The sequence below is a fragment of the Patiria miniata genome, unplaced genomic scaffold, assembly GCF_015706575.1.
Source record: "Patiria miniata isolate m_02_andy unplaced genomic scaffold, ASM1570657v1 HiC_scaffold_10, whole genome shotgun sequence".
Classification (NCBI taxonomy): domain Eukaryota; kingdom Metazoa; phylum Echinodermata; class Asteroidea; order Valvatida; family Asterinidae; genus Patiria; species Patiria miniata.
This window is the reverse complement of record NW_024037048.1, coordinates 9,972,568-10,033,515: the sequence shown is the minus strand read 5'-3', so window position 1 is coordinate 10,033,515 and position 60,948 is coordinate 9,972,568. Positions and strand designations below refer to the sequence as shown.

General features: G+C 40.9%; 2 protein-coding genes across 4 annotated transcripts; one reads left to right on the top strand and one right to left on the bottom strand.

The window, feature by feature from the left end:
• Nucleotides 1-4,612: 4,612 nt before the first annotated feature.
• Nucleotides 4,613-9,793, bottom strand: LOC119737578 (cytochrome c oxidase subunit 5A, mitochondrial-like). Of its 2 annotated transcripts, none has more exons than XM_038212035.1 (4): nucleotides 9,606-9,792; nucleotides 7,755-7,987; nucleotides 5,928-6,059; nucleotides 4,613-4,904 (listed from the first exon to the last, which is right to left on the bottom strand). In XM_038212035.1, the coding sequence occupies exons 1-3, from the start codon at nucleotides 9,682-9,684 to the stop codon at nucleotides 5,928-5,930; spliced, it is 444 nt and encodes a 147-aa protein (XP_038067963.1). In that variant the 5' UTR covers nucleotides 9,685-9,792; the 3' UTR covers nucleotides 4,613-4,904. The 2 variants fall into 2 exon arrangements, with proteins under 2 accessions (XP_038067963.1, XP_038067969.1); XM_038212041.1 differs by having other exon boundaries at nucleotides 4,620-4,900; nucleotides 9,606-9,793.
• Nucleotides 9,794-13,986: 4,193 nt separating this feature from the next.
• Nucleotides 13,987-42,876, top strand: LOC119737563 (E3 ubiquitin-protein ligase arih1-like). Of its 2 annotated transcripts, none has more exons than XM_038212025.1 (14): nucleotides 13,987-14,327; nucleotides 26,691-26,846; nucleotides 27,897-27,965; nucleotides 29,090-29,182; nucleotides 30,219-30,274; nucleotides 31,189-31,362; nucleotides 32,729-32,771; nucleotides 34,122-34,271; nucleotides 35,583-35,632; nucleotides 36,358-36,415; nucleotides 38,180-38,263; nucleotides 39,377-39,553; nucleotides 40,846-40,958; nucleotides 41,975-42,876. In XM_038212025.1, the coding sequence occupies exons 1-14, from the start codon at nucleotides 14,109-14,111 to the stop codon at nucleotides 42,054-42,056; spliced, it is 1,524 nt and encodes a 507-aa protein (XP_038067953.1). In that variant the 5' UTR covers nucleotides 13,987-14,108; the 3' UTR covers nucleotides 42,057-42,876. The 2 variants fall into 2 exon arrangements, with proteins under 2 accessions (XP_038067953.1, XP_038067945.1); XM_038212017.1 differs by having other exon boundaries at nucleotides 35,583-35,635.
• Nucleotides 42,877-60,948: the final 18,072 nt, after the last annotated feature.

The window sequence follows — 60,948 nt, the reverse complement described above, 5'->3', positions numbered from 1 at the left end:
CTTTTTCCCCCATGATCAAAACCGGGTAATATTTGCAAGCGATGTATCATATAAATTCCGCTAAAAGTTGGTGTTGGTTTTTTTCTTTGTGGTGCTAATAATTAATACATAACTCAGAAGCATATGCCTATATTAAATTACTAGGGCGCTGACTCGATGTACAAAGTGATGCCTGCTGGGCGCATCCATGTTTGTGCAAATAACTATGGAAAACTCCAAATTTTGTGTACGGCTTTTGTACGGCTATTTGCGTATCTGTGTTTGTATTCCATACCGGTGCGTTATCGAAGCTGATACATGTATACTCAAATCCATACGCACAACCAGTAAATGAGCATTTCATTTTGCCCTGCGCAAACAACGCAAATGCGTGCGCGCATCCGCTGCAGAAGGTTTTCGCTGTGACGTTTTTGAACCATTATGATGCGCTTTAGTTGGTTGTGTATGTTGTACTTGTGCGTTGCATTTAGAGTACAATTCTTCTGGTGCCCGGCGAAGGGCATATGAGCATTCTGACGCGAAAATCACTCTCAAGAAAATTGCATTGAACGGTTCCAGTGTTCCCCGCGGGTATTATGAATCCAATGTTCTCCAATGCCTATTATATAAAGTCATACAAATGTGAACTTTGTCACACGTATGAATCATAATTTTTGAAGCAACTTGTGTTTATTTCTGACGGAAATATTTAGGTGTCATCAAAATTGAGGCAGTTTTTTTGCATATACCTTATGCTGGGAACGTTTTGGTGATTACGCATTTGCGCATAAGGGCCAGGCGTACGCGCATATGCCCTTCTGCCAGGCATACGACGAAGTTCAACATTCGCCTGTACCAGCATGGGCACGTGTCCATTTGATCTCGTGAGTAGGCCAAACAGCGCCAGCTACAGTTTCTGAAGGGTCGAAGATGCGTCGTTGTCAGAATGGTGCAAGGTTAAAGAGTTTAATCCATCGATCTCTCATGACACGAAGTGTAATATTTTGCTCATGAGGTTGTTTTTTCCGTGTGAATTTTTAAGTTAAGTCTGCCTCTGTCTCATGAGGCATGTAAATAATGCACACAACATCAGTTGAAAACATATTTTATATGAAATGTTTATAAAGAAATAAACAAATGCAGTTATTTTAGAGACCAAAGACAAGTTCTTTTAGAACTTAAAGCAGGACTGTTCTTATCAGAACAAAAACTACTCAGCGAAGTTGATAATAAGCAGGACAAGTTCTTTTCAGAACTAAATATCTTCTAAGCAGTAGTTATTACCACATGGTGTTACCGCAAACCGAAACGATACCAATACTCCACCATGCAAAGCCTCAAATCTTATAATTATTTTATATTCAATTATGTAACTATGTAATTTATATTAGGGCGAAATAAACTTTCGTTTCTTCTGGAAATGTTTATATCTATAATCTTGCACTTTTTTTTTTTTTTCACAACAATTTAGATTCTTTGCTCACAGAGGGCCAGCCGAGTGTCCTCTTCGTGGATTGAAGAGAACTGGGCAGTGCTGTTGTATAGGATTACCTAATGCCAATTAGCTTAATGCCAATGAATGGGCGAAATCCGGCCCATTGTGTTGACCAGATGCATGAAAAGACTCCAAGTGAATCGCCGTTCTGAATCAATACGACATCCCAATACAGTAAGCCACCCAATTGGTTGCCACGGAGACTCCATTTTTCGCAGTGCATTGTGGGAGATGCTCAACACATGCCACGCTGTGGCGCAGTACACGTTATAAAATTGTTAGTTTGTCCGGTTTCGTAAGCTGATTCGAGTACATGTATCTGTCATTTTATTTTTATCAAGATGGTATTTTTGAGAGGTGGCAGAATGCTATGCCCCGATCTACCAAAAATTCCCTCAAAAATGTCTCCTCACATTCGTTCAAATCGCGGCAATTTGGCAGTGTTTTTGTCGACCAAAATCTTGCAAAATGGACTCTCCCTGGCAATCTATAGGTGGCGCACTGTATTGACCTATCGCCGTTTGCGAGTTAGTCACGCCCCTTAGACAACCCTATGGAATTTTGTATGTTAATTTTTGTTTGTCTCGGATTTTGCGCGTTCTGCGTCCATTTGTATACATGTAAATGGATAATATTTCACAAGCTGCGTTGACGCGATTCTACCGCGATAGGTCAATTGTGAATCCCCTGTATTGAACAAAATTGTGTGCACTCTGGGCCTAGCTTGTCTTGTACATGTATTTTAGCTGCGGGATAGCAGCCCAACAAATCGTCACATCTCTCCGTTAGGCTGTTGGTAACAAACGTTGACATTGTCTAATGCTCCTACATATTTTGACCGATTTCAACCAAACTTTGTCAAAAGTATCGGTAGCCCAGCCCCAACATGTCACGTGACCAAACTGGGGTCAAAGGTCGTCATGTGGTCACTGGGGTCAAAACCCTGATTTGTTTATTCAAAACACTCCTTCCAGAAATTAGATGGCACTATCACGTGACTCATGCATGAAAACGAATCGTTGGCCCGCAGCTTTCGAGATCCGATTGAGCTGTTTACAAAACATAGAGATGGGACATGTTGTCATTTTTGTGTTTTTACTTACAAATCCTTGAAGACAATTAATGCACACATTTTCAGTCAATGAAAGAAGATTTCAACTCAAAACTTAGATTTATTGTTTCTACAGAAAACCATGGTACATGTATATGTAATCACAAACTGTATGGAATAAATTTGTAATCTCCAAATTAATCAAACGGAAGGCCATTTCCACTAAGCTGTTATGCATTTAAAAGTGAACCAGCCAAAGGAATATCTTTCATGTAGAAATTCAACTGGTAACCAGTAAAGCACGTTTATGGAACAAATCTCTTTGCTGAACAACTCTGTGAAATCAGCCCTTGTGATTCAAAAATAATATGAACACCAATTTTTGTATTAGTGTAAAACCAAACCCACAACTTTTATATAATTATAATTCACACTATAATTCCGATTGTTACAAGTACGTAAAATCCTACACATGCACACAAAGAAAGAATTTTATATTAATATAGTCCTGAATATCCCTAGAACACACACAGCACACATCAGTGTTTGCAATATTTGAAAAAAATTATCCTGAAAGTTTTCCGTGCAAAGAAAAAAAAAAGTTACATTGGGCATTCAGAACTAATGATTTGTAAAAACAAGACCTGAACGTCATAAATGTAGGCCAAGTTCGCACAAGGACTATACATGTAGTTGACCAATGGTTAACTAACGTTTGCCCAAACTCTGTCTAGTCGACGGTGGTTGACTACGCTAGTCGACTATTTGGAACCAGCCTACTGGGGTTGGTTGCTTCGCTGGTAACCAATAGCCGCGCGCATTCATAACGCTAGCAGACATCCAGGATCCCGAAATTTTGCGATGACATTTTGACCAGCGTTTGACTAGAGACGTTAGCACGTTGCCATCAGTGCGCAGGCGTAAGGTACGTCACAAATCAACCACTAGGCGACTAATGGTCCTTGCCCGAACTTGGCCGTAGTCTTACTGATAATTCATCAGTGAGGCGAAACCATAAAAATAGCATACTGTTACAGCTTCATGTGAAATACAAAGCGGATTGCGATTCCCCGAAGAGAATTTGATCCAGTGTTCCGAGGACTCCAGTAGAGAAAAGCAGAAATGCAACACATACATTTTTTTTTGAACCACAAACAACTGATAACGATTACAAAGTGACGTATTATCCAAGTGATGTATTGATTTGCATATCGTACGTTCAGCCTGTTCGATGACTTCCCTCGCGATTACCCATACATGTTCTTTGGTCTTGGGTATAAAGATGCACACACTCTTGTTTCACTATACTCGCGAGGACAGTGCTTTGTATTTCCCTTTGTCCCTCTAATATAACACTCTTCTATGGACTTCCCTCGCGATTACCCATACATGTTCTTTTGTCTTGGGTATATAAAGATGCACACACTCTTGTTTTACTATACTCGCGAGGACAATGCTTTGTGTTTCCCTTTGTCCCTGTAATATAACACTCTCCCATAGACTAAGCACACAAACTTACTACAGAGGACCGTTTTGAACGAAAGACCCAACTCCCGAGGACTGAAAGGATCTGTTGTTCTCCCTTTGTGTGTTGGTCCTCGGGAGTTATGTAGAACACGTACACATGTGCAATCTTAGCAATAAACGAACGATCTCCGTTATTCGAGGTCATGTGCTGATTAAATCTCGTTTACAAATGGATTTGAGGAGTCGAGAGCAAGCCATGGTGGCCACTTTTTGTACGTGCTCTTCCAACGTGAACAAGAAATGCCGGTTCAAATTAACTGAACTTTCCTCCCGTCGTCTGGTACTAGTGTGAAGTGAAGCTGAGACACTTTTGAATTTCCCGTCACCGTGGTGTTAGACTTAGCTGCAGGTTGTCGCATTGTATTGTGGGATACTTACCCAAGTAACCAGCTCAGCGGGTCGGTTACTTGGGCCAGGCTCGAGTAAGCACGAGAAGTCGTGTGCGAGTTCAATTGAACACAGTCGCGCTTGCACGAGTAAGCACAGGGAAGTAACTGAACATGTAACAACCTGAAAGAATCCCACATCCTGGATTTTCCAATATTTCAAATATTTTAATTACGTTTATTTTGTCAGTTATCAATCATTTTAGTTGCAAAGAAAAAAAAAACCTGACTGATATTGCAAGATACTTAGAAAGAATTAAGTAACGAGTTAAGTTGTGGTTGTATCTGAAATCAAAGTTTTTTTGTGTTCCTCATTGCATAGATCATGCATTTTAAGTTGAAGCCAATCAAATGGAACGGTCTGGTACCAAGCTGCCACCAGAGCATTGCACATGATGTCACAGTGTGGTGATGTAGGTACAGGAATTCAGGACCATCAATTCATCTTGTAATGGCACCAGTCTAGCTGAAAAACCAAATTGGCAAAAATGAAAATTGAAAATGAATTTAAATGGGACACAAAGGTGCATATTTAAGGGTTGCATAAAAGAATTTTCGTTACATGCCCTTTAAGCATTATCAAGCAGTCGCTATCAACAAGATAAATCAAATCCAGCCTTGGGAACTTTGGCAACAGGACCCAAGCAATTCGAAGCATACTTCACATATACTGTGGGGAGTGTGACCTAGTGGTTAGGGTTTGTGACTCATAATCAGAGGGTCAAGGGTTCAAATCCAGCTGCTGGTAATACGTTGTGTCCTTGGGCAAGCCACTTCATCCCCACTTGCCTCTATCCACCCAGGAGTACAAATGGGTACTGGCATTAGCTGGAGAGTAACCTGCGATGGACTGGCATCCCATCCAGGGGGAGAAAAAATATTCAATCTCCTGGCCATATGTTGTGTCCTTGGGCAAACCACTTTACCCCACTTGCCTCTATCCACCCAGGAGTATAAATGGGTACTGCCATTAGCTGGAGAGTAACCTGCGATGGACTGGCATCCCATCCAGGGGGAGTAGAAATATTCAATCTCCTGGCCATATGTTGTGTCCTTGGGCAAGCCACTTTACCCCACTTGCCTCTATCCATCCAGGAGTACAAATGGGTACTGGCATTAGCTGGAGAGTAACCTGCGATGGACTGGCATCCCATCCAGGGGGAGAAAAAATATTCAATCTCCTGGCCATATGTTGTGTCCTTGGGCAAACCACTTTACCCCACTTGCCTCTATCCACCCAGGAGTATAAATGGGTACTGCCATTAGCTGGAGAGTAACCTGCGATGGACTGGCATCCCATCCAGGGGGAGTAGAAATATTCTCAGTCGTTTCATGCTACTGAAACCGGAGATAAACGCCGGCCTGATGGGCCACACTGGCTTTTTACTCACGCATACAGCTTGAATACGAGAAGTTGTAGGGGTCCTATTCCAAAAGTTATCTGGATTAGAGAATAGCCATAGACCTCAGGAACGGCCGAGATACCTACCTACATAATCTTGTCTTCCAGTGGTTTGTCTAGGCCAAGCTCTTCCGGAGTGTTGATGCTTAACTCATCCAGGGTGGGACGGAGCTCTTGGACCATGTAGGGATAGATGTTCTTGTGACTTCCCGCCTTGTCCTAAAAAAAAACCCGGAAAAAAATAAAAGAATTGCTCAAGAAACCGGTATACTACTCATTGGACCGTCCAAGATTCAACCATAGGCTCCGACCGCTTTTAGTAAACTCCAGCTAAACCGACATCGTACAACTCGTCAAATTGCTCAAGTCGGCCGTCTGACTAAAGTCCCGATTGTCCGTAATGCATTTCCATTGAAGTTTTTATTTCTAAGTCGGCTTTTATAAGTCGCCATTTCGCTCAAGTCGTCGTGTTACTCTCGGTCACCTTTCCATAAAAAGCATTACAAAATCCTTTGTGTAAGTCGGCATTCAACAAATCACTCATTGGCATCGACTTCCTGTACTGCGGTTGGCAAAGTGTCAAGTTAAAAGTGGTTTCGCACATTTTGGTTTAATACTGGAATGATAGCCAAAAAACTGCTGAAAAATTAATTTAGCACAATCAGTTTTGAACTATGATTTGCACTAAAAATGCAGTACACTATTGGTTCAGATAAAGATGGTAAAGGCAAAAAAAAAATTAATAGTTTTGCTTCCAGTGACCCGTGAAAATCATCAATTACTACCTTTTACCATTAACTACACACAGACACCTTCATATGCTCGTACACACAAAAATTGCAAACAAACAAAACATTTCCATACATGTACCTATCAACCCTATTTTCAAATGCCATGTAATCAAAAGCAGAATTTTTTTTTGGCCTAATCGTTCGGAAATGTATGATGTCCAACTGTACATGGACCTTAATTTCCATATTTGGTCATAAGCCTGCCCATGTTTGGTCCCGCCCATGTCTTGTGATCTGATTGGTTCAGTATGCACTGTTTGATTGACAGATTCATTCACGCAAACCACAGGTGGGCGGGACTAAAGGCCAAATATGGAACAGTCCATTAGGAAGTTGACTGAGTTTTTGTGGTCACATGGCCAGAATTCATGCTGTAATTGGTCCATGTGCACGGTTTGATTGACAAGGCAGGAAAGATTCATCCACACAAACCAAAGGTGGGCGGGACTTATGGCCAAATATGGAACAGTCCATTAGGAAGTTGGCTGAGTTTCTTTGGTCACATGGCCAGAAGTCATGCTGTAATTGGTCAATGCCCACTGTTTGATTGACAAGCAGAAGTCATGCTGTAATTGGTCAATGCGTGCGGTTTGATTGACAAGGCAGGAAACATTCATTCACACAAACCAAAGGTGGGCGGGGCCTACGCCCAAATATGGAACAGTCCATTAGGAAGTTGACTTTTGTGGTCACATGGCCAGAAGTCATGTTGTAATTGGTCAATGTGCACGGTTTGATTGACAAGCAGGAAAGATTCATTCACACAAACCAAAGGTGGGCGGGGCTTACGGCCAAATATGGAACAGTCCATTAGGAAGTTGACTGAGTTTTTGTGGTCACATGGCCAGAATCATGTTGTAATTGGTCAATGTGCACGGTTTGATTGACAAGCAGGAAATATTCATTCACACAAACCAAAAGTGGGCGGGGCTTATGGCCAATGGAACAGTCCATAAGGAAGTTGACTGAGTTTCTTTGGTCATATGGCCAGAAGTCATGCTGTAATTGGTCAATGCCTATTGTTTGATTGACAAGCAGAAGTCATGCTGTAATTGGTCAATGCCCACTGTTTGATTGACAAGCATGAAGGGTCCATGCCACCCTTGGGAACGAGGTATCGTACCTTGACTGCTTCAAGGACGCGTACAGCCATGGCGCTGTCGTTGAGACGTCGGCACGCCTTCAGAGCGGCAGCAACGATCTTAGGTTCCGGGACCAAGTCATGGCCATGAAGCTCATTCAGGCCTCGTCGGAGCTCCCAGTCATCGATCTCTGGACGGTTGAAGTAGGCCTCCCACCGGGCGTCAAACTGCTCGTCCGTCTCCTCCTTCTTGGATGAGTAACTCCTTGATGCAACTGTTCAGGGAAGAAAATTATGGGAAGAAAGTTAAAAAAGTACGGGAAAGATGTTAATTTTTACTTTAACCCTAACCGCCCTGAATCCTCCAAAATCCTCATGGCAAAAGTGCGTTGCTGATTTCGGAGTACGCACTGTGTCAAGGTCTTGGGCCGGACCTTGTGTTGTTTATGCTCAGCCGTGCATAAATTTAGTCCTTGATTATACTTGACATCCTCCGCACTGCTCCAGGATGTCACTGCCTCTGCCTCAGCCTATTGACAGACATAGCCGGAGGATGTTGCAGGATTCAGGCAGTGGTCATCCCTCCATGGACCATATTCAAGAAATAACGGAGGAATTTGCAGGATTGAGGCTATATCATATGCAATTTTTCCATGAGGCCAATTGGAGGATTTTGCAGGATTGAGGCTACATCCTAGCAAAAAGGCCTAGGGAGTTAGGGTTAATACCTGTCACACAGGGCATGGGGAAAAACATGTCACACTCACTAGTGTTCTTTTTTTTAACAGGATCTGTTATCTATTTCCACATTTAAAAAAAAAATTGTTGTGCCAGATGTGTAAATGTAACTAGGCGTACGTTTGTTTCTGATAAATATCTCAAAAGTGTACAGGTGTATCACACTGCTGTAATGATACATTTCTTTTTAATCCCTTATTTTTTATATTTTTTAGGCATACGTGTACGTTAAAAATCACTGTGTCATTTGGTAATCTAATTATCTGACAACTGACATGACTGAATGATTTCGGTGATTTTAAGTAAGTAGGCCCATGTATTTTGAAGCTACATGGGACACAATATCAAACAAATTGGACAAAAATACATTCGTCATTGGTACTGCATTGGCAGAAACTAGAATAAAATAATGAAAAGAAATTTCAAAACTATTCATAATAAATAGATATTTGACAATGGCATGAATAAGAAATAACTTCAGTGAACAAAAAGCATGAACATTTTATCTGACATCACTGAGCCCGAACAAATATTTGTTAACCACACACACATTGATTGTCAAAATTTTGGCGATCGTGTATCAACAGGCACAGTTCTATAGGGAACAAAATCCACTTTGGAATCATTTGACCTAGGCTAGGCCTTCCAAACTAGTTGGTGACATTAAGACTTTCATTAAGAACAATTTGGGGTAAAATGACGATGACAACAACTTCAACAACAAAACGCAACATGAAAATAAAGATGGCGATCACTGCGCGATGTACATGTTGTACCGTGAACGTGCAAAGCGCGCTGAATTGCACGGCATAAACCATAACCTGCGTAGGAAAATCGTAATTTCGGTAATTTCTACACCAATAAATGTTCAAAATTTTGAGAAAAGTCTGCTTTAATTTTATAGGTTGAAAAGCTCATTTTTTTACTTTGACCATGTTGACTGAGTAATAGAAAACACCCTCGACTCTAATTGATCGAAACTAACTTAACCATGTAGCCCTCCATGCTTAAACAGGGGCCCGAAACAGGCCTACACGATCGACAAAATTTTGTAGTGCATCAAAGTCAAACATCCCAATTCCCATTCATATGCATGTGGTTCAAATCCACTCTATTGTCTTTTTCTAAATTTATTATTACATACAAATTACTAACCAACAGGTCGACTACAAGCCTGAAGACTAATCGCCGTTCTTGTTTTGCTCACAACACTCGATATTACTCGTCGATACATTGTGGTTTTTGGTGTGTAGAAATTACGTGCAAAACGCTGGAAAATCCACACAACCGGCGAATTCACTTGCGGTGACCTTTGAACCTGGCCGGCCGGCGCGGCCGGCTCGAGGTAGGCGCGGATTTGGCCGGATTACTGCTGCGTATTCAGCCGCGGGTTCAGCCGCGCATTCACAAAAATTTAGAAATAAATGTATAATACATGCGGCAAAAGGTGATCTATCTTCAAGAAAGATAATTCAATTGTATTCAACGAATTTTCCATAACAATATTTTTTTCACTCGTCTCCACAATATTTTCACTTAACCCTAAAGGGGCCGGGTTATTTTGACCATCTCTCAGCCGGGGGGGGGGGGGGGGGGGGGGGGGGGGGGGGCGGATTCCGCCCCTCCCCCAAGATCTCGACCATCGAGTGACGAAAAATTTTCGTCTCCACAATATTTTCACCTAACCCTAAAGGGGCCGGGTTATTTTGACCATCTCTCAGCCGGGGGGGGGGCGGATTCCGCCCCTCCCCCAAGATCTCGACCATCGAGTGACGAAAAATTTTGAAACTCAGCATATGCATAGAGCAACTCTTCCTAAACATGCCCAAGAAATTTCATGATTATAGGTCAAAGGGTTTTGGAATTATGGCTAATTAATTATTCATATGTATGAATGGCAATTCTGCTCGGTGTACACGACGTATATGCGAAAATTCAGTTTTTACGGCGCGTAGCGGCGGAAAATTTTTCGCTACGTGGCAACCCGTGGTCCGATTTTTATGTTTTTGGTATCAAAAGATGCGCAAAGCTCGAGGCTAAAAAGTCATAACAGCTCGGGTCGCGAAATTTTTTTTTTTAGAGGCTATCGCGGAAAATGTTGGGGGGGGGGCGGATTCCGCCCCCCCCCCGCCCCTTTAGGGTTAACGCCGAACTTCGTTTGGGCAGATCGTGATCTACGTTGACAGAAGTCTCTACGGTGGTGACCAGTATTATGTAGCGCGCCCTATTTTGGAAGAAATCGATGTTGATAAAATGTACAGAATACGGTACACCCGATCAACTAAATTTCCATAGACAACCGTGATTAGTAAATTTAATATTATGGGAAACCGTCAAACAATAACAAATGATATGACCGAACTTGCAAATATATTCTAAACGCGATAAATGCAAACAATGAAATAAGAAAGTCAACGCCCATGGGCTGTATTATATTGTAAGTTTGGACAGTGATCGGTTTTGATGTGTTACATAAGGAGATTCAATTTCGTGAGAAACCGTCAAACAACAACTGAAAGTTACTTTCGAGAAAGGCGCGCTAAATAAAACTAGTGATTCTGTCCCCCGTTAAAGGTGTCCGGGGGGACAGAATTACCTAGGTAAAAGTGTCCTCCCCGGCCCGTTAATTCTGTCCCCCTTCAGGTACTATATGTACTGTATCGTTACGGTCATAATAGCTTGATTAATTGACTTTTTTTCTGAAATGAAATCTTTTGATGCCAAACATCATGACAAATGAGTGTACAAAAATTCATTTTAATGTAACGTGTATTTCTTGAGTTGTTGGCCCGAAATCGGGTTTGGTGGTGGAGATCGAGACCACTATAATAGAGGGCGCGCCACGTAAATAGTGGTCTCAACAACGCATCAACACGGATGCTGCACAAGTGAAGAAAAAGAACAACCTCGTTTTCGATGAACTACTCAAGAAATACAAAATGGATTAAATTGAAATTTCGTGCAATTAGTTTTCACGATGTGTAGCATGAGTAGTTTGAATGGCGTGAGAAACCGTGGAGCTATAAATATAATAGGATCGTAACAATCTAGTGTTTTAAACGTTACAAATCCATGTTGACTTCCATTAGGATTGTATTTGTTGCAAATAAAATCCTGTATTGTTACGGTCATAATAGCTTGATTAATGGACTTCATTTTCTGAAATGAAATCTTTTGATGCCAAACAACATGACAAATGAGTGTACAAAAATTCATTTTAATGTAATGTGTATTTCTTGAGTTGTGGGCCCCAAATCGAGTTTGGTGGTGGAGATCGAGACCACTATAATAGAGGGCGCGCCACATAAATAGTGGTCTCGGCAACGCATCAATACGGATGCTGCACAATTGAAGAAAAAGAACAACCTCGTCTCCGATGAACTACTCAAGAAATACAAAATGGATTAAATTGAAATTTCGTGCAATTAGTTTTCACGATGTGTAGCATGAGTAGTTTGAATGGCGTGAGAAACCGTGGAGCTATAAATATAATATGATCGTAACAATCTAGTGTTTTAAACGTTAAAAATCCATGTTGATTTCCATAAGGATTGTATTTGTTGCAAATAAAATCCTGTATTGTTACTTTCATAATAGCTTGATTATTTGACGTTTTTTTCTGAAATGAAATCTTTTGATGCCAAACATCATGACAAATGAGTGTACACAAATTCATTTTAATGTAATGTGTATTTCTTGAGTTGTGGGCCCCAAATCGAGTTTGGTGGTGGAGATCGAGACCACTATAATAGAGGGCGCGCCACATAAATAGTGGTCTCGGCAACGCATCAATACGGATGCTGCACAATTGAAGAAAAAGAACAACCTCGTTCCGATGAACTACTCAAGAAATACAAAATGGATTAAATTGAAATTTCGTGCAATTAGTTTTTACGATGTGTAGCATGAGTAGTTTGAATGGCGTGAGAAACCGTGGAGCTGTAATTATAATATGATCGTAACAATCTAGTGTTTTAAACGTCTACTTTTTCATGAACAATCATCTGGCCAGAATTCAATTCAATGCGTCACTTAATTTTAGAGATAGCTTTTCTTGTTTGTTTGTCTTGACCAATCCACTGGCAAAAAAATCAAATCAATGCGTCACTTAATTTTTGAGAGCGTGTCCAGCTTGACTATCGTACGTTTCTGTGCAAAAGTGAGGCAAATCTTGTTTGTCATGCAGAACTCCACTAAAATAATAGTCCCAACATTTGGGTTTCGCTTCTTTTTTTCTTTTTTTTACTCACACTGTATTACTGCTTGTTTAAAACAAACAAAGTGTACCCGCACATGTCAAAAACACGCAGCTGTATTTCATAATCTGCGAAATAATTTCACTGGGCGCACTTCATTTTGGTTTAAGCGTCAGCCGAACACTAAGTAGTGCCGAATTAGCCCGTTAAAGTGACCGCATTTGCCCTGCACTATTCGAATTGGTTCTATTCGGCTTCGTAAAATTGGGTCGCAGAAAAAATAGGGGCACATTAACGGGCTCATGCGACACTAATTAGTGTTCGGCTGAAGCCAATGAAATTAAGTGTGAACAGTAACATGATATCGCAGATTGTGGAATAAAATTGTGAGTTTTTGACAACATGTGAGCCTTTGTCTTAAAGGGGCAGTGATAAATATGCACAGTTGAAAAGAACACATTCTAATCGGGCAGTAAAATTGTGAGCTTTGATATTATGTGTGGTACACTTCGTTTCAAATGATGCACTTACTTTCAAACGTCTCCAAAAGTGTTGAAAAATAACACGAAATGTCATGATTCCCATATATGCAGCTAATTTAATAGTACTTTTTACATCGAAAATTGGATGTAACGGCTGCTTATGTCAGTTTTTTTACATGTGAAAAAAGTATTGCTATTTGTCGTTTATTATGCAAAAATTCGATGAATAGAGTATTTTTCTTGAAACTAAATCACCTTTTGCCGCATGTACTATAGATTGTTTTTTGTTTTTTAATGAATGCGCAGCTGAATCCGCGGCCAATAATCCGGCCAAATTCGCGGCTACCTTGAGCTTCATAACCTTTGACATTGTATGCAAATAATAAAAACTGGTTCCCTGGTACCGGTAGTATATTATAGATTTCTTATTTCGAATGAAGCTGGTACCAGTGAAATCAGGAGGACTGAAGCAAAAATAATCTGTATCTAAGATTTATAGGTTTCTCATTACTTTAAAGTTACTTAGAAAATTAAATTAAAATTACAATGAAATTGTATTTCGGACGAGTGTTGATAATGGATAAAAAGAGCATGGAATTGTGCGAATTAATTGATATTAATTGCATTGTGACTGATTCAGACATGAATCAGTCGTCTGCTGTCGAGAAACTCTTTATAAACACAATTTTGAAATTTTATTAATAACACATTTTCTTTATCAAAGCATTCGTTATTAAATACAAACAGTATATTTAATTGAAGATAGATTTTTTTGTTGTTGAATACGTTTCACAAAATGTACAGAAAAAAAGTTCATATTCACCATATTTTGTTAGTTTTGTTCGAGGGCAGTGACGTAATGATCATAACATTGCACTATTTTTACATGCACAGACAAGACGAGGATTTCGATTTGGGGAAAACTTTTGTACGTTGGAATTTTGTGATTTCTTCTAAGGTTTGTTTACCGGAAAGTCGCCATGGATGAGGAGGATGAATATATATTGGGTGAGGAAGACGTCGAAGAGGATGAAATGGAATCCAGTGACTTTGAAGGGCACTTTGAAATGGACGACGATGAAGGTTCTTCGCAACGGGATCAAATTGAAGAAGACGACTTTCATTACGAAGTGCTAACGCCAGATGACAATGTACAACTCATGGTCGATACAATTCGTGAAGTTAATGTTGTTGTTCAAGTAAGTATAGATTGGTGAACTGAAATTCGAAACAGGGAGTAAGCATGTGTTGTCAGAAAGGCTAAAAAAATGTTCGGAAAAGTTGTTAAATAAGGTGTACAAATAACATGAATAATTATATGCATCACTGAGCTCAGACAGTCAGACTCGGTCACATCAGGCATGTCAGGGAGGCTAAATTTTTTGGAATATATTTTTTTTTGATGTGGGAAAGAATATTGCAACCTGACGCTGCTTCTTTCTTCATATATCATCTCAATGAAAGTCAGTCATTGCATAAACGATGATAAGACATGAATCTGGGATTGAGAAACATTTCCGATTTTGCCTAAATAATATTTTGCCGTAAATATGACCTACTTACATGACTTAAGTTTTCTTTGCTCTACAGTCATAGACTTTTTACACAACCACTGAAGTGGTGTCAGGTTGCAACATTCTTTCCTTGATAGGCCTACATGGTTTTGTAGAAAAAGTAAAAGAACAATTTTAATACACGTTTGGATTCTGTTGGAATTGGCAAACCAAAGAAAAGTGGATTGAACGTTCAACCAGGGATTTTTTTATACTCCGAGTCTGAAAATGTGTACGCTGCCTTAATGCAGAGTAAAGTGTGATTATTTTACATACAAAAGGAGTGCAGAAACATGATTGAAATGTTAAAAACTCACATTTTCTCAAAATATTTTTCTTTACTCATAATATCAGGCTTATTTCAATAAATATATGGCAGACGGCAATCATGATTTCAAAAATTTGGATATTTGAATTTAAATAGAACAATATGAATGTGCAACAAAAATGCAAAATTAAATCACAACTTCCTATTCAGGAAAGGGTTATTGGACTGCGCCCTCACGTTTTCAATTGCGGTTACCTGTGGAATAAAGCTCAATTTATATCAAAATACATGGTTAACAAGTCCTGTCAATTACAAAGCCTAGAAATATTTCTTGCATACAGCTTGCATCATATTTTTACACAATATGTATTCAAGATTAGTCCAAAAAAAAAAAAGTCGGTCTCTGGTCAGCGCGCGTCGATTTTAATCATGCGCGTCAATCTTTTTTTGTTTCCAAAATGTTCCGCAGTAGCTCCAACAGCGCCCTCTATTGCCGCACCGCCTCAATTTTTTTACCAAAGAGCACCAAGGAATGGGAAATTGCACCAAGGCAAATGATCGAGGGCACCAAGGCAAATTATGGAGGACACCAATGTACATGAGACACCAAAAAAGCAAAATAGTACCCTACCTTGTCTGTACAATCCAAGCTTGAAAAAAAAAAAAAGCCGTGTCGCCGCATCAATTCCGGAACTTTGGTCTGACCAGAGACCGAGTATTTTTTTTTTTTTTTGGCCTTAAGTAAAAATAACATCTGCATGCAGTGAGTTGTCCTTTTTTTTAAACATGCTACACAGTATGTATACCTCTTTTTAGTTTTTACAAATTATTATTAAAGTTTAGGAGTTACCTCTGTTTTTGCAATGCAGGAATAATTTGGGTTTGCTTCTGAATAACTTAATTGTAAAATACTAGTTGACATGATGGAGATAAAATGTCATGAAAGAGTGTCAAGCACAATTAATAAATTCCTAAGACAGTTAACCCATTCCTATTGGTTGAGAGTCCGTCACGTGGCCAGTCTTAAATGGCTGATAAAGACCAGCTGGCTGGTCTTAAATACTTTTCCAGTGTCACTTGAAACTCCTATGAAATCCGGTGCCTTTTAATGTTTTATTGGTAGAATGTTCACAATCCTCACGTAGGCATGCGTAGTACTACCAGTGAGTCAGAATTTCATAGTCCTAAATTCACAATACACCGGCACTGCTGCGTTGTGCGTCACATCGCGCCGTATGCACGACGCGCACGCCAATCTCCACATAAGGAGTTGTTTACGACACTCGCGAGACTAGACATGCCATAATATAGCTTTGGTGTCCCGAAAAACATGACGTAAAATTGTTGAACAAAATTGTTGGAATTTTATAATTTTTGACTCGTTTTGACTTTTGGACCGAAAAGTTAGATTATTTGACCGAAAAGGTATTGTGAATGGGAATATGTGAACTTAGGTAAGATTTGAGGCTTTGCATGGTGGAGATACTAAATAATGAAAGGTTTGCGAAAACACCATGTGAAAATAATTTCTCAACTAAGAGAATGGTTCTGAAAAGAACCAGAGGTATAAACTCGACGTTCCAGTCAGTATGCTCTGACCGTCTTCAGGAGAGAATGTGTGAATATAATGTGAACTTGGTCAGAATATGTGAACTTGGCCAGTATTAAACACTTTTTTTTAAGACCGGTTGGAGTCTGGATGCTGATAATTATCCGAGCCGAATATCAACATCCAGACTCCAACCAGTCTTAAACACAGTGTTTAAAACCTGCCACATCCAGACTCCAACCGGTCTTAAATACAGTGTTTAAAACCTGCCACATCCAGACTCCAACCGGTCTTAAACACAGTGTTTAAAACCTGCCACATCCAGACTCCAACCAGTCTTAAACACAGTGTTTAAAACCTGCCACATCCAGACTCCAACCGGTCTTAAACACAGTGTTTAAAACCTCCCAACCACACATTTATTCCCTCAGTTATGTGTATAGACACTTTGCCAAAAGTTACTTCTCAAAAAAGTTGTCAGAAATTATTGTAATTGTGACCGTGACGCAATACCCTTAGTGTACAAATGAACAAGCTCGAAACAATCTCAGAATCTGCAGAAGCTCAGAAGTGATTGTGCCGTGTGATTTCTGGATGGAGTAGTGTTTTCAGTATAAACATCAGGATTTTGACCCTAGTGACCCCATTTTTCAGGACTGCATTAACCCTAACGTACCTAAATCCATCAAAATCCACACCCCTGTTTTGGAGGATTTCGGTGGATTCAGGATACCTCCATATTGAAAAAGTTGGGGGATTTTGATGGATACAGGACAGTAAGCCTAGCGATACTGCAGGATTTTGATGGATTCAGGATACCTCCATATTGAGCAGTTGAGGGACTTTGATGGATTCAGGATCTCAACAGATTTACTCCCGTCTAATTGGTGGATTTTGATGGACTCACTGGCCATCAAGGTTTTTTTGCATGGCAAAATTGATGGATTTTGGCGGATTCATGATACTTTTTTAGTAAAAATACCTAAGGGGTTAGGGTTAAATTTGTAACCCTCTTACCGGTAAATTGCAAAACTACATTCTGTGCCAAGCTGTCCTTTCAGTCAAAATCAATCAAGTGACTGTTTTTAACAGTTACGAGCTCCCAGCCTACATAAAGCAGGCCTGGCTGCAGATGATTGATAACACAGCTGTGCTAAACCAGTTTGCTGCTTTTGTCTGTTGACTGAATTTAACTAGTCAGAGTGCTTGTGAAAAATACCGGTATGATCAGGGCCCAATTTCACGGGGCTGCTAAGCACAAAAAATTGCTTAGCACAAAAAAAGTCTTGCTTATAAAAGCAGGTTATCAGCCAAAACTCCATGCGATTTTCATGCTAAGCAAACAACAGCTGAATACTAATCACGAGCAATATACAACACATGGATTTTTTGCTGGTAACCTGCTTTTTATAAGCCAGATTTTTTTTGTGCTAAGCAAATGTTTGTGCTTAGCAGCGCCTTGAAATTAGCCCCTGATTGTTGGTGACTAGCCTGTGTAAAAAGCATGGCAGGGGAAGTAGATGGAATTTTTGACTGCCGGTGACTGTTTAAACAGTAGGAGGTTAAAGTTACACAAAAGAGGGCCAGGGCCACAGGCACGAGTTGATGCATACAAGTATACCCATTGTCAGGGCCTGAGCGACAACGTGATTTATATCCATGCAAGGCTGTCACTGGAACGTTTGTTACTAACTAACAACCGTTGATCGATAATCGCGCTGCACAGCTACATACTGTATGTACAGTGTATACTGTGTGTTGTGTACGTAATGTTCGTACACAGCCAAAAAACATCCGCATAAATATGTGTACATGTACGGTATTCTAAACTCAAATTCATTTACATGTATTAATTATCAAGGACTGGTTCATGTAGAACACTTTTGGTTTCTGCATACCAGCTAATTCTTTGTTTCTATCTCATAAAAGAGGCTTGGCGATTTTGTGCAATTAGAAGCACTAGTGCAGGGCCAGTCAAAAATGTGCGTGTTCGGAAGGGGCAATTGAGAACTGCAGCTCGTGCAAATAACGCACATTTAATTATTCAATGGTGTGAACGTACACTCGCAAGTTAAACGCACAAAATGTCATCACTCCCGGCACTGATATTTACCCCTACTGGACAATATGGTATCGGCCTACAACTGTAGGGCGTAGTATGTTCAATGTACATGTACAATGTACGTTGTACCAGTATACATGGTATACTGAAAGCAACGAACATACCGGTGTCATATGAAAATCGGACTCGTATGAAAATCGAACTCTTTTTCCCTTTTATTGGTTAAACCCTCTCATGTAACCGGTCCCTCTCCTAATTATCTATGCATGGGCATGCGCAATACCACCAATGAGTCCGTATTTCATAAAACCTAAATTCATGCTACACCGGTACTAAACCATTTGGCTAGGAACCATCCTAAATATTGTAAAATCCTCCATTGCCACCATTTTAAAAATAGCATTCAGCCTCAATCCTCTAAAATCATCCGACAATCACTGTTAAAGATGTAGTCCATCATTTGTAATTTGTGCATTTTGTTCATTTGAAGCAACAAAAGTGCTCAAAATCTAATGAAGGATTCTGAACAACTAACCTGATGAAGTTTCAGCTCAGCTTCAGCTGTATATTCTGAGAAAAACAGCATTCTAGGATCTCAATTTCAAATCAAAAGTTGCTGAATCATGCTTTGAATTGTTTTGAATTGCAGCTATATGCGATGTCGCGCACTGATCCGACGAATTATAGCAACCGCGCGCGCCTGTGCGTCGTTCCAATGCTTGCGCGCGCTGCGCCGAATAACAAAACGAACTACTAATTTAAATTTTCCTACGGTGCGTCTTAAGACACACCGTTGGAAAGGCCTTCTTTCGTTGATTACTTCAAAATGATAGCTTGCCAGAAAGATTAATTTCACAGGGAGTTTAGTCCACTTACTATCTTTCAACCAAGTATGTTTTTCAAATACGCCAGTTACTTTTTTGGATGGCTGCAAATGATGGACTATAGCTTTAATGGGTTGAGTCAGTGCGGTTGATATTGAGCAAAATGCAGGGCTCAATTATGCATGACTGCACATAAACAATGCCAGGTACAGCCTATGAATACACTGACATTTTTTTTGCCATTCAGCCTCAATCCTTCAAAATCCTCCAAAATCTTGGTGGATTGAGGAAGGTTCTATAGGGTGAAGTCTGAAAATGATTGTGATTGGCCTTAATTGAGCAAATCCAAGATCCACCTTCATTTTCATTTTCTGTGTAGAACTCAATGTTTTGGACAGTGTGCCCTTGTCTGCCCTAGGCCTCAGGAGGATGAGATTATGCTGTCAAGCTTCAACATATTTAGGCACTTTTTTGTGCTACATGTATTTGTTGTACCAAAACAAAAGATGAACAGGATTGCTAAAGATGCTTTTTGTCCACACAGACATGTGAACTATTAAAACCCTAACCCCCTAACCCCCTAGGCCCTTGTTGCTTACAACCATCCTCAATCCTCCAAAATCCTCCAAAATTTTCCAAAATTTTGCAACTCCGCCTAAATTTTTCAAAATTGTCAGACAGTCATGCCTCAAAATGCATTCATCCTCAATCCTCCAAAATCCTCCTCATCCCAAAACTTTGCACTCGTGTTTAAATGAAGGATAACCAGTGCCAAATCCTTCAAAATCATCAGACAGTCCTGCCTCAAAATGCATTTATCCTCAATCCTCCAAAATCCTCTTGTGCTTCAATCACCATTCATCCTCAATCCTCCAAAATCCTCATGTGCTTCAATCACCATTCATCCTCAATCCTCCAGAATCCTCATTTGATTCAATCACCATTCATCCTCAATCCTCTAGAATCCTCCAAAACCGCCAGGAGGATTTTGGAGGAGTGAGGTGGGTTAGGGTTAATTAACATGTACATGTAGTGTCTACGTATTAAGTTAAAACCATTGTTTGGACAGACACCATTTTGTATTTTTTTAAAAATAACATGCTATTTTTTTAAAATAGCAAACTATTTTTTATGAAGATATTTTTTCACTTTTTATTTTTTCCTATTTTTGGGGGTGGCGAAATACAATGAAAAAAAATAGATTTAAAAAATGTGTTTTCAATAGGAAATAAATATATTTTATTTTTCTCTATTTTATTTCGACCTGGGGTAGTGCAGAAGTGAACTGTTTGCTGAAGTTGGGATCGTATCAACCACAACATCTATTTTTTTTTAGGGCCTATGTCTCATAATCTATAATTAGCAGTGCTGGTGCTAAATTAGCACCAGCATATCCTGGCTTTAAGTTCAACAATAACCAGCTCAGTGTTATTTAACTGCTGCATTTAATTGGGTAGCACTTTAAAGGGAAAATACGACATTTGCAAACATCAAAAAATAAAACTACCAAATCATTTTGAAATACCTTGCTGGACTGTTAGTGAATGACAGTGTTAAGCATCCTGTAAAATCATGGCACCTGGTATACTGTCATTTTCAAGAAAAGTGGTATTTTTGTATCAATTTCCAACGCTGATCGGCCGATCAGCGTTGGAAAAAAACTGGCTTTTTTTTGTCAAATACTGGCCCCAATTGACCATCGCACTTGTTTGCAATCGATTACAAACCTATGAATGGGTACAAGCGAGCTAGACTGGTTCCCTGACCTTACAATTCCCCAATGTATGTAAACTGCTCTGTTTCTTCTTATATGGAGTCAGGGAACCAGACTACAGGAAAATGAATGTTTTTCTTGGTTTTTATAGCATTTTCGAACCCAAAACCTCAAAAAAGTCAGTGTAACTACATGTATATTTGCTATATATTTCCAACCCCCCAATTCCATCCATTTCTGAAACTTACAGTAAAAGCAAATGATGTATATTCCCTTTAATATTATGAAGTGAGCAACAAATCTATTTCCAGCGATTCCCGCCTTTCCAAACCCTGTGGTTTTCCTTTGAAAAACAAAGTTTTTGGAGGACGCCCATTTTGTTTGCAAAGGTTCATTTCCACACATGGTACAGGGATGTACCGATACGTGTAGAAAGTTTGTACTTCCACGTACAAAGATTATACGTGTACAATGCATACATGTACCGGTTCCTGTGTACACGTGTTATAGTTATTTTCTCCATGATTAGGCCACAAAAAAAAATAAGTCGGTCTCTGGTCAGCGCGCGCGTCGATTTTAATCATGCGCGTCGATCTTTTTTTTTCCAAAATGTTCTGTGGTAGCTCCAACAGCGCCCTCTATTTCCGCACCTCCTCATTTTTTTTTTATCAAAGAGCACCAAGGAATGGGAAATTGCACCAAGGCAAATGATCGAAAGCACCAAGGCAAATTATGGAGGACACCAATGTACATGAGGACACCAAAAAAGCAAAATAGTACCCCACCTTGTTTGTACAATCCAAGCTTGAAGAAAAAAAAAGCTGCGTGGCCGCGTCAATTCCGGAACTTTGGTCTGACCAGAGCCCGAATTTTTTTTTTTTTGGCCTTATAGTGTATTCATAATCACACACACACATGACCTTTCCTATGGGTAGATGTGTCCAAAGTCTTTGTGATAATGTCATATAAGATTAGGTCATGAATGAGCAATGCAAAGTAAACTTTGCCATCCAGAGGTTGTTGGAGAATTAAAGGTAAATGGGTCATTCCACCGGGTTGGGAAGCAGTGCATGTTACATCCATATATTTGGTTAAATTATTAAAAGTATCAATGCATTCTAAACAATTGCTCAACATAATATGTGTCTTAAGGCGTTTCAATACTTGAGAAAGTTTGAAATCATTTGAAAGTACCGGTACTTTGACAAAAATATGAGCAAAAATGTATTAATTCGGATGTAACATTGACACCGTGTCAATGTTACATCATGTAACATTGGATTGGATTCCGCCCCTTTCCCCCTAAGATCTCGGCCAGCGAGTAATGAAAAATTATGAAACTCGGTACATGCATATAGAACAACTATTCATTACAATACCTAAGAAATTTCATGACTATAGGTCAAAGGGTTTTGGAAATAGCTAATTAATTATTCATAATCATATGCGCGAATGATAATTCGCTCCGTGTACACTACGTATATGAGGAAATTCAGTTTTTCACTGCGCGGCAGCCCGTGGTTCGAATTTTAGGTTTTTGGTATCAAAAGATGCGCAAGGCTTGAGGCTACATAAGTCAGAACAGCTCGGGTCGCGAAAAAAAGTTGGGGGGTAAAAGAAACTCAGGGATTAGTGTTAAATATAAAGACAAAAATAATCAAAATGGTAATTTCGTGTGCATTACAGTAGTATGCAGTGCACACATACCTGTACACATGTAGCTTAGAACAAATTTCTTGAAAATTATCTTCCCTAAATGTTGTGAATTGAGTTCAGTTACATTGTATCGCAGTGTCCTACGTAATATTAATAGCATGTTATTGTGTACATGTAGAGCCCCTTTAATGAACAGCTTGTGTGTGTGCGATGCATTCAGTGTCAGATTATGAACCATACAAGAAGAATCTCAGTTATTTGCGCCTGGCAAGAAAAAACGGAGCCAGGGATGGTCTCACAAATGAGAAATAAGCCACAGGCAGGGATCGTCTCAGAAAATAACCCACAATGGTCACACACAGAGCTATGATAAATTATATCATGGAGCTACATGTATAAAAAGGCTTGACACATGTACCGGTACAATGTGTGTACTGCACTTATTTTCATGAATGGAGGTGTGTACCAGTGCATGCACATGCACTTTGCTTGGGTCATATGGGTCATGTGGATGATGATTTATGAAAGGAGAATTCCATATTGTAGACCATATGCAAAACGAAAGGTTTAACAGAGTAATTGCAGAATACCCCGCCACGCGAAAATTACCCCTAAAAATAAATGGCTGCGCAGTCGGAAAAGTACATGTCGGGAAGTGGATACGCGGATTATTTTATACGGGGTGGAGTTGAACGCTGGAGGGTCTAATGAGGGCGCTATTTTCCTGTAATAAGAAATGCGGCTAGCATAGCAGGACAACGTGAATTGAATGGGGAGCAGGGGGGAAATGTCCAAGTCCAAAGTAGGTGCCAGGAAGTGGATACGCGGATATAGGGGATACGGGGTGACTTTATTTAGATATTTTTAGAACGAAGCATTCATATCCATGGTTGAAATAACAAAGGCAGAGACCGCAACGTGAGTTGAATGGGGAGCAGGGGAAAAATGTCTAAGTCCAAAGTATCCGCGTATCCGGATACGAGGTGGGATAGGTGAGTGGCGGGGTATTCTGAAGTACATGTGTGTACATTTGTATTTAAGTATACTGTACATACATTGTGTATGACATGGTATAAGGTACATACATTTTCACTGTTTTTCTTGCTTGACATGCTTGAGTTATACATGAAGGGTCATGAGTGCAGCTAATGGGGCAGTGTGCATCACACGCATGCATATTATTTTGTTCAGCTGTCATACATGTGTAAAAATTTGGCCTTGATCATCAATCCTCCTGCTACATGTATTTAAACAGTCACAGACAGTCAAAATTCCCATCCACTTCCCCTGCTGTACTTTTAACACAGGCTAGTCACCTGCTATCTGATGTGTACATGCATTGCCATACCGTACACTGCACAGCTACATTGTACATACATGCATTGTCAAGTACATGCATGTACATGACCTAATATGGTACACATGGGTACCACTACCAAGTACAATGTATCGGTGTGTACATACACACAGCAGTTACAAATTGTGTGTGTTTTACAACGTATGTGGACATGAAACCCATTCAGACACAATTATGCAGGTCTGTGATGCACAAGGAGTTAAGGGTACTACATGTATTTAGGGGTGGTAGAAAACGGAGATTTCAAAATCTGGTTATTTATCCTAAAACGGAGATTTCAAAATCTCGAAAAAAAGTAAGACTGCTGCAAACTGCTTACTGACTGGATGGACCTGAAATATATAGTTCGCAACGTCAGGCCACATTAATTTTTAGATTTCAAAATCTTGTTATTTATCCTAATCTTACTATAATTCCAGGAATCTCTGTCTGTCTGTCTGTCCGTCGATTATCTTCAGAACCGGGCACCATATGAAGTTGAGAATCAGCGGGTGTATTGCTCGGGGCCACAGAATGTGCAGTGCCAAGTTTGAAGTGGTTTGGATGAGCGGTTCTCGAAAAAGCTGCAAAAAAACCAGTATTTTCGGAGGCAAACGTGGCAGCTTAGAACATAACACCACGCACTGCCGTTCTTTTCAATTGTTTATGTCATGTTTAAGCTAAAGCGCGCGTGCTCAATATGACGCAAACAATGCAAAAAGAGTGGCACGCGCACGTGCATTGTAGGGCGATACCATTGTCCAGTATGGGTGAATAGCACTGCATACCATGTTTTCGTACGTGTACACGGGCACGTTATTTTTGCAGTCGACTAAGCGACCATTGTAGGTGGTCGAACTTCAAACTTGGCACAAACTTTGACGTAAGTGTGCGTTGTTTGCACGAGCAGTTCTCAAAAACTGCAAGTATGCAACCTATACCAGCGGCAAAGCAATTTGCGTTTCCCAAACATGCACATTTTAGACGGGCACTGCACTAGTTTCTTTCAAAGAGAATAAGAGTTACAATGTATGTTTCATCAGATGTTCCCCATTCAGCTCAGAGTCATGCCAACAAAATATGACGAGAAGGGTGACCGTAAGGTCAGAGCCAAATTCTGCTAAATGCACATCAAAAATCTGTCAGATTTATCAAACATCTGCCAAATTCCCCAGAATTATTCGAAATACACTATAAACACTTAAAATCACATGCAGACTGGTAGTATTGCCTTAATTAAGATTCAAATTACATAATCAACAATCTAGTCACATAAATATGTTGTGATATTATTGGTAAATATCGGGCAAAACGCGGATCCGGCCACGACGAAGTCCATTTGCCAGTGAACCTCAGCACCTAGACCAGCCAACCTGTCCCATTATGCAAGGGTTTGTTTGAAAGGATTGAAGCTTTTTTAACCCTAAGCTCTCCTAAAGCTACAAAATACTACCGAGTAGTAACCTGTAGTATGCCTTTCTTTCCATACCAGTGTGCACAACACATTGTAGTATTCTGTGGTATTTGGTCCTTGACCCCCAAAGAGCCCTTAGGATGTTAAGGTTAAACAAATGTACACTTTTTTTTCAAATTTACTGTTTTTCTGTCAAATAACCATTTTTGCAGAATTCTGCCACAAATCTGCCAAATAATTCCATTCTGTCAAACTTTCTGTCAAACTAGTTTTTTAACCAAAATTCTGTCAAAGTTAGCCAAAAATCGGCTAAAACGGTCACCCTGGTGACGAGTGAGGTACTGCATGCAATATCCTCCCGATAATTTTGTAAGGTTTGCAGGATTCAATGACCACTGGGCATAATTTACAAAAAACACTCCAGAGCTTTGATGTTGAAACTGTGTACTCGTTGTTGTCTGAGGACTTGCGGGGAAAAAAAATTCACAAGCTTACTCGGATTGGACTCGAACCCCCGACCTCCTGCGTACTAGCACAGACGTCTTACCACTCGACACCAAGCTTGCCGGGATCGGCTGGCCGGTTTGAGTCTGATGTAGGGCAATTCCGTAAATTCGGATGTACATGTCAGACACTTTAATGAGCTGCTGTTGGAAAAGTGAATGTGATACATCACTAATAATGTGACATCTAATGAGTAGAAAAGAATTACAGACCAAAATAAGGTTCCACCACCTAACGACCTTGTACGTACATGTGATGCGATCAAGCTAAATGAGTCATTTGTCGGGGGTTTTTATTTGGAGATACAGGCCAAAATAAGATCACTTTATCACATCACTTCATGACATCTCTTGGTGTTCCGACTTCCATAATTTTTGAACTAAAGATGGTATCAGCATGCGGTTTTCACAGCAGTAATGCTGAGATTGTGCTCTTTTCAAATCTGTAAAAAAATATATAAATTGACCGGGGTCGACAAACGACTCATGTAGCTTGATCACATCACATAAACATCATGTGGTCGGACGTACCTTGGATTTTACGGAATTGCCCTGTAGCAGCATGTACCCCAACCAAACCGCTTATCAGACCTTTGTAAGAATGAAGATAAATATTGTCCTGAACTGAAATTTTATGAATACATTATTCTGAAATATTCGTCATCTTGTCTCCCCCACCCCAGATTCCAGCCACCATCACAAGAATTCTCCTGAATCACTTCCGATGGGACAAAGAGAAACTCATGGAGCGATTCTACAGCGAGGACCAAGACAAACTCTTCAGCGAGGCTCACGTTGTTAGTCCCTACAAGAAAACTCCGGTCAGGCATTCGTCTAGGGTGAGTGTACACTCGCAGGAAAATAACAAGAATTGGGGAACCGCCAACATAGGGCTGGATATCACAGTTGGTAGAGCATCAAAACGGCAATCTAGAGGTCGTAGGTTCAAACCCCGATTCGTCTATTTCTTTGTTCAATTGGATAGCTCAGTTGGTAGAGCTCCGGAACGGCAATGCTGAGGTCGTAGGTTCAAACCCCGATTCAGTCCATTTCTGTGTTCAATTGGATAGCTCAGTCGGTAGAGCACCAGAACGGCAATCCCGAGGTCGTAGGTTCAGACCCCGCTTCAGTCAATTTCTTTGTTCAGTTGGATAGCTCAGTTGCTAAGAGCACCGGAACGGCAATCCAGAGGTCACAGGTTCAAACCCGCTCCAGTCCATTTCTTTGTTAAATTGGATAGCTCAAAATGTAGGATATGAAAGCCCAATTCTTAAGCTTTCTTTTAGTACAAGAATGGACCGATCCAGTAAGCCCCTCCCACTGCGCACGTGGCAAATTAACACGTGCTCCTCTCCAATGCCACACTGCATTTTTCTGCCGCGCGCATCATACGCGCGTGCACGCATGTCGGACTTTTGTGCACGCATGTCGGACATAAATCACGGCTGTGATTGGTCAGAATATCATGGGGCGGTGCTTACTGGATCGGTCCATTATTAAAATCACTCGCGTACTTTTCAAGTTAGGGAATTTTAAACATAACCACCGTTTTAAAGTTCTGTCCACAGATCACAAAAAGGTAAGTGTTCTTTCAGCAAAGCGAAAACAAATCACATAGGGATGTGTGTGAATTGTTTTCGTTTTGCTGAAAGACACACACCTTTTTGTGATCCGTGAACAGAACTTCAAATGGTAGTTGTGTTTAAAATTAACTAACTTGAAAAATACATGAGTGATTTGAATGATTCTTGTACTTAAAGAAAGCTAATTGGGCTTTCATATCCTAGATTTTGAAAGTGCTACATGCAGAGCTTCGCAAAAACAATAGTCCCAACATTTGGTGGTTTTTTTTTACTCATCTTCTATTGTCATTTGATGTTCCTTTCCAGGTAGCTACGCGATCTTCAGGTCCGGTCCTTGAACCCTGCGATATCTGCTGTCGGAATATAATTAGCACGGTAAGTGCAAGGGACCCAATTTCATAGAGCTGCTTAAGCACAAAATTTGCTTAAGCAAAAAAAAATCTTGCTTAATATAATCAGGTTACCGGCCAAAACTCCACTCGATTGTTATGCTAAGTAAACAACAGCTAAATACCAGTCACAAGTAATGTACATCGCATGGAGTTTTGGCGGGTTACGTGATTTTACTAAGCAATGTTTTTTCGTGCTTAAGCAAATTTTGTGCTTAAGCAGCTCTATGAAATTGGGCCCAAATGGCCTACATGTAGCTAAGGTCGTTGGAGTGTTAGTTAACCCTAACCACCCCAACTCCATCAAAATCCATTTGGTGGATTTTGGGGGACTTGGTCCAGAAGGCCTGGCGTGACTAAATATTGATGGAGTATGATGGACTTGGGCCTAATGGCCTGAAGCAGTGCTAGGGGTATCCGATTGATGTTGCCTAGCTTCCTGTACTGCTATTGTGATAAAAGCCATGTTGAGCAAGTCCATGAATGTCAACCAGTGCGTCAGTGGTGGATTCCATTATGTCATGTACAGTTTTGTATTGGAAGCACAGTGATTGATGGATTTTGTTGGACTTAGTCCAGTTCCTAGTAAAAGATGCTAGGGAGTTAGGTTAACGAAAAAAATCCCCCCAAAATTGTAGGTTTTCAAAAACTTGTCAAAAAGTTTAAAAGGAGTAAAAAATGTGCAATTGGAAAAAAAAATATATATATATATATACAATCTTCTTCCAACTTGCCATTTTCAGCAATTTCTTTCTTCTACATGTAGATGCAAATCCTGTATGAATTTTTTAGAAGTCACTTTTTCAAAGTTTAACTAGAGTTGTTCAGTCAAACTCAACTGGACAAGTCAGTTGTACTTTATAACAAAGTATTTATATTTTTCATGAATTGAAAATGAAAGTCGTGCGCAAAATCACTTTTTTGGGGTCGTATTATAAGGTTGAATAACCCCAGAAGTTTAGACGATGTCATAACACTTCCAATACAAAGTACAGTCCCCAAAATAGGAATACATGAAAGCAACTTGTGAGTTTTATCTACTTTCTTACCAAAGCTATTGTGTGAACTTTGCCTCTTGGTCTTACTAGTAATTTATTTTGCAACATGTAGATGATGACAGGCTTGGAGTGTGGGCACCGATTCTGCATGGACTGCTGGACGGAATACCTGACCACCAAGATCATGGAGGAAGGAATGGGCCAGGTACAAGAGAAATAGTACAACAAAATGATAAAACAGACCACATCCGAATAATTCACAATTACAGGGCGAGTCCAAAAGAAAGTTACCCGAATTAATGATTCTTTTTCTTAAAAAGCAATCAAATTTGGAAAACCAATGAAGTATATCTTGAAGAGCATGTTACTCCACTCATCTAAAAAAAAGAAGAATTACTAGAATTGATCCATGCTATCAGACGTTATGCACGTTGTACTAAAAGAACCCATTTTGTAGCTGTCCATTGAATGCCATTGGAAGCTATTGAGCTGAGTGAGAATTACCAATTACACACAAGCATTCAAATACAAATCGTCGCGTCAGTGCAACAAGGTCGTAACTCCATTCTGCAACAAAGTCGTATCTCGCGCGTATACGCTCCTTGCAACAAGGTCGTATCTCGACGTCCATTGACTTTGCGTGTACATCCGGGTTATTTTAAGCGAGATACGACCTTTTGAAATTCTAAAATGTGCGTTTTGCGTTCATAACTCCATTCTGCAACAAAGTCGTATCTCGTGCGAATACGCTCCGTGCAACAAGGTCGTATCTCGACGTCCATTGACTTTGTGTGAATATCGGGTTATTTTGAGCGAGATACAACCTTTTGACATTCTAAAACTCGCGTTTTGCGTTCATAACTCCATTCTGCAACAAAGTCGTATCTCCCGCAAATACGCTCCGTGCGACAAGGTCGTATCTCGACGTCCATTGACTTTGCGTGTACATCCGGGTTGTTTTAAGCGAGATAGGACCTTTTGACATTCTAAAACTCGCGTTTTGCGTTGTTCATGCCATTTTAGGAGATACGACCTTGTTGCACTGACGCGATGATACGTAATAAATGCATGTGTGCGCGCGGTTCCCAGAATTCGGTTTCTTTTATTCGTCAGTTCAGCGCATGACATTACGTAGCTGCAATCCGCAGAATGAGAACATGTCCCCTGCTTGTTTATCCATACACATTGACAGATGTTGCAAAAATACTGAACTTTACGCCCGATTTTTTTTTCAAATTCAGACAATATCCTGTGCAGCTCATAGTTGTGACATCCTAGTCGACGACTGCACCGTAATGTGAGTAACTCAGCTTTGTAACTTCAACAATAGTCACTGTAGCGCCCAAAACTGCCCAAACACTCTACAGGGTGTCCTGCAAATAATGGTGCATGTAAACCCCGCCATTTTCGCCAATTTACAACCGGAATTTACTGCAAATGTTTACACGATCTTCAAGGTTACAGATTTAGATTGAGAATACCGTTTGTTTAATTAAGATTGCTGTTGTAAATCCAGAGATATGTTTGAATAACCGCAAAGCCAAAAAAAAACATTCAGTGCCGCTTTTAGGAAGCGAGTGCTTCAAAGATCAGACAATGCCAGTATGGCTCTTTTGATCAGATTATCCCCATGGGTGTAAGACAAACATTCCATTCACACGACAATATAGGGTTTTGTTCTTATGTTGAAACTGACATATAAACATCAGATGTACATCAGATTCGAACCAGCCAACCGATCCCGTAAGCTCGGTGGTCGAGTGGTAAGACATCTGCACTAGAAAGCAGGAGGTCGTGGGTTCGAGTCCCACCCGAGTGATTTTTTCCAACTTTCACTCGGGAGGTAACACACTGAGTATACAGTGTTTCAAACGTCGGTGAAGGGCAAAAAACCCTAATTTGATTTATATCACCCCGTCGCAAAATTCCATCTAATAATAGTTTATGCGGTACCCGCTGCTATGTACATCAGATTCGAACCAGCCAACCGATCCCGTTAGCTCGGTGGTCGAGTGGTAAGACATCTGCACTAGAAAGCAGGAGGTCGTGGGTTCAAGTCCCACCCGAGTGATTTTTTCCAACTTTCACTCGGGAGGTAACACACTGAGTATACAGTGATTAAAACGTCGGTGAAGGGTAAAAAACCTAATTTGATTTATATAACTCCGTCGCAAAATTCCATCTTATAATTGTTCCCCATAACTTGTGCAGGAAACTAGTCAAGGATGCCAAAGTCAAGTTAAAATACCAGCACCTGATAACAAACAGCTTCGTAGAGTGCAATCGGCTGATGAGGTGGTGTCCGGCACCAGACTGTCCCAACGCATTCAGAGCTAGCCATCTAGAGGTCCGGCCGGTCACCTGCAAGTGTGGTCACATATGCTGGTGAGTAGACAAGACCCTTATGCACTACCGGTAGAGGGCGCCCTTGCATTAAACTTATTTAGTATGATCGTATAAATTCAGAGCAGCGTTTTTCTTTCAACGCATCAACAACGCTTTGCAAACAGCACCTACAACTGATTGGACACACAACCAGGGCCCAATTTCACGGCGCTGCTTAACAGTTAGCAGAAAAGTTGTGTTTTAGCATAGCAGAAAAATTTGCTAACCTTAAGCACTATTTCATGGCGTGGACGTGCTAACGGTCGCGCGTGCATGGAGATTTCTATTGTTACGTCACTAAGTTTTCCTCGGAGGTAAGCGTGCCTTTTGCTGTGCTTATACTTACGGTCTCCATAAAATAGACGAAGGCTCTGTTAGCAGAAAATCGTGTGCTTAGCAGCGCCGTGAAATTGGGCCCAGGGCCCAAATTCACGGTGCTGCTAAGCATACAAATTAACTTAGCACAAAAAAAGTCTGCCTTATAAAAGCAGGTTACCAGCCAAAACCCTGTTTGATTTTCATGCTAAGCAAACAACAGCTGAATACTAATCACGAGTAATATACATCATTTGGAGTTTTGGCTGGTAACCTGCTTTTATAAGACAGACTATTTTTGTGCTAAGCACATTTTTGTGCTGAGCAGCGCCGTTAAATTGGGCCCAAGAGTGACGTTCCACTCTCATTACGCTTGGATAAAAACAACTAACCTACAGAACCATACCGTAGAGGTGGCGCACTTATGCGAACCAACCAACAGCAGCTTTCTGATGACCTGAGGATGGTTGGTATTGGCTAGCATCAGCTACAGTAAGCCACTCAAAATGCCGAACAATGGAAACGAACAATTCTTCGGGTGCCCGGCGGAAGGGCATACATGTATGAGCGTTCGGACGCAAAATCATTTTCAAGAAAATTGCATTGAAAGGTTCCATTGTTCCCCGCGAGTATTATAAATCCAATGTTCTCCCACACATTATATAAATCGTACGAATTTGAAATTTGTCACACGTATGAATCATGAGTTTGGGAACAACTTGTATTCATTTCTGACGAAAATGTTTGAATTTCATTAAACTAAAAGGCAGTTTTCTGCATATATGCCCTTTTGCTGGAAACATTTTGGTGATTGCGCGTTCGCGCATAAGGGCGTATGCACATATGCCCTTCCACCAGGCACACAACGAATTGACACATTATGATGTCGTCACCCACGTGCGCTGCACGCGCACAGACGTCGCCATGATGATGAAATATTTTGCCTTTCTGGTAACTGGTCTCCTAACCTGTTCTGTATCATTTCTGTAGGCGATTATATTTCAAAGCTTGAATTATTTAGTTTTTTTTTTTTTTTTCACTTATCCTTCAGTTTTGTGTGTGGTGAAAACTGGCACGACCCTGTCAAATGCAAGGTGAGTATGCAGGCGTGGAACTTTCTGTTTTTCACTTAACACTTATAGACTTAAAAATTTGAAAACGCTGTATAAGTCTTGTCAATCTTGGAACACACAAATTTTAACTGGCATGCTTTTGCACACACAAAAAATAGTCGGTCTCTAGTCAGACCAAAGTTCCGGAATTGATGCGGCGATGCGTTGGGTTTTTTTTTTGGGGGGGGCGGTTTTTTTCAAGCTTGGATTGTACAGACAAGATGGGTACTATTTTGCTTGTTTGTGTCCTCATATACATTGGTGTCCTCCATCGTTTGCCTTTGTGCAATTTCCCCATTCCTTGGTGCTCCTTGGTACAAAAAATTGAGGTGGTACGGCAATCGAGATCGCTGTTGTACCTATCGCGGAAAATTTGGAAAAAAAAACCAACTTGAGCGCATGATTAAAATCGACGCTTGCGCTGACCAGAGACCGACTATTTTGTTTTTTGGCCTTTGCCTGCAATTTTTGACTGGCGCGCAGTTGCAGTTGGCACATGTAGAACTTGATTGGCAAGTTTCGAATATTTGAATATTCGGTCAAACGTAGTTTCAAATAATCGAATACTAAATTTTTCGAGAATTGAACAGCCCTACTTGTTGCTTAAAAATTAAAAGGGCAGTCCAGTACATGTATATTTCTGTTAGCATTCTTAAGGGGCAATGAATTACCTTTTATTCAACCTCGTCCCCAGTGCTTACTTTATTTCCAACCTCTTTTTTCAATAGTAAGCCCTGGATAGGAAACTTTCTTCTTGTATCCTGATTCGATACCGCAATCGGCTAGTAATGGATTTATATCGTGTAGTTGGTGTTGTTATTTCCAACGTGCATTATGCGTTTTCACGATCATTTAAATTATAACGTTCACGCCTTCTCAAAAATACTCCTTTCCTTTCCAATTTGCTCATATTAATATGAAATGTGATACTGCATATTGGCGGGATAAGATTGTAACATTTTAACTTTGAAAACAATCATGTTTTCGTTACTCACCGAGCGACGAACTGATTCTGTTTTTACCCAAGACACTGCATACAAAAACAAATGCTAATGTAACACACAGGTGGGCACCAGACTATTCCTCATTTGCATACGTGTTCAAAAATCTTGCACGGGTGAGAGAGCAGGTAGTGGTGGGTGCGTACTGCTCGACACCCTGGGGACGAGGTTTGCCTTTTATTGACTAATGGGAAATCAGGTCATGTGAGTGTATTTCATTGAAAAAGAAAGGGAAAAAAATTAACATTTGGGATTGTATCCCATTATTTAGTATTTTAAATTTCCCCCGATTTGAGTCAATCTCATTTTGAATGTCTACCGTCGTTTGTAGTGGCTGAGGAAATGGATCAAAAAATGCGATGACGACAGCGAAACGTCCAACTGGATATCGGCCAACACGAAAGAGTGTCCAAAGTGTCATGTGACCATCGAGAAAGATGGCGGATGCAACCACATGGTCTGTCGCAACCAAAACTGTAAGGTAAGAAAACAAAGAAGAAAAACTAGATTTACGTTTGTGGACAAACACATGGCTGTTTCGGCATTTTGATACTGTATTTTTATGTAATGTTATAGACCGATAGACATAGATGTGCAGTAGAAAGTTGCAGAGTGATCAAGGCCAATAGTTCCTTAGATTTAAGCTTTAAAATGGACCTTTAATGTGACGTCACATTGTAACTTCAACTTGTTCTTAGCATGAAGCTGATTATACGTGTATACATCAATTCGGGCGATTCACAATGCAGTGCGCCACCAAGAGTTTGCCACGGAGAGTTCATTTTTCCCAGTGCATTGTGGGAAATGGTCGACAAATTCGCAGCGCAGGACATTTGAAATTGTTAGTTTTTCCGGTCAGTGGTTTCGTAAGCGTATGATTCGAGGATCTGTTTGCCCTTTTCTTTTCTTGTTATCAATATGGTGTTTTTTAGTATTAAAGGCGGCAGAACGCTATGCCCCAATCTATGACATATTAGCTCAAGTTGTCTACCGACACTCATTCAAATGGGCCATGTTTTGTCAACCGTAAACTTGAAAAATGGACTCCGTTGCAAACTCTTGGTGGCGCACTGCATTGTGAATCACCCGAATTATAAAGTGATTTCAGCAAACTTCACAACACACATCAACTGATTATTCATTTCAACATTTTTCAACCTGCCTCTAGAGGGCGCTCTAACATTTTAGGATGTCTCTGGTATTTTTTGTGTAAACTAATAATAATATAGAGACTAATATCATTGAAAGCAAGTTCACATCTTTTCCACTTTCAAATTATCCGGTTTGGATCGGAAGGAAGGGTCATGTGATTTGGCACGCACTAGATAAAATGAAGATCCTGGATTATTCTATCAGTTCCCGTAAATGTCAATTTCAGGTCCTCACGGTTGATTTTATATTGAATTTCAAAAATTAGATCTATTTATCTTTAACGTGACATCACGTGACCCATGATGACGTCATCATGACGTCATTTCAATTTTCATCTATAACACATCCCAGTCTAGGTACGTACCAACTTTCAACCCAATCAGCCTTGTAGTTCTGTAGATAAAGATCTTTAAAATATGCAGTTGAGTTGTCAAGCAGAAAATATGTGATGAGCAAATTTATGTGCTAAGCGTGAATCAGCAGAGTACCAGTGACACACCATGTACATTGAATGAGATCTTGGCTGGTAACCTGTCTTTGCCTAGCAAGTGATTTCCACGCTCAGCAAATTCTTTGGTTTTAGAGTTAGAGGCAAATTGACGTCAAACATAATTCTGTGAATTGTTTATTTTTCTTGCAGGCTGATTTTTGTTGGGTCTGTCTCGGTCCGTGGGAGCCGCATGGATCATCGTGGTAATATGAAGTCAAATATATTTGTAGAAAAACTTATTGCAGTAGCATAAAATAGCTGTGGTTGAGCCTGCGCAATTATAGTGAAACTGTGAAAAAAAACTTGAGTAGTTTATGGAACGTCGCTACACTGAACACTGCTGTACCAAACATTTTGCTATACAGAACATCGCCCTTGGCTCCCAATTTTCGCGTACAAAACGTACCGAACACTGTTGTTGAAAAATGTCAACAGAAGAGCGACACGTGGCTAAGGAATAGAAGGGGAAAGCCACCCATTGCTGTAGGTAGTAAGCTCAAAAACTATGTAATTTCATAATTCAATAGTCGGCACATGTTCAAAGTCGTCTTTCAGTAACTACCAGGGCGTGCAGGGTGAAGTTATGAAGGGTGCTATTTATTGAAAAGCGAGTACCGGAGCACCGGCAGCTTAAAAGCATCGCTTTACCAAACGATCGCTATTAGGAACCATTTCTGTGGATTCCGCGATGTTCGTTATAGCGGCGTTTCACTGCACTGTGAAGAAAGAACTTGAGTAGTATATGATGTATAGAATATTTTGGAAGTATAAGTTTTAAACATAGGAAGAGTAGCGGAGGATGATTTGCGAAAGAATAGGTTTGATGTTAAAAGTGTTAAAGCAAAGCACTTTTGGTTATTGAGGTGAACAGACTTAAACAGTTATTACAATAACTATATATAATTGTATTTATTGGTATTCACAGGTATAACTGTAATAGATTTGACGAGGAAGATGCCAAAAAAGCAAGGGATGCCCAAGCTGTAAGTTCATCGTTTTTTCCTCTCATCTTCAAAGTACTCAACTGCCCTCATATAGTACTGCCCTGAACTGCCCTGCCTGTTACTCCCTGTACAGCCCCAAACCGCCCTGCCTGTTACTCCCTGTACTGCCCCAAACCACCCTGCCTGTTACTCCCTGTACTGCCCCAAACCACCCTGCCTGTTACTCCCTGTACTGGCTAAACCGCCCTGCCTGTTACTCCCTGTACTGCCCCAGACCGCCCTGCCTGTTACTCCCTGTACTGCCCCAAACCACCCTGCCTGTTACTCCCTGTACTGCCCCAAGCCGCCCTGCCTGTTACTCCCTGTACTGCCCCAAACCGCCCTGCCTGTTACTCCCTGTACTGCCCCAAACCACCCTGCCTGTTACTCCCTGCACTGCCACAAACCGCCCTGCTTGTTACTCCCTGTACTGTCCCAAACCGCCCTGCCTGTTACTCCCTGTACTGCCCCAAACCACCCTGCCTGTCACTCCCTGCACTGCCACAAACTGCCCTGCCTGTTACTCCCTGTACTGCCCCAAACTGCCCTGCCTGTTACTCCCTGTACCGCCCCAAACCGCCCTGCCTGTCACTCCCTGCACTGCCACAAACTGCCCTGCCTGTTACTCCCTGTACCGCCCCAAACTGCCCTGCCTGTTACTCCCTGCACTGCCACAAACTGCCCTGCCTGTTACTCCCTGTACTGCCCCAAACCACCCTGCCTGTCACTCCCTGCACTGCCACAAACCACCCTGCCTGTTACTCCCTTTACTGCCCCAAGCCGCCCTGCCTGTTACTCCCTGTACCGCCCCAAACCGCCCTGCCTGTTACTCCCTGTACTGCCCCAAACCACCCTGCCTGTTACTCCCTGTACTGCCCCAAACCGCCCTGCCTGTTACTCCCTGTACTGCCCCAAACCACCCTGCCTGTTACTCCCTGTACTGCCTCAAACCGCCCTGCCTGTTACTCCCTGCACTTCCCCAAACTGCCCTGCCTGTCACTCCCTGTACTGCCCCAAACCACCCCGCCTGTTACTCCCTGTACTGCCCCAAACCGCCCTGCCTGTCACTCCCTGTACTGCCTCAAACCGCCCTGCCTGTTACTCCCTGTGCTGCCCTAAACCACCCTGCCTGTTACTCCCTGTACTGCCCCAAACCACCCTGCCTGTTACTCCCTGTACTGCCCTAAACCACCCTGCCTGTTACTCCCTGTACTGCCCCAAACCACCCTGCCTGTTACTCCCTGTACTGCCCTAAACCACCCTGCCTGTTACTCCCTGTACTGCCCCAAACCATCCTGCCTGTTACTCCCTGTACTGCCCCAAACCACCCTGCCTGTTACTCCCTGTACAGCCCCAAACCACCCTGCCTGTTACTCCCTGTACCACCCCAAACCACCCTGCCTGCTACTCCCTGTACTGCCCCAAACCACCCTGCCTGTTACTCCTTGTACTGCCCCAAACCACCCTGCCTGTTACTCCTTGTACTGCCCCAAACCGCCCTGCCTGTCACTCCCTGTACTGCCTCAAACCGCCCTGCCTGTTACTCCCTGTGCTGCCCCAAACCGCCCTGCCTGTTACTCCCTGTGCTGCCCCAAACCGCCCTGCCTGTTACGCCCTGTACTGCCCCAAACCGCCCTAGCTGTTACTCCCTGTACCGTCCCAAACCACCCAAACACTTACATGTAATTGTTGTTAGGGATTTACGGAGTTGTTCATGAATCTGTGAAAATAAGTATTTTGCTCCTTTTTTGTCAAATTTGACAGAGATCAAGACAAGCATTAGAGCGTTACTTATTCTACTGTAATCGCTACATGAACCATATGCAGAGTTTACGCTTTGAAAATAAGGTGAGTTGCAGCAATTCGGGCGATTCACAATGCAGTGCGCCACCAAGAGTTTGCCACAGAGAGTTCATTTTTTGAAGTGCATTGTGGGAGATGGTCAACAAATTCGCAGCGCGGGACGTTTGAAATTGTTTTTTTTTTCTGGCCTGTTTGCCCTTTTCTTTTTATCAATATGGTGTTTTTTGTAAGGCGGCAAAATGCCATGCCCCATACTATACGAAATTAGCTCAAGCTGTCTACTGACACTCGTTCAAATGGGCCAAGTTTTGTCGACCAAAAAAAATGGACTCTCCATGGCAAACTCTTGGTGGCGCACTGCATTGTGAATCACCTGAATTAAAAGTTTTCTGGGAGATAATACCTACAGAATATCGCAGTACAAGGGAGTTCCTCCTGAAAAATAGTTATTCCCGTCTGGAACTTCAGAGGGTTTTGTCTGCTTTGCCCTGGTCCGTTTTTCCAAATCACTTCAGCTCGGTCTCAAATTTTGAAATTCCAAACAAATTTCTTTCAACATTCTGCTTCACATATACTGAAATTTGTATCCTTGTGGAGACATTTCTTTGTTCTCGTGTAGTCAAGTTTTTGAGTTTGAAAGTGAAGTTTCAAAATGCTCTTACTTTAACCAGAATTAATTTCCTTGGCTGAAATTCGGACATAATATTCCTTTTCTAAAACTCCTCCATTTGTGACGGATCAACCCACCTTGGAAATTCCTTGTTTTTGAGTAAAATCCATATATGTATTTCGTGAAAACCTTGTGGAGACGTATTCACCTATAGAAATTGCCCTGTGGAGACGTATACAATCTTTCGTTCCCTATTGTGTGCACGTCTCCAGAGGGTACCCTTTATCAGATTCTAGCAACACATGGAATTTGTAAGGTGTGACCGAAAAGTTTACTTTCAGATCTTTCAAAACAGATAAAAGCTCATATTTGTTGTTTTTATGAAATGTGCGTGACTAATAGTGACAAAATTTCCCAAATCAGGAGACATTCTAGACACAAAGCATTGCACATTGAGAAAAATGCGGTCTCAAAACGAAACCAAGGACTTATTTTTCTTTTTCGATGTGCGAACCCAGTATCCATAATTTTTCGTTACACCTTTTCAGCTGTACTCCCAGATCATGAAGAAAATGGAGGACATGCAGCAACACAACATGTCCTGGATTGAGGTACAGTTCCTGAAGAAAGCCGTCGACGTCTTGTGCCAGTGCCGATCCACGCTCATGTATACCTACGTATTCGCCTTTTATCTCAAGAAGAACAACCAGTCGCTCATATTTGAGGTAGGATCTCCCTGAAAAATGTTGTATTACTCGTATTTTAAAAATCTTTTGCAAGTGGTACTTTGTTCCCAGTTATTTATACCCATTAATAGCGTCTAAGATCATTTGCATTTATCCCAAAAGTAACCTACCAAACTATTATCAAAAAGCTTACTTAGATTGGAGATCGTACTGGTACTGAAATTATTCTGTCTGGCTTTCTGTCAAGAAGAAATCCAGAAATGTATTTCAATTTCCAATGATCAGTCAATAGGGCTCGCTCAGTGACGGCCATCTCTGTAGGAGAACTGCAACTGCATATTTTACGCAATCAAGCACGCATTGTGAAGTGTTGAAAATGTTCTAAACACGCGCGCTTGTTGCTCGAAATGTGTTTGAAATGTGTTCGACATGCGACACAGCCGATGCGCGTTATGCAAGTTGACGCTCAAAATGCCGATGTACGTGGATGGTCTGTAGGAAATGACATCATCGGAACGAGACCTATTATCTGATATTTGGAAATACAGAGTGCTATGGACAAAATTCTGTTTCGCTTCGAAATTTTTTGTGCATGGTTTCTCGCTGTTTTCCCGCAAAGTGTAATATCCACTGAGCTGAAACTTCAACAGGTTAGGATTAGGATATTCATCTTTGGATTTTGAGCGGTGCTATTATTGGAAAAGAACAAAATGCTTGAAAAGCAAATGATCCTTTACGCCTTTAAATTACCATTCCCATTGGTCAAGAGCCCGTCACGTTGCCGGTCTTAAACGGATGATAAAGACATGGCTAGCTGGTCTTAAACACTTCTCCAGTGTCACATGAAATTTTGACTCCTATGAAATCCAGTGCCATTATATTGGTTGCACGTTCGCAATCCTCATATAAGCATGTGCTATTCTACCAGTGAGTCGGGATTTCATAGTCCTAATTCACAACGCGCTCACCACAGCTGCATCTGCATGTCATCGCGCAGAAGCGCGATACGAAGGTCAATCTCCATAAAAGAGTTGTTTACGTCTTACTCGCAAGCTGGACACTCCATTATTTCGAAAAACAGAAAGTAGAATTGTTTGACAAAATTGTTTGAAATTTTTAATTTTGGACTTGTTTGACTTTGAGACTGAAAACTTTTGATTTTGTTTTGACCGAAAAGGTATTTATGAATGGGTTCGCCTAGGGTAATTATCAGCATTCCAGATTCCAAACAGTCTTAATCATAGTGTTTAACACATCCCAAGCACACATTCATTGCCTTATGTAAACATGCCTTTATTTTTCAACAAATTGGGTCGACGTTTTGGTTTCAGGAAAACCAGAAAGATTTAGAGAATGCCACGGAGATGCTATCGGAATACCTGGAGAGGGACATAAGCAGCGATGCACTGGCCGACATCAAACAGAAGGTCCAGGATAAAACAAGGTAGGACGCACATGCACACTCACTAGAGGGAGCTGTTGCATTGGTCATTCCCACGTACACAGCGTCTACGCCAAGGGCGAAGCAGGGCGAAGCAGCAAAACCGCCTACCATGCTCAGCCGGCGAGACGAAGTCTCGTGTACAATATCAATCACATTACACAGAGGATGACCAGTAGCAACGGAATACCTTTGTCACAGTTCATGTGAATTACTTAAGACTTGACTTTGGACTGGATGACTTGTGATGGACTTTTGATATGGGGACTTGTGAGGACTTGGGAGGACGTAAGAGGACGTGAGAGGACTTGTGATGGACTTGGGAGGACTTGTGATTGACTTGTAAGGACTTATGAGGACTTGTGATGGACTTGTTAGACATTGTGAGGACTTGTAAGGACTTGTTAGGTCTTGGGAGGACTTGTAGGGATATGTGATGGACTTGTGAGGACTTGTAAGTGTAAGGACTTATGAGGACTAGTGATGGACTTGTGAGGACGTGTGATTGAATTATGTGGACTTGTAATTAATTTGTGAGGTCTTGTGAAGGACTTGTAAGGACTTGTGAGAACTTGTGGGTTCTTGTGAGGATTGTTTTATGGCTTTGTAAGGACTTGTGCTGACATGCAATTACCTGTGATGAATTGCAAGAACTTGTGATTCACCTGTGAGGAATTGTGAAGGATGTGAGGACTTGTAAGGACTTTGAGGACTTGTGATGGCCTTGTAAGGACTTGTGAAGACATGCAAGAACTAGTGATTCATTTGTGAGGATTTGTGAAGACCTGTGAGGACTTGTAAGGACTCATGAGGACTTGTGATTGACTTTTGAGGACTTGTAAGAACTTGCAAGAACTTGTGAGGACTTGTTAGGTCTTGTGAGGACGTGTGAGGATAAGTTTGGATTTGAGCAGGATTTGACTATTACACTTCTTGACGTCACTTTTTCTGATAAAATCAAATAAAATCCACTCGGTTTCCTCTTGTTTCTAAACTCTTTTTTTTCTTCTTTGGCACAGGTACTGTGAAAGTAGGAGGAAGGTTCTACTAGAACACGTCCACGAAGGCTACGAGAAGGATTTATGGGAATACTACGAGTAGAGAAATAACCACACGCAGCTCTTCCACCGTACATAGCCAACCCCTCCCCTATCCCCCTCCCCTTTTGTTCAACACTAGCCACGCCCACCCCTAGGGCCTTGGTTGAATGACAGGTGTTTTTCCTTTTTCTTTTTATTTTTTTGCTGTTCATATCAGAGTAGTTTTTATCACAATTACTAAAAACCTCTTGAAATGGCACGTGGGACCTCGTATCCGATTTTACCAAAAAAAGCAATGATACCACAAATCGCCCTTTACTACATCAGAGGGTTTGTGCATAGTAATGTAAGATGCGTTGTTCATTTGTAAAAATGAATAAGTAAAGACGAATTTATAATAAATTCTGTATGGGACGTTATGGCATGAATATGATTCCATTTCATAAAATAGCTGTAATATCTTTCTTTTCCTTGGTCATGCCGGCTAATTTTTCATCTGCGGTCAAGATATAAGACTTTTTATGACAGAAAGGTTTTTCCCTCTGTTTTTACCATATCTGGAACATGGAACATATCAGTAATGTCGCGCGCAGCTACGTACCAGGAAATTGTATATAGTTTAACGAAGGTATACTTCGAATAAACAGCAGTGTTTTACCCAAGAGAGCGTTGAGCTGACGGGACAATGAAAGCAACTTGGATGAAACACATCAATATGAATCATTCAGAAATAAGAAGGTTTTGCCTTGAAAAGTTTCAGTTGTTTACCTTTCGAGGAATATCTCAATACAAGGCTGCTCAGCATAAGTTTGGACGCTTGTACTAATAAAAATAAACAATTTGAGAAACCCCCTCCCCCCCAAAAAAAAAAATTAAAAAAATTGAAAAACTGACAAAATCAACCTTTAATAATCTGGATTCCTTATGTTCAAGTGAAAAATTCCTGACGACCAAAAGAAAAAAGTCTTTTTCAATTTGGGCGATTCACAATGCAATGCGCCACCAAGAGTTTGCCATGGAGAGTCCATTTTTCAGGTTTACTGTCAACAAAACACGGCCCATTTGAACGAGTGTCAGTAGACAACTTGAGCTAATTTGTTACAGATCGGGGCATAATGTTTGCCGCCTTACGAAATACACCATATTGATAAAAAGAAAAGAAAAGGGCAAACAGATACTCGAATCATACGCTTATGAAACTTCTGACCGGAAAAACTAACAATTTCAAATGTCCCGCGCTGTGAATTTGTTGACCATCTCCCACAATGCACTGGGAAAAATGAACTCTCCACGGCAAACTCTTGGTGGCGCACTGCATTGTGAATCGCCCGAATTGCAAGTGAAATGATTTCAGCAAAGTTAGTTAAATGCCATATCTACCCTTTATTCCCTATTGCCTGTGTATCTTTTGCTGCATAATAACCATTCTCTTTTTGGTTTAGTTTTTTAACTTTCTTTGTTTTTTTCCCCACATCACAACAAGCACATAAGTTAATTTAACAAGTGCAACTAACAAGCTAAAATGTCAGGAAAATGAAGCATTTCTCGTAGAAACTTCATTCAAAGATCGAAGCTTGAAATATTTTTGTTTGGGTCTATTAACCACAGTTGCTAGAGTTTCTGTTCACATGCCTTCAGTATCAACAGTTGACCACAATTGCAGTTGTGTGTCACGTGACGACTTTCAGATCACATGATACGATGAGAAGCTGTAAACAGTGACACAATTTTTTGGGTCCTTTTTTCGAGTATTAATTCTTTGCCCCTCTTGGGATATCGACAGGGCAAACTTTTTGTGGGAATCAAAGATGTTTGTGACATTTTTGTGACCAAATAGCGTCCTCTGTGTGTACCTATCTCACAGACCGACCTTGGACAAGGCGTGGAGACATGTTTGTAAAAATTGAAAGTAAAATCAGAGTACAAAACTAAAAAAAAAAAGTTAACAAAAAAAGCCCACTGTTTTCCACTGCCTTGTTTCTCGGGCTTGCATCCTTGATCAATAAACTGGGCCGCTTGGAGTTTGTGAATAACTGAATTGAGATGCCAATACCTGCTTAATATATGCAAGAATATGTAATAGTGTCAAACAAAAAAATGGCAAGTATATCTCTGACAGTCCAGAAGATTGAATTGCTGCATGTCCAATAACGCCTGTCCCCAGACAATGAACACGACTTTTTTTGTAGGTCCCAGAGTGCCATATCTCACTGACCGGCCCCTCAGTGTTACAGTGTTACTGGGCAGTGCTGTTGTATAGGATTCCCTAACGCCAATGAGTGGGCTCAATCTCGCCTATTGTGCAGACCAGATGCCATTCTGAAGCAATTGAATGGAATATTATTATTATTTTTATTAATCATTTCTGGTAATGAAACCAAGGATTCCTCAAATGCGCCCTAGGCACTGTAGCTCGCAAGCCTGAAGAAACCTGTAGAGAGAGGACAACGAGAAGAAATTACAGTTTTAGAGGTGGGAGGAAAAGCCCAGAGGAATATTCTGGGGAAAACCTACTGAATCAGGCAGGGACTGAAAACCCAATCCACATATTGGCCCGGGCGGGATTCGAACCCGGGTCACAGCGGTGGAAGGCGAGGAAAGTACCGCTACGCCAACCTGACTCCCTCGTGCACTCTGAGACCAGCTTTACTAGGCCTTCCTTGTCTTGTGCACATACTCTCTATTTTATATTGTCTGGCAGTGTTTTTTTTTATTTGATCAAAGCAATCTGGGTTTTCAAAAAGTGTATTAGGTTTTTAAACAACCCTGAAAAAAAAAAGATTTGTGCGCATTAATCATCTGAACTTCCTGCTCTACGCAAACCTACCTGCCAAACGGCTGTTTCATGAAGAGTTTTCTGGAAGTACATGTAGTACACTTACTAACTCCATGCTGATCTAATCGACTTTTTAGATGTCTGAAATAACTTTTATAAGCTGATTTGATTTTTTTAAATTCATTCGGTGTGATTTGTGTTATTTTATAAAGTTCTGCCAACCGAATATTTCCGTATATCAGCAGCGACTGTGTAGTAGTAGGCATTCTAACGATCACATTTTCTTATGTTGTTTTCCACAATCAACAAGTATTTCGTAATCACAGTTTGTGAAAACATTACTTTACCTTTCTGGTGCGTAGTTAATATGGACATTGCCATCGTTGATTCTCAAATGAACTGGTTTTTTTTAATACACACTTGTTTATTGGTCATGCTATTCAATAATTAAAAACAAAATGAGCAGTGACAACATATAATATCTTGGTTGTTTTTTTATTTGTATGGATATTTGTTTAATCGCGCAGCGTTTCGAGACACTTTCAGTTTTTAGCCAAACAAATTGTGCAAAACTGCAAGGAGTTAACCCTACAATGTTAATTATTTTAAACCCCCTCCCATTTGTTTTCTACAAACCACTCAGAAAAAAAACTTTCAAAATTTTACCAAAATACACATATTTTTTCCCAGGAAAAATCCACCCATTTTAGAAGGGATCACTAAATATCTCTGAAAAACAGTTAAGCAATTTTCGGTAAAAAAATTGAAAAAAAAACCCCACCAAATTGCAAGGGGTAAGCCTTACGTTTGTAATGATTTCGAAACAAACCCCTCCCCCCCAAAAAAAAAAAAATTCAAACCACTTGGAAAAACCTTTCTGTTCAAGAACAGCCTATTTAATGCCCAGATTAAATTTCTGCAATTACAATTTTTCCAAAAAAAGTTGCAAATCGTACTTATTTTGCCCCGATTTTCGACCCATTTAATTTATTGTCCTGCAAAAGTGTCCTGAATATTTAGGAATGTGTTGTAGGGACCTCTGAAAATCTCCCCAGAAAGTTTCAACAAAAATCTTTTGCAAGGGGTTAGCCTTATACTTAAATTGCCTCCCAACCCCCCCCCCCCCCCAACAGAAAATGTTTAAAAGTTATTTCAAACGGCCGTTCTAGGTGTTTTATTTACATGTATATTGTCTCTATGGTCACGACCGTAGTTAATATTTATATAATCAAGTAAAAAGGAATACAAATGCGCAGTTGAGAATTCAGCAGGTTTCGAACCCGTTACCACTCTCGATTGAGCGCTAGGTTGCCTACCACTAGGCTATTGCGATCGGCTTACTGATATAGCTCGGAAATAATACATAAACACTGAAATGAAATCTCGTCCAATATTTTGGCATGATATTTGACACAAGAATCTCGAATATTGACAGAAACCGTTAAAGAATGGCAGAAATATAATTTAAGGAAATTGCAGTGTTCGGAAATTTGTAGGCCCGTCAACAATTTCTTCCAAAAGAGGGCGCGCTACATAAACAATGCTCACCGCATTATACGGCTGGGGGCGACTATTGATGGTCGCCTCTAGCGAATTACCGCTGGGGGCGAATACTGATGGTCGCCTCTAGCGGTACGTACCGCTGGGGGCGACAATTGATGGTCGCCTCTAGCGGTAATTCTAGCAAATTACCGCTGGGGGCGACAACTGATGGTCGCCTCTAGCGGTACGTATCGCTGGGGGCGACAATTGATGGTCGCCTCTAGCGGTAAACCGCTGGGGGCGACAATTGATGGTCGCCTCTAGCGGTAATTCTAGCAAATTACCGCTGGGGGCGACTACTGATGGTCGCCTCTAGCGGTACGTACCGCTGGGGGCGACAATTGATGGTCGCCTCTAGCGGTATACCGCTGGGGGCGACAATTGATGGTCGCCTCTAGCGGTAATTCTAGCAAATTACCGCTGGGGGCGACTACTGATGGTCGCCTCTAGCGGTACGTACCGCTGGGGGCGACAATTGATGGTCGCCTCTAGCGGTATACTGCTGGGGGCGACAATTGATGGTCGCCTCTAGCGGTAATTCTAGCAAATTACCGCTGGGGGCGACTACTGATGGTCGCCTCTAGCGGTACGTACCGCTGGGGGCGACAATTGATGGTCGCCTCTAGCGGTATACTGCTGGGGGCGACAATTGATGGTCGCCTCTAGCGGTAATTCTAGCAAATTGCCGCTGGGGGCGACTACTGATGGTCGCCTCTAGCGGTATACCGCTCGGGGCGACTATTGATGGTCGCCTCTAGCGGTACGTACATCTGGGGGCAATTGATGGTCGCCTGTAGCTTCTTTTCAAAGGCTGTTTTCTCCAGAATTCCAGTTGGAATGCGTTCAAGGGCCCCTCAGGCATCTTTCCAGAAAGTTTGGAGCAATTTCATTTTTGGGCCAAAATTGAAAAAAATTGCAAGGGGTTAGACTTATATTTTTGATCAAATTTTGCCCCCCAAAATGACTTTTCTTTAAACGTCGCATAAATGACTTTAGATGGAAGGGGAATATCGTTCAATACCGAAACAGCTATAATTTCGAAGGTTTAGGCAAAAATAATATTTTTTTGAAGAAAACATTCATAATATTGACTGATTTTGCCCAAAACAATTGACTCTTAATTTCTTTTCAAAACCAATGTTTCTCCAGAAATCCAATGGGAATGCGTTCTAGGGCCTCTTAGGCATCCTTCCAGAAAGTTTGGAGCCGTAAAATATTAGTAAAGTAAGCGCGATCAATACAAGCCGAATTCAAGTCAACTTTCATGGAACAAAAATGATACACTCGTTGTGGAGACGATATCTCAACAAATATTTAATGTATTGAATTAAAATTGTATTGAGTGACTGGTCGTCATAGGTAGCACAAACTGTTTGAAATTGGAAAATAATCGTCAAACAATTAAATAATACGACCCGAACAATTTAGCATATTAAACGTGAAAAATACAAGGCGAATTTTACTCAACTTTAAAGACACGAAAGCAACACACTCGGTTTCCAGAAAATAACTCAAAAAGTATCTCTTGCATTGAATTGAAATTACATATATAGATTAATTAAACTAAATATATGAAACAAATCTGTTGAATTTGGAGGGGAATCATAATTAATACAATTATTATAAACGAAATAATGTAGCGTGTTAAGCGCGATCAATACAACTCGAATTCAAATCAACTTTCATGGAACAAAAACGATACACTCGTTGTGGAGACGATATCTCAAAAAATATGATATGTATTGAAGTAAAATTTTATTGAGGGACTGGTCGTCATAGGTAACACTAACTGTTTGAAATTGGAGAAGAATCGTCAAACAATTAAAATAATACGACCCGAACAATTTAGCATATTAAACTCATCTTTAAATTAATGTGGCCTGACGTTACGAACTTAGCAAGTTCTTCTTCAGAGGCTAAAACAGAAATGACAGAGGTACATACATTAACATGGGGGTGCACACAAACATGCAGGGCTGAAAGAAGAAACACAAAAGGAGGATTAGGTGTGAAAGGTGTGGAAAGATGCAGGGGAGGGCGGATGAGAGAACAAAGAAACAAAGGGAGATGGCAAACCACAAGCATATTAAACGTGAAAAATACAAGGCGAATTTTACTCAACTTTTATTACACGAAAGCAACACACTCGTTCAGGAGACGATATCTCAACAAATATGACATGTATTGAAGTAAAATTTTGTTGAGTGATTGGTCATCCTAGGTAACACTAACTGTTTGAAAATGGAGCAGAATCGTCAAACAATCAAAATAATATAACCCAAACAATTTAGCGTGTTAAGCGTGAAAAATACAATGCGAATTTGAGTCATTTTTCATGACACAAAAACATCACACTTGATAACTTATCCAGACGATAACTCAAGAAATATTTGTTGCATTAAATTGAAATTGCGTACAATGATTAAATGTGACGTTTAAAACAAATCTGTTGAATATGGAGAGGAATTGTTACCCAATAAAAGCAATAGAACCAAAACAATTTAGTGTGTTAAGCACAAAAAATATGAGGTGAATTAAAGTTAATGTTCATAAAATAAACAATATTCTTTTTGTGGAGACAATAACTCCAGAAACATTTGTTTTATTGGAGTGAAATTATATCTCCTCATTGGTCGTCATTATGTAACACAACACTCTTGAATTTGGAGAAATATCATCAACAGATATAATTAACATACCCAGGAAATGTAGTGTGATGAGCGCAAAAAATAACTTGAGTCAACGTTCATGATACAAAACACAAAAAAACACTCGGTTTCCAGAATATAACTCAACAATTACTCAAGACGTATCTGCTACCTTGAATTGAAATTTCGTGTATTGATTTAACTAGATGGATAACACAAACTTGGAGAATAATCATGATTTCATAAAATTATTATAAACGAAACACTTTGTAGCGTGTTAAGCGGAAAACATAACTGGCGATTTTGAGACAACTTTCTTGACACATAAACAACACACTCGGTTTCCAGAAGATAACTCAAGAAATACCTTTTGTAACAAATTGAAATTTTATCTAGTTAGTGGTCGTGATATATATCACATGTCTAATGAATATCGAGAGAAATTGTCAAACAATTAAAATGATACAACAAAAACAATGTAGTATGTTAAGCGCGAAAATATGCCGATTTGAAGCCAACTAAAAATTGTCTTTTTCAAAAGAGGGCGCACTTCACATAGTGGTCACCACGATATATCCCACAGAATGGTTGTCAAGACGGAGAAAAATCTGCCCGATTTCAGTTAAAGTCTGATTAAACCCTGCTTGATTTCTTAACAAAAAACACACAATCGATCGTGCGGACGACCTTCAGGAAATACCTGGTTTTTTTCTCAGTGAAGACAAACATTATTTAGGTGTTGACCATTATTTGTGTTGCGCGCCCTCTTTTGAAAATACATGTAATACAAGTCAACTTATAATATGGTATCAAAACAACACGCTCGTTTTCCGGACGATAACTCAAGAAATGCTTGTTATACATTGAATCGAGCTGTCATACATTAATGTCATGTGGTATGCAGCATAATTCTCTTCAATATTGGGAGAAATTGTTAATTAATACAAATAATAGAACCAAAACAATGTAGAGTGTTAAGCACGAAAAATATGAGGTGAATTAAAGTCAACGTTCATAAAACATGAACAATACCGGCTTTGTGGAGAAAATAACTCCAGAAACATTTGTTGTATAAGAGTGAAATTATATCTCCTGATTGATCGGGATAGATAACACAACACTCTTGACTTTAGATAGGAGTCATCGACAAATACAATCAATATACTCCGGAAATGTAGTGTGTTAAGCGCAAAAAATAACTGGCAATTTTGAGTCAACTTTCATGATGCAAAAAAACAACACACTCGGTTTCCAGAAGATAGCTCAGGAAATATCTGTTGCATTGAATTGAAATTTCGTACATTAATTGAATGTGTCAGATAACAAAAATCTGTCGAATATGGGGAGAAAGTGTTAACTTATGACACTATAACATAACCAAAGCAATTTAGTGAGTGAAGCACGAAAAATGTAAGGCGAATTTAAGTCAACTTTCATAAAACATAAACAATACCCTCTTTGTGGAGACAATTAGTAAAGAAACATTTGTTGGGTTAAAGTAAATTTATATTTCCTGATTGGTCTGGATAGATAACACAACACTTTTGAATTAGGAGAGGAATTGCCTAGATATAAAATTGATATATCCCGAAAATGAAGTGTGTTAAGCGCAAAAAATAACTGGCGATTTTGAGTAAACTTTCATGACACAAAAACAACGCACTCAGTTTCCAGAAGATAACTCAAGAATTACTGTTGTATCAAATTGAAATTTCATCTAGTTATTGGTCATATAATACATTTCTATTACATACCGAGAGAAGTCAAACGATTAAAATGATATAACCAAAACAATGTAGTATGTTCAGCGCGACAATATACAGACACAGATACAGAAAATACAGATAGAGATATACAACACAATTCTGTTGAATAGCGAGGGAAATTGTCAAACAATTAAGACAATTACACTGTGTAAACAAAAAAATTAAATGATCGAAATTTCAAATCTAAATTGACGAGTTTATCCTTCAGTTGTGCGTTTTAAATGTATTCTCTATAGTACTTAAACCAGGCCACAGTGAATTTATGCCTTTCAATCAGTTGCGGCCTTTTCCGCATACATTAAACCTTCACCTCCGCTAGTTAAGAAAGGTCATTTATTTTTGGAAATAACAAAAATCCACCCTCACACCATGCTGACGATGGGTTTATAGTTGAGTACAATTTCCTACGAGTTCAATCAACTGCAGGTTCTTTTCATGTTGTATTTCAAAACCCAAGGCTGGTCAAGTTTTGGTTGAAATCAAAGGTTGCAAGGTGACATAATACCTCTTCCGCATCCGCTGAGATATGCTATCAAGGTTGGCCAGCGCGTGATTGAGTGTCGACTTCCTTGTTCCTTCCCATGTTCTGATGAACAACGGACAGATGTTTTTTGTTTTGCCTAATTCACCACCATTATTTTCAATGTAGTATTGTAGTTCTCATATCATTACCCATCACGAGTGCAATTTGAAGCAGCCATTTCACGCCAAATTTGGGAACGTGATTCACGGTTGCTCATTGCGTGACTCACGTAACTTTGTGTGAAACCTGTACCGAATACACGTCATAATTACTGTCAGTCACCACAGAAGAATATATTTTTCTTCACGGTCGATTGACCAATGAGCGGGTGCTACATAGTTATTTCCCGGCCATGGTCATCAAAGCTCTTTGCTCATTGGTTGGTTAAAATGCGATTGTCAAAGATACTTCGTCAATTATTGACTGACAACTAAAAGTTATACAATGAAATAATCGCACAATAGGTCTTTGAAGTACAAGACAGAAACTCTATATTTAAAATTGCCATCGAATTTTTTTCCCATCGATTTTCAAATTGTGTTTTTTACTTTAATGAAAAGCTGTGACCGCTTTATATTTTGGCCTATGTAACCCACTGGAAAAAGGGTTTTACTTTGGGATATTTTGAGACAATTAAGACCGCAAATATTCGAATATCCCAAAAGCTAGCTGACTTTTATTCATCATTATAATAATTTCGTGTAAAAGTATATATAAAAGTTTCATCAAAATGAACAGATTAGATAATGTACAAGTTAAATAGTCATTACAAAAATACAAAATATATATCTGGTGATTACGTAATTGCATTACTCATTCGAATTTGAACATGACTGTAAGAGACAATGCCAGGTTTTTATACAGGGTGGTCCCCCAAAAAGTTTACACTTTTTCAGACGCAGATTTCTCAAAATTGGGGAGACATGTTGAAATTGTTTTAAGACATTCCTAAACTACAAAATCTTTAGTTAGTGGTATGTGGTGAAATATCGTTGAGAATAAAGCCTAAATTTAGAAATGGCGGCCATTTTACAGAAAAATGATCGAAACCAGTTTGTCCACACGCGTGTATGAGATAATGGTCATGTTTTTTTTGTACACGCAGTGCTATTGTATTGACCAGGGCCCAATTTCACGGTGCTGCTTAACAGTTAGCACAAAAGTTGTGTTTAGCATAGCAGAAAAATTTGCTAACCTTAAGCACTATTTCACGGCGTGGACGTGCTAACGGTCGCGCGTGCATGGAGATTTCCATTGTTACGTCACTAAGTTAAGCGAATTTTTCCTCCGAAGTAAGCGTGCTTTTTGCTGTGCTTATGCTTACGGTCTCCATGAAATAGATGGAGGCTCTGTTAGCAGAAAATCATGTGCTTACCAGCGCCGTGAAATTGGGCCCATGTGTCATAGACTTGCATGTGGACAAACTGGTTTTTGACAATTTTTTCTGCCAATGGCCGCCATTTCTTTATTTAGGCTTTATTTTCAATGCCGTTTTTACCATATACCGCCAAGATCTTGTAGTTTAGGAATATTTTAAAACAATTTCAACATGTCTCCCCAATTTTGAGAAATGTGCTTCTGAAAAAGTGTACACCTTTTAGGAGTAATTTCAAAAGTGATTGGTTCCTCTGTTTTGTCAAGCCACTTTGGTGACGGCAAAGGCAAACCCACTGGAACATTAACACCCTCTGGCTGGTTCTTCTAAGAATGGACTCCGCTTTTAAAATCACAGTCACAGTCGATCTAAATAATAATAAGTAACAATGATCTGTCCTATGAGCTCCGTGCGCCGACGAAAGAGGGCGCCCTTTTACCTAGCAACGACCTCCCATGGGTGGGACATTTCGCTGGTTGACGTGCACCGTTCCTTGTGTGTGACACAGATGGGGGTGACCGACCGACGTACACGCAGTGGTCGCGCTTCGCTGCAAATGAATTGCAGTTAGGCAAGATGGCGTCGGTCGGTCACCCCCAACTGTACTCTCTTTGCCGGTGAGGGGGTACTTGTGAACGGAGCGGATATGGTCAATATCTCATTTGAGTTTGGCGTACAAAGTGTGGCTTTTCTTGGAGTGTAGCCGTCCCTCTCTATCCAATTCCAGCTCGGCATAGGTGAGACCCTCCGCATTAAACCCCCTTGGGTCTGGTTCCTGCCTGATCTCCATGGCTCCCTGGTTCACATAGGTTGGTTCCCGCCTCGGAGTGGGACTCCCGAGCCCCAAATCCACTGCAGTTTTGTCCGGGACTTGGTCGTAGAGCGGATCGATGTCTCTTGGTTTCTTCTTGTTGACCTTAGCGTAGCGCACGGATGGTTTAACTCCGTTCGCAGAATTAGTCTGAGGTAGCGGGGACACTGCGGCTATGGGACGCGGGCGATCGTAGTTCTCGAACCCAGGAGGAGGGCTGATTTCTTGGTCCACGACACGACCTCCCTCGATAACCGTCTCGTAAGTACTGTTGACCAGATGGATGGAGGTATCTCGCCGGATCTGACTCTTTCTCGATCTCTTCATGAAGATGATCAGGACTGCGATGATGAGAACCAGCACCGCGCCGGCTGCTACACCGATACCGATGATGGTGGTCTTGGGCAGGGCGGCAATCGGCTGGCTGTCGTCGGGGGGAGGCGGTGCTGGGGTTGTCTTGGGACTTTTTGGACTCACAGCACCTCTGTCAATCACTCCTGTCGTCACTTTGGCTGTTTCCTTTTCAGGGTTGGGGTTGAGTGTTGTTGACGGTACTGCTTCTGTTGTTGTTTCTGGTACTGTTGTGGGGCCTGGTGTTGTCGGCAGGACTACTCTGAGAACCGCACTCTCAGTTGCTTCCAACCCTCGCGAAGTCCGCACCCGGCATGTGATCTCCAAACCGTCGTCTTCAGCTTCCACAGCGAAAACACGGAGCACCCTGTTGCCGGCTAGAAGCACGTATCTCCCCGGTCGCCTAGTCAGGCCAGGCGGTCCCTCCCAAGTATACCGGGCGATTCTCGGCAAGCCAATCCCTTCACAGACAAACTCCACCGTGTCACCGACGCGAGCGTAGGCCGTGGATGGCGTGATGATCGCCCGCGGTGGTATCCTCAGAGGCATGGCGCTACAGCTCCGCTTCTGGTCCAAACCTTCCGATTCCATCTCGCAAATGAATTCCACACCGTTATCCTCATCCGTTAGCTCCCTCCTCATCCAGACATAACCATTCCCCTGATGAGTATCCATGGACGCATCTAGTCGGTACCACGCGGCAGTAGGGGAGGGGTTACCCCCAGTCCACATGCAAGTCAGGTCCACACTGCTACCAACAGTTGCATTGGTGGAGTTTGGTTGGTCTAACATGTTGAACGAGCACACGGGTGATTTCTCATCAGGTGGATAGATAACAGTCAAACGGGCGCTGCCTAAAACTGTAAAAGTCCCCCTATCTAGGTACCCACAGTAGAAAAACCCATCATCTGTAGGTTTCAGGTTCTCGATTCGGAGATTAAACACATGCCAGTACTCACTGCCACGGACCGAGTATCGCTGCCTGCGATCGTCGTCTAAGGTATCGGAGACATCTCGGTTGTAAGTCACGTACGATTTAGACGGATCGTGGTACCAGAGGATGGGTTTGCCGTTACGGTAGTTGACATCGCAGCGGAGCTCCACCGTCTCTCCGACCCGGGCTTCCGTTGCGTCTGGCCCCACACCCAGACTTATTGACGACACGATGCCGACGAACAGCAGAAGTACCGCAGTCACCGCCAACAATCCCATCTTTACTGTTAGCACGCAGCAATGCTCTCTCCAAATGAGTTGTAGGTTCAGTGCTTTCAAGTTGTCTCGAAATCCGTACCGAGGGTTTAACTGTCCGTTGTGCAGGCACAATCAAAATCTTGCCGGGAGACTATCCGATTGAAGTCCTTGCACATGTACTTTGCTTTACCGAGTAGAAGTCTACGATTGAAGTCCGAACGTGTGAACTTTCTGTTTCAGTTCACGAACAATCAATCTTACCGGGAAAATACCGAGTTCAGTCCGTGTAACACTATGCGCAACCGATACAACCTGAGGGTTCTTTCCGTATCGTTCTGACAAAGTTACAATCAAATCACGACCCGAAAATATAATCAGGCACTGTTTATTCCTTCCTCGAACAACATCTGACTACCAGTACTAGTTTGCGACACCACTCCAAGGTTGGTTTTTATGCATCAACCACCGGGCATGCCGGAAACTTGAGTCAAGCCTGTCCTTTTTTGTTGTTGTCCCTCCAGAGGGAACGCTGTAAGTGGGTGGGTCGTGCTATTGCCGTGCCTATTGTGGTACACAGGAGTGATGGTAAAATAGGGAAAGGGAATTTGTACACGTCAGTCTTTTCGAAATAACAAAAGTTTCTTGTCACGATTACGAGGGATTTTTGTGGGATAAACATGGCTTAGTTTTTAGAGTCGATTACGCCACGTTGTTATTCTATGCTTTTCAACCAATAAAATGATTGCCTCATTTTGTAGAAACACGTGACACTTATGATGTTATTTGTGATTAAAAATCTCTGCCTTAATCAATATTAATTTAACAAATCACTTCCTTAATGTTTAATATTTATCATAGTACCCTGGAAGATTTATTATTGTACTTCCTTAATTCGCCTTTTATTGAATATGTTGTGTGGAAATCTTCAAATGTAAAATGTGGCACTTCCAATGTACTGTGGATGCGATACAGCGACGAATTCTCGCGAGGGCGCCCCCAACATGGCTAGTTTGTTAATTCTCATAATTACTTTTCACACAGAATGTCACGTGACGCCACAATTGATTTTATTTTTGCACGTGACTGCCTCAGAGATCCGCCTTAATTTTTTTTTTCTAAAAATAAAAAAGTCTTTCTGTTTAGCATATCTGTAAACGGGGGACTATTGAGACGGTGGTGGCAGCAAACACACCGGTCCTTTATAATTGTTTACGTCATGCTTAAGCTAAAGCGCGCATGCTCAATATGACGCTAACAAAATGATCGTGTGTGTTTGCTGCCACCAACGTCTCAAATGTCTCCGATTGCTCCAAAGTACCCCAACTCATCTCTGCGCATGCTCTGCGCGCGTGTATCATGCGCAGACGTCAGTTTAACTTAGGTCACCCAGGAAATTGAGGACAAACATTTCGCTTTATATTTTCAAATAATTCCCATCTCTTTTCCTTAGTCAACAATGTGTCAATAAGTTTCGCAATTATTGGGATTAGGACTCGCACGTGAGTCTTCCTCGCGGATAAGCTTCCTCATTTTTCTGTAGTTACTTGTGAACCGCAATATCGCCAATTAGCCTATGGCATTAATTCCCGTTGAACTTATATCTCTGGTGAATGACCTATGAATCTACTGCCACCGATCGCGGTTAACCGATTCTAAACCGTTTAACCGCAGAAGTAATACGAGTAGTCGGTAAGAGTTATTACTAACTGTGGTCACTGCTAATTAGTTTATACATATTGAAGAGTTATTTTGAATACGCTAATCCATGACTTGCTATTGCTGTATCGATCAGAATACAGAAAGAAAGATTCCCACCCAGAGGTTGATATTTGAAACAAGTTTAAAAACAAAGTAAGCCCTGGGGACGGGTTTTCAATCAAGACAAACGCTATGTTGTCACCTTTTGGAATCCCCCCTCTGCTGGTGGCCAGCGGTAGTTTCGACAGGTGCTGCATGCAGCTATAGGCTCCGTGCACAAGTTCCCCTTCAACGGCCAGAAAAGGAGAGTTAGGGAGACTGGTTCCCGGTCCATCCACTGCGGACTTCGAATGTATCCAGAGTTAGTGGGGGCTCGACTCACAGACTAATCCCCGCCCCCACTAACTCTGGATACATTCGAAGTCCGCAGTGGATGACGACACAAACACGCATACTTCTAGAGGCGACCATTGCAATAATGATCGCCCCTAGAGGTACTGATGACCGCCTCTTTAGGTGTTGATTACGACACAAATATGAATACCTCTAGGGGCGACCATTTCTGCAATAATGATCGCCTGTAGAGTTATTGATGACGACACAAACATGCACACTTCTAGAGGCGACCATCATAATGATCGCCTCCAGAGGTACTCATGACGTCACAAACATAATCTAATGATCGCCTCTAGAGGTGCTGATTACGACACAAACATGAATGCCTCTAGGGGCGACCATTTCTGCAATAATGATCGCCTGTAGAGTTATTGATGACGACACAAACATGCACACTTCTAGAGGCGACCATCATAATGATCGCCTCCAGAGGTACTCATGACGTCACAAACATAATCTAATGATCGCCTCTAGAGGTGCTGATTACGACACAAACATGAATACCTCTAGGGGCGACCATTTCTGCAATAATGATCGCCTGTAGAGTTACTGATGACGACACAAACATGCACACTTCTAGAGGCGACCATCATAATGATCGCCTCCAGAGGTACTCATGACGTCACAAACATATATACCTCTAATGATCGCCTCTAGAGGTGTTGATAACGACACAAACATGAATACCTCTAGGGGCGACCATTTCTGCAATAATGATCGCCCCTATAGAGGTACTGATGACGACACAAACATATTTACATCTGATGATCGCCTCTAGACCATTGCAATAATGATTTTATATTTTAGATTTTCGTGTCACCGACCGACTGACCCTACTTCAGAAGCAAATAAAATTTGAGAACCGTAACCACTAGAAGTTGCATAAAGGAATAAATCTGGTCGGTTCACACCGGCGGAGGGCGCTAGACATGCACTCAAAATAAAGTCGTGACGATGTCATTCCCTTCTTGACATAAATCCGGTTTGAACATGAACGCGATGACCGAGGAAGATTATGTGACTTCTCGTAATTGAATGTGACTCAGTAAAGCACAGAGGATTAGTCAGTTTCCGGATATTGATATCTCACTTTATATATTCATCGTGATCTGATTGCATTTTGTTTAATGCATGACATTTCTGTTTTAAAATTGCACGATTTCGTTAACTTTTTATTGTAGAAAAACATCAACATGCACACAAAAGCAGGGTACGCCTATTCGTCACAGAGGGTCTGGGATGGGCACAAAAGATCATATGATTCTGACAGTCGGCTTCATTTTTCCGCGGCAGTTTCGTAAAAAAATGATATAATTGGGAATGGGGGGTACAACTACCCCAGAAACCAGCGATGATGTACTCGCGCTTTCATTCTCCTCAAAAAAGGGGAATACCTCTCATGGAATTGCAAGTTATTTTTTTTAACAGTTACTTATTCAAAATTCGAAACTTAACTTATCACTGATTGTGGCACATTTTTTGTTTTGTTTTATGCTTCCTTTTTTTTTTATAAATGGTACTCGCCCATCACAATGCAAATATATGGCCACTCAAGGTATGGGCTACAAAGGAAATGAAAGAGAGGAAAAAAAGTTACAGAGACAAAACTATTCACATTCCTTTTGAACTGGGATATTGGTGGGAACAGGATTCAGGGACGGAGTTCTACGTCGCTATACCGAACACCGCTATATTCCGAACATTCGGCTATACCGAACATCGTCCTTGGCTCTTGATTTTTGTGTAGGCCTACAAAATGTACCGAATATTGCTGTTGAAAATGTCAACAGAAGAGTGACATGTGGCTGTTATTTCCCCAAGGAATAGAAGGGAAAGCTCACAATCTGTGTAATTACATTATTCAATAGTCGGCACGTGTTCAAAGTCATCTTTCAGTAACTAGAGATACCAGGGCGTGCAGGGTGAAGTTCTGAAGGGCGTTATTTATTGAAAATGGAGTACCGGACCACCGGCAGCTTAAAATCGCTATACCGAACGATCGCTATTACGAACAATTTCTGTGGATCCCACGATGTTCGTTATAGCTAGAAGAATATCTCACGGTTCTGGCCTTTGGAACAGATACAGTTAAAGGGAATATACATCATTTGCTTTTGCTGTAATTTTCAGAAATGGATGGAATTGGGGGTTGGAAATATATAGCAAATATAGTTACACTGACTTTTTTGAGGTTTTGGGTTCGAAAATGCTATAAAAACCAAGAAAAACAATCATTTTCCTGTAGTCTGGTTCCCTGACTCCATTTAAGAAGAAACAGAGCAGTTTACATATATTGGGGAATTGTAAGGTCAGTGAACCAGTCTAAGTGGCTTGTACCCGTTCATAGGTGTGTAATCGATTGCAAACAAGTGCGATGGTCAACTGGGGCCAGTATTTGAAGAAAAAAAAGCCAGTTTTTTCCAACGCTGATCGGCCGATCAGCGTTGGAAATTGATACAAAAATACCACTTTTCTTGAAAATGACAGTATACCAGGTGCCATGATTTTACATGATTGCTTTACACTGTCATTCACCAACAGTCCAGCAAGGTATTTCAAAATGATTTGGTAGTTTTATTTTTTGATGTTTGCAACTGTTGTATTTTCCCTTTAAGGGAGGAGAGGAGATTGCAAAACGAGTGCTGCGAGTAAAGGTCTGAACAGAATAGACAACAAGTGAGAAACCTTCTGAGTACATACCATGATAGTATCTATAGAACAGGCTAAGAGAAGCATCAGAACGTCTTACAGAAAGGGGTTCTATAGGGATGATGTCATGTCCAGTCCTATCATGTCCATTCATATACCTTCCCTTTAATGGAAAGTTAGGAAAGTGAAAATTAAGTTTGTGAGGTGCCGTATCGTTCAATGACGCTAATAGATAGGTACAGTGTTGGACAAACAAATATAAGATGTCATCTCACTTCCTTCGTACGTGTGCGTAACTTGTGCTTTATCAACAGGACGGTTTCCTGCCATTGTCCATACCAAACCTTTGCACAAAATAAAGTTTTCCACTGACTCTGGCCGTAACATGAAATGAAATTGTGTCAACGCATGGGCGGATCCAAGGGAGGGAGTAGTGGGGGGTTGTCAACACCGTGACCACCCCTCCTTCTCGACTGATTAGCTAATAGAAAAAAGTCCAAAAAGTCCCACCAAAATTCCCGCAAGTTTCCTTCCGTGTCACTGAAACTAAAACTACCCGGTGCCTTTCCTCAAAATTCCCTGCATGTTTAAATCAAAAAGAAAGGGTTTATTCCTTGTTCATTGTTTCTTATTTCCTACAATTTTGTTTTTTAAGAGAGTTGGTTTTAGCTGTGAGTCGAAATTACAGACGGAATTGTAATTTTGGAAGGTTAAACTAAAAGAAACTGCCTGTTAGTGACGATTTGTCCAATCATCGAAAAGTAAGAGTCATACTGTTTCTGACTCGGTCAAGTACGGTCTTTGCACCATACACAAAAAAGCCAAATCATGGGTTTGGAAAATCACCAAAGCATCCCTTTTAAAGGGAATACACGTATACAGCATTTGCAAACATCGAAATATAAAACTACCAAAATTTTACGAAATACCGTTCTAGGGTGTTGGTAAACGACAGTCTAAAGCATCCTGTAAAATTATAGCACCTGGTGTGAAGTCATTTTCAAGAAAGTGGTATTTTTGTATAAATTTCCAACGGTGGTCGGCCGACCATCGTTGGAAAAACCTAACTATTTGTCAACTTCTGCTCCAAATTTACCTTTTTTCAGTCCAAATTTTGTTTGCTATTTGATACATGTTCATGAACGGGCGCAGGCCAGCTAGACTGGTTGCCTTATCTTACAATTTTCCGGCATCTATAAATTGATCCATTTCATCTTTAGTGGAGTC

Excerpts from the sequence above, each read along its gene's own strand:
- LOC119737578 (XM_038212041.1), bottom strand. The coding sequence starts at position 9,684 with ATGTATCGACGAGTAATATCGAGTGTTGTGAGCAAAACAAGAACGGCG. Across the intron at positions 7,988-9,605 it reads GGCTTGTAGTCGACCTGTTG|TTGCATCAAGGAGTTACTCA; the intron begins GTTAGTAATTTG and ends TTCCCTGAACAG. Across the intron at positions 6,060-7,754 it reads GCGTCCTTGAAGCAGTCAAG|GACAAGGCGGGAAGTCACAA; the intron begins GTACGATACCTC and ends GTTTTTTTTTAG.
- LOC119737563 (XM_038212017.1), top strand. The coding sequence starts at position 14,109 with ATGGATGAGGAGGATGAATATATATTGGGTGAGGAAGACGTCGAAGAG. Across the intron at positions 36,416-38,179 it reads AAGCAAGGGATGCCCAAGCT|AGATCAAGACAAGCATTAGA; the intron begins GTAAGTTCATCG and ends CAAATTTGACAG. Across the intron at positions 38,264-39,376 it reads GTTTACGCTTTGAAAATAAG|CTGTACTCCCAGATCATGAA; the intron begins GTGAGTTGCAGC and ends ACACCTTTTCAG.